Below are 72,089 nucleotides of genomic sequence, written 5' to 3' on the forward strand. Positions count from 1 at the left end.
TTGCCTTGTCCTTTGTTACCTAATCACTTAAACTGAATCTTCAGCAGTCAAACGAGAAACAATGTCTCAGTCCTTCCTTTCAAAGATGTCTGAAATGGTTTCTCGAGACAAACTACACTTTGACAGTTCACTCACCTTGATAAAACATTTTCGAGGAAAAAAACGAAGAGGAAAAAAAAACATATAAAATGTGATATGGTATAGGTGTGGAGAAACAACAAAATATGTGTGTTGTAGGAGAGAAGATGTTTTGTGAAGGGGGCTCTTTTTAATATATGTGAGAGCGAGTCCTGTTCTGACAGGATGAGGCACACATTGTGATAACATACCACACAATCTGAAAGGAATGTGCCAACAGGAAGCAGCAAATGCCATCAGAGACCCAGTAGCCAGATGTAGCTGCTGATTGCAACACAGGATCTACACTGACTACTGAGCACCTCATAAGCACCCTAACAAGCCACTGGCAGCGGCAGTCCACTTGAGCTGTCCTCAGTGCCTGAGGAAGACAGAGACAAAGAAGCAAATGGTTAGACAACCCCATATCAAAGTGTCTGCAACTCCAGAGGACGACAAAAGCCCTCCTTTTTGCTTGCAGCACACAGACAGGCAGCACAGGGGAGGGGGAGCTAATCTCCCGATGGGCATTTTTAAGCATGGCGTTAGCACTCTCGCAAATATTTCTCATTCTTTCCCATTAGCCTGGAGACAGGCAGACAGAGGCTATGGCTCCGACCCGTTTTAAAGGTGCTCATATCACACCCTTTTAACCTAACCAGACCTGCTTTGTGCTTTTTTTCTCATAACAAACAGTACCATAAACCTTTGTTTGACCAGAGTATTGTGTTAAGGCTGTTAGATATCATGAAAATGTAAGCCTGGTTTTGCGACTATTATTTCTCGAATCCACTTAGTGGTTTGGCACGCATTAGGCTACATCATTCAGAGCACTCAATTCAAGTCTTATTAATTAAAAGTGGGTGCTTGTTTGCCACCAAAGGTGCACTTTGATTGGGTCGGTGACTAATTAAATCATCCTCAGCTAGACAAACAAAAGAGAGTGACTCACATATAGTGCTAAATACTTCCTGTTGGCAAGGATGCTGAGCGTTTAAGGCAATTTATGTAAAAGAATATTGTACTGGTTAATAATAAAGCTTGACTGACAGGAGCATGCAGACACTGTAGGCCGTCTTTGCACCCTCCTGTAAAGGCTCCAGCTCTGCATACCTGAGACCTTGTGACTGTATTGATCAAACATACTTCGACCAGCTGATGGTCACTTGACTCCAATTTTTCTCCATTAGGGAGTTCATTCCTAACCTGAATTCCAATGCTCTGTCCCTGCTCACTGTCAGTGTTCGGCCCTCTGTAAGTAGTCTGATTAGTCCATGGGACAGTGACTGCATGATGTCAGAGAACTACTGATGGTTTTTATCGAACAAGGATGGACTAATTGTGTCTGTTTGATTCCAGAATGGTAAAAGACATTACATTGTTACTAATTCTATTCCAAACAAATTATAAATTTTCTTTTAAAATTTTCTATTCATTAAAGAATCCTGGAAAAAACGTATCTTTTGTTTCCACAAAAATATTAAGCAGCTAAGCTGTTATAAGAAGGGTTTCTTGAGCACCAAATCAGCATATTAGAATAATTTCTGAAGGATCATGTGATAGTGAAGACTGGAGTTACTAAATGACTACTAAAATTCAGCTTTGTCATCACAGGAATAAACTACATTTTAAAATATATTAACATTTCACTATTATTTCACTAATATATTAATATTACTGTTTTAATGTATTTTTTGATCATGTAAATGCAGCCTTGGAGAACAAAACAGACTTAAAAAAAAATACAAATCTAAACAGTAGTGTAGACACACAAAAAAAATAAATTAAAGATAAAAACAAAAAATGAGCGTCACACCATTGACCCATATTTCAAAGAATGACAAGATCTATCTATCACTGTACCATGGTACGGACACAGTACCCTTTTCTAAGAGAGTGTTTTTGAAACAGTTAAGGCCATTTAGTGAGCAGTGAACTGTCATGTGAGAGTGGCCTTAATAGAATGGTGCTTGTAGAATGGATCTCTGTGTTGTTGTGTCTTGTAAACGTGGGCTTAGTTTATGCTATGCTAGAGTTATGATTATGCGGTTTAAATGAAATACTGACTGTCTGCTTTGTTGACCGTAAAGTGCTTTGGATTCTAGGGATTAAAAACTCTGTCAAAATTTGCTGTTTCATTTGCAGAGTGACAGCTGATGTTGACAGCTATATTGTTTCATTCTGTTCCATTTACATTACTATTGTATTTTTTCTGGCAGCACCAACAATGGGCTCTGAAAATTAAATGCACGAACGGACACTATTTAAAGACGTAAATCCCAAAAGCCATGCTTTAAGTAAACTAAACAATTAATGTGATAAAATTATAAATATACATGCATCTACCACCCTATTAACTCTTCCTAATTTGCTCCATTTTTTTATTTTCTTGTGTGTGGCGCTACATCAGGGTGAGGGAGCATGCCGTGAAGCTCTCGAGGGAGATATGTGTTTCCTGCTGCAACACTATTGTCTGCTCCTAAGGAGAAACCCCAGTCTGCGACTTCACATGAATGACCTGTAAACATTAGGAGAATTCCAGCACATTCCATTCATAAACTTCCACAGTCACTGCTCAGCCCAAGGGCCTGCTAGTCAGCACATAAGACACGGCTTGTATTGTAGATACTGAAGTTCTGAGCTAAGGTTCTTTTCAAAGTGCTGCAGCAGAAATTTCTGCACATTTCAGATTAAATGTGATGGCAAGTTAAAGTGTAAGAGCTTTGCAGCTTCCACTGATGTGGAATTTCTATTCAATTTGAACACTCGGTTGTTCTGAGAACTTTAAAATGTGTTAGACTGAATTTGTTATCGCAATTTTTTCATTATACATTTATGCATCCACAAGACTGAAGATACTGAAGTTGTTGGTAAATGCAGTGAGGCAGGAAATTTGCTGCAATATTAAATGATATATAAATGAATTATAACCATATGCTCACCTATATTGAAATGAAGCATCATGTGATCTGAATAGATTGAGCCTGTCTGGATAACCCTGTAAGAAAAAAGAGAAAAAACAATAAATTACATGAATTAAAAACCCATATAGATAAACATATCTCAAATGCCATGTAAGTCCTCTGACATCAATAACACTAAGAAATGTCTAAAAATGGATCTTCGGAAGGACCCAAACCAACATAGGCCCCTTACTGAAAGAGTGAGGCCCACTTCTTACCCCACACTGGGCGCAAAAACAAAAAGCTTTTCCAGGGGACTAAGGATGAGATGCTACCACCTTCCTTGTCATTGCACTTAAAACAAGAAATGTAAAAATGTCCCTAAAAAAAACATCTGTAGATTGAACTAAAGGCCTCTTGCTTATGACTCCTACATGGCACCTAATAACAGCACTTTCCATGCTTTGGAATAATTTTTGGTAGTGATCAAAGAGAGAATTTCACAAAGCATGTCAGGTAAATTCATGATGTTTCTTAAAAAGTGTAAAAAGGTCTTATGAACAGACATCAAAGTTACAACTGGTCAAAGCCTTGAGGGGGAACTCCAGATCGATATTTCAAGGAGAAAGCGTGATTTCTCTCTCGGCTCCATAATGAAAACAGAATCAAATAGTAAATGTTATTTATATATCACTGCTTTTGATGAAAAATGTTCAGCAACATTAATGATAATGATCAATCATCTCTAATGAAGACGTTCACTGCAGGCAGAGCCCAAATCACAGCAGGCTTTGTGTTTATTGATGCAGATCCAGATATCGGGGCAGGTCCAAAACCAGAACTGATGAGCCTCCACTCACTATTTACAAGACGTGGGCCAGGGCTGTCTTTTTAGGGGAAGGCTGAAGATTGGAGGGGAGGAGAAAGGGAAGAGAGGAAGCTGCCAGGGTAACTTCCCTGAGCTGGGCTATTCCTGGAGCCCCAGCGAGTTTCAGTTGATGTGGGTTTCCTCCTGGCTGCCTGGGAGATGACTGGCCTGACCACATCCAGATTTTGAGAGGAGCAGCAGCCGAGCCCCTGACCAGAATGCTGTCAACGTGGTCGGCAACTAAACAGGAACTGAATCATTACCCACAGCAGCCCTTAGCACAGGAGGAAGGAGGGGAACCCAGGCAAGTGTTTGAGAGGGTGTGTTTGTGTGTGTTGTACATGCCAATGTATTTGTAGGTGAGCACAAGAAAATCAATATATGATGAATGATTCAAACCTTTTAGATACACCATTTCAGTTCTGGTCAGACGTCACCGAGGACCTCTTTTTTCAAGATTCAAGATTTGTATTTGTCACATACACGATTATATAGAGCATATATAACCAGAAGTGAAATGTGAGTTCACTTTGTTGAACCTTAAATTTCTGAGATAAACAGTATCACTTATAAGACTGTCTAGTCTACTAACAGAATTATTTTTGATCTTTGAGGTGATCTGTCTGACAGTCAACACTCATGGCTTAAGGCAAAAATCAATTTTCTACTGAAGGCTCTGGCTGTGTTTTCATTTTCGCCTCCTTTGACCTCCTACCTACATGGGCCAATGCTTCTAAAGAAGTCTGGACTGCTTTCTGTCAATCCTGGCTGTTTGCTATAAATGTGGTCGTATTGAAAACAAGCAGGCGAAGGGGTCTGGGCTTCATTCAAAACAAAAAAAGATATTGCTTTCATGAAGAGGTGGTCTCTTGTCACTGAGAAAGCGGGAGGGTTGGTTTTAAAGTCTAATTCGATTTAGAGTAAGTATAAGGCTTGATGAGGGATTGCGTCTGGGTAGCTTAGTGCTGGTAATCAACCTTGGTGATACGATCGTACGTGGAGAGTTTAGCCCTGGCTCTGTGAAAGGTGTAAGGGAGATTCATTTAATTTCCCCTAAGCCCACTTGCCCCTCCAGGGGGAGGGAAGAGTCAGATCTCCGTTTTCTACCAACCTTCTACGAATCAACGTGTAATTCCATTAGCCTGACGGAAGGATCAGATAAGGTCGCACAATCTGCCGGGTGAGGGTAAGGGAGGGTGAGCGTAATTGGTTCCGACCGGCTTCTAAAACATCGCTAACCAGAGACTGGATCAGAAAAAGAGGCTCCATTTCCCCAAAGAGTTCAGGAAAGGTGAGAGGTTTCTGCCATGCTGCCATTGCATTGGGAGTTCCCCTATTTGCCAAGACCTGACCGACTCCAAAGCCGGGAAGTCCATTTACTTTATGGCTTGTAATGTGGGTCCCATTAGAGTGAAGCCCTACAGATGGGTCAGGTTTGAAGTGAAAGCCGATCCCTTAGCACTCTGAGGAGGACGGAGAAGTCTCACGCCAAACTACCATACACACGAAAAGCCGCACGCATACGCTTTCCAGCCATTTGGAGACCCGCTACTGAAAGCTCTGCCCTGGACTCTTAGCAGGGAGAAGGGAGAGAATCTTTCCAGAGGGCTGTATTGATGGGAAAGAGCTGGCACACAACAGATCCTACAGTCCCTTTACAAGGCCTTGGCAGAAGCGCAGGCTTAAGCGAGAAGGGAGAGAAAGATCGAGAGAGAATGAAGGAGACTGGCCCACAGCACACCCACTCACTCGCTGGCCTGGAAAGCAAAAGCCTTCTATTCCCCAATGCGAACAACTCCCAGCGCTGCCCTGGGCCTGGTGCCGCTCTCGAAGCACACTGAAGCATACAGCATTACACCTAAATGAGGGCTGATAAATTCTTCTCCATTAGGGCAACACAACGCTCTTAAAATAGCTATAATACTCGCTCTGTTTGAGAGTGCACTAACCCTGCCGCTGATATACGAACCACCTCCACCCCGGAGCACAGATCATAGAGGCTGTTAGGAGTTTGGATGCAGGTCTTCCAGGGCATAAAGCGGGACTGCTCTAGTTTTCTGCTTTACATGCTGTCGGTGGTCCTATTTTTCTAGAAGTTGATATTAAAGCTCTTGCAGAATAGAATCAGAAAGTTCAATACTGCCAAAACAATGAACACATTAAGACTTTACTATTGCAATGCAGCAACACAAAATGTCCACCATGCTGTTAAAAAAACTCTATAAAAATAAATATGAATATTCTATATAACTATAAAACATAATATAAACAGGATTTATCTGGTATTTTCAGTTGAATTCTGAATGGCCCACAACCTTGCTAAGAATGGTTTGTATGTAGCTGTAGACAATCTGCTACCTGCTTCATAATTTACTTTGATTGGACACTGGAATGACCAAACAGGAAAGAGAGAGAGGAAACATTGCGATCGCCACTGATTCTCATTTTCCATGACATGTTGCCACATGTACTACACTCGTTGCTTAATGGAATTCAATGCACTTGCCTGCACTCTGCCCAGGTGGGGAAACACTGCCCATAAATGGGCACGGTTACACAAAGCGCTGGGTGTGTGTGTTGTGCCGTTACCTGAGCTTGTACGTCACTCACACACCTTCTCTCTGTCTGCCTCCCTCTATTGCGTCTCTTTGCAACTTTCATTACATCAGGAGCAGGGAGGCATGGAGACAGAGCCGAGAACAAAAGCAAGTCTCTTACGGGAAGTCTGCCTTATGAAGACCAGATTTTGAATTTGAGAGATAATTGTGCTGTCACTTAAACAGATAAGCACAAGAGAGTATGTAGATTAAGAACGCTTACATAAGCTGACAAAACTGACCCTGTGGCACATTTATGGCAGGTATGTCAATGTTGTGTCGTGCACAGTGACATAAATGTTGCCAGTACACACCCAAGGATACGAAAGCACTCTACACGGGTGAAACGTGCCAGCAGCTCCCCACACTAGTCACTCACACCACTCCCTCTATAGGGAGTGTAAGTCTGACAATTCTTCCTCTGAAAAAGCCACCTGATGATTCACAACTGCCGCTGAAACTCTAACTGTTTGAAAAAGCATGACCTAGAAATCAGAGCAGCATCATCACGTTGATTTCAGGCTCGACTTCAGCCTTGATTTATACTGAGACAGCGTTTGAGCAAAAGCCGACAAGACTTCTTGAAAAACTAACACTTTATCATCCCATCTAAATACCTTGTGGGCATTGCACTACACTATCATGCACATTTCAGAGACAACAGAAGCTCTGTGATATGATAATATGATATGATATGTCTTTCACAAGGATCATGCTGGTGAATATAATGACAAAATTCCTACCTAAAAGAATTTACCTACCTAAAAAGTAATAATAAAGCTCAAAGGGATAGTTCACCCAAAAAATTAAAATCCTGTCATCATTTACGTTCCAGACTTGTATGCATTTGTATGAAGAAAACAAACAAAAAAAACATTTGAAAAATGTCTTAGTTGGACACCATTGGCTTTCATTATATGGACAAAAACATTCTCCAAAACATCTTTTGTGTTCTTCAGAAAAAACAGAAAGTCATAGAGGTTTGGAATGTCATGAGAGTGAGTAAATGATGGCATAATTTTCATTTTTAGGTGAACAATCCTTTTAAGCCACACTTCCTTGGGTGGGCATGAGAACTTGCCTGTTGTGAGTTGGACAGGAGGGTGTGGTAGATTCTGTGTAGTTTTAGAAACACAAAGACACGGAGGATGCAGGAGCACGTTGGTGGGCGTACATGTAGGTTCTACCGCCACACCCTTCTGCAAGCACAGGGGGTCAATGGGTGAGACGTCAGTCTCGCATACACGCACACACCCTCTCCACACCCAACGCCCAACATCCTCCGACTTCACTTCCTGTCAGGGCCTTATATGGTGGCAGGTAGTCTTGAAATCTAATTTTAGGGTAGCTATTGTTTGCAGTAGTTTCCGGAAGGCGCCTGTGTATAGTCGGCAATAAAATAATTAGGTTAGTGTGTGAGGTGATGGTTTAAGGGACTTTAACTGCACTTCCTGTGTCTGCAGCACAGTATATATACAGTATATATATATATATATATATATATATATATATATATATATATATATATATATATATATATTTTTTTTTTTTTTACATTTACATTTAGTCATTTAGCAGATGCTTTTATCCAAACCGACTTACAAATGAGGACAATGGAGGCAATCAAAAACAACAAAAAAGAGCAATGATATTGAAGTGCTATATATATATATATATATATATATATATATATATATATATATATATATATATATATATATAAACAAGGATGAAAAATTAAATTGCAAAATATTATTATTATTTAAGTTATAATAACTGTTTTATATTTTCAAATGTGATTTATTCCTGTGATTCCAAAGCTGAATTTTCAGCAGCTTTTACTCCAGTCTCCAAATGCAAAAACATTCTGAAAATTTCTCATCATTATCAATGTTGAAAACAGTTGCTGCTAAATATTTTCAGGATTATCTGATGAATATAAATTTCAAAAGAACAGCATTTATTTGAAACAAATCTTTTGTAACAGTATTCATTTCTTTAAAATATCTTACTGACCCAAAACTTTTGATAGTGTATATAAATTCATATTAATCAATGTTTCATTCACCTTAATTCATTTTGAACATATCTTTATGATTAAACATTACATATTAATTTTGTACAGTTATATTCAACAACAGAAAGTTCTGATTCAAAATCGGTAACTCAACTCCTCTGAAGGTCATTCACATAGAGTAGATCCTGAAGGACAACAGCTGGGCACAGGGCCGAATCTAGTGTGTCTTTCACATTCTGATTGGCTATTGGCTAAGATAAACATCTGCAGCTCTGAGCAGTTTTATGTTCTATGTACTCAATCACAGCCTCACAAATATCACTACAAATATATCTACACACAAACAAACACTTTATTGCCCAATATTGCAACAACAGCTGGTTGAGAAGACATAGAAGGTAAATCTAAACACCGGTGATTCCACCCACCGGCTGGCCACTAGTGGGCCGGCCGGCAAACCAGAGAATGTGTCCTCTGATTACCCAAGAGCAGCCGGCCAATCAGAAGTGATACTCACACGCTCCATTCATAAGAAGCAGCATTGTGTAGGGTACTCTCTATAAATTCTTCCTCCTTCTGTGCTCGCTAGCCGTAGCCACAACAGAGCACTCTCTCATTGGTGGAACGCAACAACCGCTCTCCCAGGGGAAACCCCCAAAATATGTTCTCAGCCTCCAACAGGCACATTGACAATTCTTTCTCAAAAAGGTCCCACATGTTGTATTTGGAGAACAGCTACTAGAATTAGCCAAAAACAGCGTTTCAACACATTAGCGACACTGATAATGCTGAGATATTTTCCTTATCAGCTCGGTAATTAGTTTCGGTTAGGATAAAAACATCAATTTTCCTCAGTTAAGTTCCGTCATGTGACACAGACAAAAATGAAAGCACATGGAATGAATGGCAGTCCTAGCCATACAAAGTTAACACGCGCACACACACACACACACACACACACACACACACACACACACACACATATATATATATATATATATATAATTAGATAACTAGCTATATAGATAGATACAGTACTCTCAAACACTGTACTTATAAGAATGTATTGCCTGTGTCCCTAATTTCAGCCTCTGAATTTCTCAGTCTAGGTATGGAAAACCTGTAAACAATTTCTCTGTTTTAAAGCACACCATATGATATCCATTAGTAGCCAGAGCTCTCTATCTTTTTTCCTCTCTCATTGACTTACTCTGTCTGGGTGAAAAGAGTATTTCCTCATGGCTGAGCGCTGCCTGCATGTGCGGGGTCCTTGACTTCCCCCTTCGTTCAGCCTCTTCAAGAGCCGCAAATACACCGAAAGAGAGTCAGAGCTCCATTAACGTCTCTGTACTGCTGGAAAATAAAAAACAAAACTCTACTCAGCTCAGTATTATCAGTCTTCTCCATACGAGTTCCAGACTCCAATGCTCTCAGTCTGTCTCTCCCTTCTGCCTATGTCTCTTTTTTTTTCTCTCTCTTTCCACTCGCATTCTTTAGCGACTAATCAGTAACAGTCTTAAAGCGATAGAGACAGAGGAAGCACGCCGTAGACTCTGAAAGTGCTTCCCCGTTTCAGCGGAGAACGAATAATATCATTGTTATCACTGTCACTGAATTTAAACTCTCTACCACCCCCTCCTACTCTCTCTCACACTAAACAGTCAGTCATACACTGGAGACGGACTACCAGAGTACTTATAGTGTCCGGTTCAGGGGCTGAGCGATTTGCCCGCAGCCTATCAGTGATCAGGATAGTGTCCTGTTTCAATGCTGCTGTGAATTGAGAGGTTAGAGAGAGGACACCCATTCAGAAAAAAAAGAAGGGGGAGAGCGAAAGGGAGGAAGGGAGAGAGAGAAAAGCCGGCAGTCGTGGTAAAAAACGCCTAGGCTGTGCCTTGGATCTTTAGGAGCAGGAAACTCCCCTACTTATGTGACCGAGGAACGTTAGTTAGTGTCTTTCAGTGAAGAATTCGCTCCCGTTCTACCGTACCAACCAGTCTAAAGGCTTTTATAAACAGGTCCACCATTGTCAAACATGCACATACCGTTCGTGACAACATAAAACAAACTTCTTGATAGTCTCAACAAACTGATATTAGGCATAAGAGTCCAATTATAATCAATCCAGCCATATAAAATTTTTTTTTCAAATAAGAAGTTAGTAGGGAAACTAACTTCTTTTTCACTAACAAATTTTGTTTTTTATATACTAACATTTGGTCATATGAAAATGTGCTAAAAATGAAATGACTGCTTTTTGAATCAATGAATGAATCGCTGTTTTGACTTTTCATAAACCCCTAATTCTCCATCTTGGAGAAAGTACCTGAATTCTCATCAGCTCTGGGAAACCCAACACCACAGAGGGACACTCGACTGTTTAATATTTCAGAGAGTCACCTTTCCAGTGAAATAAAAGAAAGACTAAAAGAAAATGATATGCAGAGGGGTGGAAGAAATGACAACTCTACCTGCCCATCTCACTCTCTCCACAGCCCAATGGAACTGGAGCAGCACTGAAACTTCTTTTAAACTGCCATATTTTAGTTGTTAGTCACCAAAAGAATAGTGAGTGAACCGCACCGCGTGGAAGCTCACATAAGCCCTGTATTTTAACCCCGCTGCCTGAGTAACACAGCGCAGCTCTGTGCTTCCATACTGCCCATTTACAATACACAAACAGCGGACAGTGGGTCGTCAGTGCTGCCGCCCCTCTGACGACCCACAGGCTCTTCAACCATGGCTGATTTTACAGGATGCTCGAATGAGGTTCAGTCATGAGAAGTGAAAAAGGGGACTATAGGTCTCCTATGTGACTCAGAAAAAAAAGTTCTTAGTCATGCTATTCAATGAGAAAGATCAAACTATTCTTACTGTTAGGTTAGTTCTTAAAGTCTTGAAATTTGGAATTAAAAATCTGATATCAACCTGGAACTAAACATCAAGTTTTAGGATTTAGAATATTGTAAAATAAATAAAGTTTGTGACAAAATATTTTTTTGTTTAAAATAGAAAATTGAGTATTACATTAAATGATGTCTAAGTCACTAATTAAACAAGCAAACTTGTGACACTGATTACAAAATGTCAGAATTAAAAAAACTGCTATTATTGGTATTAAATCAGTATAAAATGTAAAATAGAAAAAACAATCATTAGCAGTTTAAGATTTTTAAGCCCCACCATATGTTATTTATATTTATTATGTAGGTTTTACATAAATCTCTTGGAATAACAAAGAGCTGTGATTTAAGACATTATGTAGGTCAGTCAAGTTTACATCAGTATACATCAATTGCCTTTAGTCTAGATATCTCCCTCCTACATTCCCCATCTCTCTACAACAATCTGTACACAACATTCAGAAAGTGTTCAAGCTCCTGCTGTGTCAGTCTGCACGGTGAAACTGAGCTTGTCCATAGTACAGACAGCATGTGTTCCAATAGAAGGGAGGAGGTGACGATGAATCAGACATCGTAACGCATCAACATCCCAATTTGCCATTTTTTCTTTTTCTTTTTTTTGCAAACTATTTAACTTGGTTTCGTTCAATTTGATGTTAGTGGGTTGAGAGCTTATGAGTCAGGAACATTACAATGTAACCACAGGGCAAGCAGGGGCGATTGTTGTTGCAACCATGTGCTTCCCAGTCCTTTCATTTGGGAGAGGGATTAAAAACGGTGTTCCTACTAAAGCAAATTATTTTAAATGCTACCTTAGATAAATCAACTGAACAACTTCCAACCAAAAAAGGGAAACGCAAACTGTATGTTCAGAGATAGAATGGAACAAAAATAAATGTAAATTTATATTTATTTATATATTTGGTAACACTTTACAATAAGGTTAATTAGTTAACAGTAGTTAGCTGTATTAGTTAACATGAACTAAGCATGAACAATACTTCTAAAGCATTTATTTAGTTAATGTTAATTTCAACATTTACTAATGCATTATTAAAATAAAAAGTTGTATTTGTTTACATTAGTTAATGCAATGTAGACTAACATGAAAAAACACTGAATAACTGTGTTTTCATTAACACATTAACAATGAAAGATTAATAAATACTGTAACAAATGTATTGTTCATTGTTAGTTCATGTTAGTTAATACATAAATTTTATCGAAAATGACACCTTATTATAAAGTGCTACCATATATTTCATTAAAATCCATTAAAATGTATAATTGTCATATTAAAATATTGCAGATTAACATTTCTTATTTTTTAAATATTAAACTGTCTGATCATAAAGTGTAACATGCTGTAATTTAACTATTTTTGAAACTACCATGTAGTTTGAAACTTTGAGAATCCAGTCACTTTAGGATTAATTCCTTTTCTGTTTCTTTACCCTATTGTAGAAATGAAGCAAAAACAAAACAAAACACAAAGGAAAAAAATGCAGGGACGTAGCTGTGATGTCATTGTCATGCCGCAGAGGCATGACTTCATGTGTCTTATCGGCTGCAGATAGCCCTGCATGCTTGTGTTATATTCTGCTACATGCATTCACACACTCTTCCTCCATCACTTCACCAGCATGCAGATGCAGCTTTTAAAAAGACACAAGACTGTGCACCCAGATACCTTGTAACCATGCCAACCATCTGTTTGACATACTGTAGCTGACAAGACAATGAGGGATTGAGCCGGTGAGTGGAGGCGAATCTGACCCTGATCCAGGAATGTGAAACATTCCTATTGAGGAAACGAACAGTCTATTAATGATTAGCCTTACAACTGTGATTATAATTGTCTGACACTTTGCGACTGTTGGAGATGCCTCACAGAACAATAGGACTCTTCTGCATACGCAGAGGCAATCTTAATCTTTCACTTCAGTCTGACTGAGTAGTTAATATGAAACATGATGGTTGAGCAAATGTATCATGTGACTGATTTATTTAAGTATGCAATGGAAGTGCTCATAAACTTCAAGAGCATGTACTGCAAAATAATGGCAAGAAATGTCTTTACAAAAATAACATGGCATGAGTGTAGTCCAATGAATCAAAAACATACAGCATTAAAAAAAAAAACCATACAGCATGACCAGTGTAGTCTGATTTCCAAACGAATGACTCTTTTAAGATGGTTCTTTTAATAAAAAGATAATTTACCAGTTTAAATCTGTCTGAAGATCGTACTGATCTGAATTGATGAATCAACATCTGATTCGCTTACTGAACTACAGCTAATCATTATTTTAAGCATATTTTTTTTTATTCAAAACATTTTTTCATGTTTTGAAAATAATTATCTTACGCTCATCAAGGATGCATTTATTTGGTTAAAAAAATACAGTAAAACAGTAATACTGTGAAATATTATTACAATTTAAAATAAATGTTTTCTGCTTTATTACATTTTAAAATGTACTTCTGTGATTGCAAAGCTGTATTTTCAGCAGCCATTAGACATTAGAACATTATTCCAGTGTACTTGTTTTAATAAATGAACATAAAGATATAATAAATTAAAGAGGCCTGACTCTAAGGAACAGTAATGAAGTGTTTCCTTTTGTGAGTAATAAATCAATCTGCTAATAAGTACGATATTATGCCTTTCCTGTCCTATTTGCAGGGGTTTGGGTGGATGCTGGGTGGGAAATCGTGAGATACGGTAAAAGGAGCCTGACCGGCTCCTTCTCCACCCCTTGGCTGGCCCTTTAAAAGGTGTCAGATGAAAAGCAGCGGAGATTGTTGCTTTCCCTCACTCTCTCTCTCTCTCTCTAGCATTCTTCTGTCCTCGCCCCCTCAACACCCACGTCTTTTCACTCCTCCTCAGCTGCCCACACACTCCCTGCTCACGCTCACACTGACACACACCCAGGACCCTTGTCCCCCCAGCCTGCCGCCTCTGGTTGTCCCTATAAACTCAGGATGCAGGACCCCCGCCTTGCGCCACGGTGACCCCATCCGCTCTGGTCCACGCTTTCCCCTTGCGTATATCCTGTGAGTGGTCTGGTCCACCAGTGAGAGAGAGAGAGAGTATGAAAGGAGAGGAGAGCCACTGCTTCCCTTTTCCGCCACCCTCTCCAGAGCCAGCACTCGAGCAAATGAGAGTGACCAGCAGCGCAGCGGCAGACGCCCTCGTCCTGGAAGTTCCGAACACGTTCTTTTGAAACATTCCATTCCACGCCAAGAAGGGTTTCCTGCTCTCACACCCAGCCCCCCACCCTCCTGCGCCCACCCTCTACGCCTGGCCTCCCCCAGCCCAGACAAGGGCTCTTTCAGGGCTTCCTGGAGTACCACCTTCAATTATCTCAGGGTCGGAGAGAAAGTGCTGATGTTATACAGTGCTGATAAAGTTCCCTTCAATGCATTCCTCACTAAGGCAGAGTGGCGTAATCAAAGGCGGGACTGATTATTCTGGCCTGGGATTGTGCTGGACAATGGCAGGGGTGACAGAGAAAGAGAGACTCCAAGAGAGAGATAAAGAGATTTGGGGAAAAAGAGTAACCTTGGACTGGAAGATCGAGCAGAATGAGAGCCAATGCGGAGTGAGTGCGGGAGGGAAGACATGACATGTAAAAAAATGAGAGAGAAAGTCAGGGGCTCTTTTCCAGCTGTTTACAGGGCTGTGGGTCACTAGGGTTCATTTCCTCCAGAGCACACACGTCTTTATCTGGCTCATCTGCCGATGGAGCAGATAGAAGTCTGGGGGACGCTAGGGGTGTCTACCACAGTCCCAGCCTATGTCCCTTTGTCTTTAATTCAAGAGGGGCGCACAGTCCACCGTCACACATCCCCTGCAGACTTCCTGGTGCTGCTGTATTGTCCGCCTTTGCCCTCGCGTGTGATTCAGGGTAAAAATCCGGACTTCTCTGATCCACAGCGATTCTCCTTCTATGTTATGTCTGCGTTACACAATGGTTTTCAAGCATACATTAGGCTGACTGTAATCATCTCAAAGAATTCACTGTCTCTAGTCAATGTTTTAGAAGATAGTCTTGACTTATTGAAGAGTAGTATAACTTTTTTAACAAAATTATAAATTTTGTCCAATCAAATAATCTATAGAATGAGAACATCTCTCCCATTAATAATATATATAGAGAGAATTATCTATAAATTATTATTAATAAAAATTACAAAATATTATGAAGATAACAATAATTAGTATACAGGTATACAATATTTTGGTTTGGAATTTATTATGAATAATTTATTTGAAAAATTAATACATATATTTGAAATTAAAAATTTTAATAGAAATGAAATAGAGTTGAAAAAATGTATAGTTAAATTGGCATGCATAAAAAATTTAAAGGGTTACTGACAGCCCTGATATTTTTGTTATGAAATTTTAAGCCCTAATAAAGATATCAGGCCTTAAATAACTTATTGTAAGCGCTTTCATTATTTTTCTCCACTTCAGGGTAAAAAAAAAAATAATAATAATAATATGTGCAGGTTGTGTCAATTTGTTTGGAAGAAACAATAGCACATATAGCCTATGAAAACACCAGATGTCTATTTCTTCAACATCGATGAGTCACAAGCAACACATTTCTGGTTGGATGTCGCTGAAGGGCTACTTGAGTGATGGAGATGACAAAAGAAGTTTTGAGTTGATTAATGTAGTGATGGTGACCGTGTGCACTTTATGAAGGAAACATAGGGACTTCACAGCCTTGTCAGGAAAACAAAAGTCTTCTGTCTGAACAGCGATGTAAAAATAAGAACTAAAAGAGAGTGAATACAATAATCTTTGACATATGACTCACGGTACTGCATCATTCATGTGTAATACTATTCTCTTGAAAGAGCACAAAAAAAGATACTAGTCACAGGTTGAGTAGAGGGGATGATGTGTCATCTGTTAGATGAAAATAAATAAGCGAATAGATTATTCAGCTGCACATTATTAACATCCGAAGCCAGTCTTACAACACATGAGAGTTGAAGGAGAGGTGGAAGACAAGAGAGGAGAGGAGAGGAGAGGAGAGGAGAGGAGAGGAGAGGAGAGGAGAGGAGAGGAGAGGAGAGGAGAGGAGAGGAGAGGAGAGGAGAGGAGAGGAGAGGAGAGGAGAGGAGTTGCCCCTGTGTGGGTCTGAACAAGGATGAGTCACAAGTGTGCTGCCCACTCAAAACACCCACACAAACCAGAGAGTGGGTGTGAAATCGCTTCGCTCAGAGCCTACGAGCTTTATAGAAAGGGATAGATGATCATTCTGTCTCTCTGTTTTTCACTTTCTCTACTCCTCTGCACACATACACCTCTTCTACCCACGAGCTAAGCCCACATCGAGGGAGCGTGTTATGATGTCATCTCCTCAGATCTAAAGAACCACGGCACTCAGGATAATGTGTGGGCTATTATCCTCTATACGTTGGTGCCGTGTGCATGTAAAATACTGAATCTTTTTGGAGGATACTCTGCATTCCTTTATTTCAAACTTTTTCTTTTTGCACAGCTCTGAAACAAATGACCACATTTCTTTTCAACACAACCTCCTGCTGTGCACTGATCTCACTCTTTGCACAGACCCTGGATCAAGTCTGGCACCTGCCAATCATCACCTAAACTTTCAAAAGCACACGAGTCTGTCGATTTCTAAAAATGCCCACTGCAGCTCGCTCACCCTTAGGAAAGACACTAAAGAGAAAACGTTAAACCTACCGATGCAGGATGAGTGCGGGATTCGGTTTTAGCAAGTCCATCCTATTCTGTTTCAGGAATTGTCATCTGAGGAACTACAGGAAAATGAGAAACAGAAGAAAGTGTGTTATAATGATACATCAAAATCTTGATCATGTTAATATTAAAAGCATATATATCACTCTTAAATCCGTTCCAGCCATCATGGACCAATATTATGTTGCATAACATGTTCACTTCAAATTAAACCCTTCAGGACTGTGAAGGAACATTTTGTTGAAACGAACCAGCTAGATGACACTCAAGTGAGACAGATTGCTCATTAGAATATTTCACATTTGCGTGTGGGCGATCACCAACAGCCATTCTTCATCACAACTCAAATAATCTCCAGAGATGAGTGCTTCGTCTTGCAAAACAATCTCAAATCACACAAATAATCACGTCATTTCTTCCTTGTACTAATTATGCATTTTATATTAATTATAACCCCTGTAACAGTGAACTGTACACTATGGATAAAAGGTTTAAAATACTATTGTGTACAGTAATTGAACACGAAAATGTGGCAATTATACAGCCGTTGTTATAAAAGGGAAGCCCTTTTAAGGCACTTTGAGGTACTTAGCTGAAATGTACAGTGGTATGAATCATTCACGTCCTTATCATTATGCCAATTGAAGTACTGGATCCATTAACAGCACTTTTAAGGGCGAAAAGAAAATTCTCTGACATGTCTGACAGCACAGAGAAGACCCTGTTAATGCACTACTTTGTAACTGATCAGATGCACCATTTGCAGAAAATAAAAATTACATTTTGACATAGGTTTACTGGGAAATAATCCAATTTCTCTTGTACAGCAGTGTAGAATTCAACAAATACAAGACACCAGGCATTGAGCCTTTTATTCTTTAAGTATGCAAAGTAAGCTCAAAAGCAGATTATAAAAACAAATAAACAAACAATACGTGAACAAGACAAGATCAGGTGCTAAAAAATGCTGCCCTTCAACATTCAGACAGCAGCAATTGTTACAGATAGGCTGCTAGCCATATTTTACAATATCAAATTTAGAGATGGCCAATAGGATATGAAGGTGTTTTTTTGTTTTTTTTTACTGCTTTCACATAAGGTTTTCTCTTATCGCCCTCTGCACTAATATCACAGTATGTCTCATGTGTGCCCCCTGATGGAAAATATTTGAAACAAAAAAGTACAAATTATTATACACAATTATAGAGGTATTTTAGGATTATTAGGCTAATGATTTGTGGGTGCATGACTTTATTTGGCTGACATAGATTAAAAAAATTGGACATCTAATCAAATATATTAAAAGTAGTTCCAGATGCAAAAAAAAAAAAAAAAAAAAATTATTATTATTTGTATACTTAGAGCATTAAGGCTCATTTGTTTTAATAGAATTATTAGCACTAGTTTAGTAATTAAAAATGAATACAGATTTTGCTGCCACTCCCTTTGGTTTGGGGATGTGTAACGGGGGCGATGAGGGGTGCTGGGGTGAACGGATTCGTTGAATCTGTACATAATGCATCAACTCAATCCACTTGCAGGCGTCCGGCCACTGCACTTCATCTTCCTAGGCAGTGGTGTTATCCTTGTCATTTGAGGAAAAAAGAGGAAAGGGGAAATGTGTCCCCCCTTGTTTCCCCCTCTCTAAACTCGCCCCTTTCTTATTCCCCAACTCAATTCTTTCAGTCCCCCCGGGGCAACAGCATTCCAAAACACACACAAGAATTTCCTTTTCTTCAGTTCACATACCCTCGCCTCCTACCTCACTTCAAGAAGAGGGAAAAAGAATACATCACCCTCGACCAAATGGTCCTTACACTAAATTAAAAAGAAAGAAAGAAAGAAACAAAGAAAGTAACAAAACGTCTGTGCAACTTATGCCAAGTCATTAAACCACTTTTCAGTCTTTCTTTTTCTCGCTCTCTCTCTCTATAAAATGCATTTGTCAGATACCACACACACACTGTAGCTACAGCATGCTGTGCGTTTCGTGCATTCGGCATTGTATGTTCGAGGTTTTAAAGACAAAGCAACAAATGCAGGAAGCAGCAAAAATAAGTATTCTTTTAAAATTAATTATCACATTTGTATCACATTTGTGGCATTGGACCCTATAGTTTGGCCACATGCTTCTCGAAAGAAAAAAAAAATAGATTAACCAAATGCTAAACAATGCATCTGAAGGATACACAATCTGCAGCTTATGGCACAATATAATAAAATATACCCAGGACGCACCTTTTGTTTGACTTCGCTGTATGCTCGCATTCTTCCTCCGCGCACCATCACCGCTGATAGCGGACAATCTGCTTCTCTGCGTCCAGGAAAAAAAAGAAAGAAAGGCATGAAAAAATGAGCTCGGTCGACAAAATGAAAGTACCAATCCGCAGCGAATGCAGAAACACTTCATCATGTTCATCATCGCATGTTTCATTCATCTGCTTGTCTTTTCCTTTTTCCGTGCGCCGGCCGCCTTTTCACGTTGTGCATTAACATATCGAATGGCTTGGAAATGCCAGTGCTGCCCCATTCACATGAACGTTGCTGACTTCACTAACCAGCATTCAATTCAGAAATCCCCCTCTGCCGGGGCCGTCCCTTCGCGCGCGAATATAACGGGGATATAACATAGCATACTGCAGGCAGGCCTATAATAGACGCACACGATTTGAGGAAACTCAAGTCAGAAATAGACTTTTGTGCAGAAGAGGCGAAAGTTATACGCTGCGATGACATCATTTTTCTACGCTGATCTATGTTTCTGAGAACAGAAAGGGATAAAACAGCTGCGTCCTCGTAACTCAAATTTGTAGGCAGATGATAAAGATTTCAACAGTAAATTCAAAGGGGAATTTGTCAGTAGATTTGTTGATCTTCATGTCGAAAATACTGTACATTTAAAAAATAAATTCCGAAGCCACTAGACAACTTTTTAAAATTCCAGTTATTTTTATTTGATTGTTTGTTTGTTTGTTTGTTTTTCTGGTTACATAGACAACATCTGTGTATTTTAAACAGTGTATGAATTATTCACTGACTTTCGGGGATTAAAGGACTGCGCAATTTGTTGAGGTTCGTCTTGCAACTCTTACACAATTAGTCAAATGTCAGGCAGCTGTCTTAAATTGCCTGCTTTTTGATTGAACTTTTTTTTCTTTTTTGTGATATACTCATGACATGTAAATTCATAATAGAATAATAAAAGTGGCATACTTGTTTCTGTGGACGTACCAACAGATTACGAATCCAAATAGAACGCTCTCGAGCTCCGCTGTTGCTATGGTTACAGCGCAGGCGAACGCGACTTCTGCTGGCAAGTGTCTATTTAAATGCACATTCACTAACTTGTAACTTTTGTAGCTAGAGGTTTTTAAAAATGCTGGATTTTTTTTATTTTTATTTTTTTACTTTTTTGTCATTTAGGTACCCATAGTCCTAGCAGTTTTGCTTAAATGTCATGGTTTGGAATCACCGTTTTACAGAATCCAAGGACCTATTATCTAACACCAAGAGTTGTTCTCCAAACAAAAATTAAAAAAAAACATACAGAAAACACACACACACACACACACACACACACACACACACACACACACACACACACACACACACACACACACACACACACACACACACACACACACACACACACAGATTTAATGAAAATAATACTTGATGTGAACCATTAAATAACGTTTAATTCTAAGAGTATATATTATTAGGATCTTTAGTACTGTTAAGACGTTAAGTGCCAGATTGGCGTAAACTGAAGGGTGTTTATCTCAGTACTTATTTTGCCTCTAAAATAAGTTTAGGGACTTTAATCCAACTGGGGAGGAAGTTAACAATTAAGGCATTCAGTTGATTAATTCACATTTGGTAAAAATGATTTGAAACAAACCTTTCATGTGTATCTAGATACTTTGCAATGATCTTACATTCCCTAGATGTGGATTCTGAAATTTGTTCATTGAAGATGATTGTTTTCAATTGAGTTAACACTGAATGGTAGTTTACAAATCAGTTCCTCATCTAGACATTATAATCTTTTTCAAGTCTAAGGAAATTGTGTTTTAATTTCAAATGATACATTCAAATTATCCTAAAGGATACTAGAGAATTTAAGACCAGTGGCAATGGAAATGTAAAAAGCTAAGACACAATTTCAACTGCAGTACATGCCAGATGCTGAATTTGCATGTTGACAAATGAGTTATATGTATGCGTCCACTCATTTAAGTGCTTTTGCTGTTTTTACACTTACATGGGAAACAACTGAGCTTTGTGTACAACCTGGTTCCCCTTTTGCTTTCCCTCGCTCTCTGCACATCAGAGTTGTTTTTACAGTAGACACCCGGGGTTTCACCAAAGAGTAAGATTAACAGGAAAGAAGTATAATGGGAGTTCACCTAACTGACCACATCGTCTCATTCACAAGAGACCATGAACTCTCTTCTTCAGTCCTTGTCCCGAATGCAGAAAGGATGCATGGGGAAATACAACAGCTGTGGGAGGTGCCCAGTGATTTACATAAAATTTCCAAAGTGCCAGATTGGCATATGATGAAATGTCTAGTTTTTTTCCATTCTCTCTCACACTTTAACAGAGAGCATCTCAGAGAAGGCTTTCAAGGGAAGGATGAGCAAATGATGAACTTGGGGAAATTTGCACAAATGATCTTTTGGACAGGGTTTAAGAATCACATTTCTGTGATTCTAAGGATGGATTCTCGTTTAAAATACATCCAAAAAGCTAACATAATGTGCACATACATTTAATTTTAAATGAAGAAAGTGGAATCGAATGCAATAAACTCATTCAATAAATCATTCTGTGTTTTGAATTAAGAAATGTTATATTATTATTAAAGAGAAATATTATGAATATTAATGATTTTACTCTGAAAAATTTATCTAATTTATATTGTTCCAATCTTATCAGTGTGAGCACATCTGCACACAGAAAAAAATATGAAAACATAACCTGCGCAGCATGTCTCTTCAGCCCTGCTCACACACACAACACAGTATGAGACTTTACTGGTATGGAAACATTTTAAATATCCGTTTCACAGCTGCTTCAGCCAAATAAGATACAAGCGTCAGACAAAGAGTGAGAACAAAACTGTTGATAATTTAATCACTGTATCCAAAAGTGGATTAATACACTTTTAAATAAAGCGTTTTGTTTTTAAAATCTACCTGAAAAAAGCGGGCTTAAACAAGGTTAGGCTTTTCTAACACTTAACAGAACTATTGGAGCTAAATGGTTACAAATTCATATTTGTTGTTTATCATAGACATACTGTACATTCCATTAACTATTGAGAAACATTTAAATTCCTTACAATAAAAAAAAATTAAAATTAAAAATTAAATGTACACTATTTCAACTCAGTATTTCTTTAGTGCACTAAGGGTAGCGTGATTTGATTCTTCAGTTATTATCATGATCAATAATGACTTGGCATCATTTATGCTTTCATCAATTTCAGGACTAACCTCTTGAAATGACAGTGGCAAGTGGTTTAATAACATATACAGCACCCAGAATGCAAAAATACTGAATGTTTTAACAAAGTGATCCATTCTTATGGTACAAACTGTCAGTGCACATATTAAAACCAAGAAGCTTTCACTTTAGGAACAGCTAAAGTATATCTATAAAATATTTGGAGAAGTCTTTCTATTTAATGCGAAGTGAAATCTGTACAAAGAATTATGCCAGCTGTAGTATTTGGCAGTGAGTACTCTTGTGGATAAAGTGAAATCCACTGGCAAATACAATTTCTCCCCCACTTGCAGCTCTTGATAATGAATCAGTGCTGATTTACTGTTTATGAATAGCATGTTATGATATGGGAGAATTCAGACATAAAATCAGAGAGGTGCTCTAAGAGCTAGATATTTTTCAAGGTATTGTATATATGGTTACGCTTGGATTAAGATACACACAATAGCAAACAATGCCAGAATGCATTCTCTCTGAGTCTCATCCTGAGTACCTTCAATCATCTGCGACTTCAGTCAGCTGTGGCTGGAATTTGTTTATCCATAGTCTAAAATATGTTTGTTTAAATGCCTTTGTTTAGTTAGACCAGATATATTGTAATGAATAACTATTCCTGTTATATGCTATATATTCTACAACATAATTCACCATGTTGCAGGTACATTTAAAGGTCTGCACAGGATGATTGCCTACACATGAACAAAATATATATAATATACAATATACAATATGCAATATACATACATATATATATATATATATATATATATATATATATATATATATATATATATATATATATATATATATATACTGGTACCAAAAATTCTCCCTTCAAAGTAGTATTTCCTAGTGAACAAAAATTCCTGGTGCATGAACAAGGATCTCAAATTCCTAAATGCCATGTCATCTTAAAGGAATTCAGAGGACCTTTCACCTCTTTCATCATTCACACAGTCAACTATAGAACTGATTTCCAATGTAGACAAACATACTCTTCCTCAATGAATTTTTAGGTCGAGCAATCTTCGAAAAGGGATATTAAATGTTTAGACAGGACAAAGTACGCATTTTGCGTGCAAGAACAATGAATACATAAGATCAACTAATTCAGTTTTTTAGTCTAGCAATAGTGTTGAAATATCTCAGTCACAGACAGAAAATCAATTCAGAAAGATTGAATCAATTCAAACCAATCAGGCCTTATAGCTAACTGAATCGATGCGGAGTCAGTGAATACAGTTTGAAATAAAGACCAAATTTGTCAGTTTTTTCCATCGCTGTTTTGAACCAATCTAAAATTAATCAAAACTGAACTAACAATTATGTTTTATTGTGTTTATAATTGATATTTGTATGTCTTAGGTTTGCTTTTGTGTCCTTAAATGATGCAGCCTGCAGAGATTTTTCTGGTGAAGTATACGAGTGAACGAGTGAGTCGGTATTCACTCAATCTTATACTCCTCTGCGCTCGAGTTTGAACAAGCGGCAAGCGGCACATCCATAGAAACGTCCCTCTTTGTTTGTCAATTGTAAGGACGGAATGAGACCACCTCTCAGACCACACACCATTTAAATACTTCGGCACATTAATCAGTGGACTGGAAATGAAAAATATCGCCAGCCCCGCGGGGAAACGACAGCAAGACACTTCACGCTCCCAGCAGACAGTGCGATTCTAACAGCACCACAGGTGGGTCTCTTTGTATCCCCTCCCGGTTGTGCCCCATTTTGGGAAAGCCCCTCTGCGGCAGGCAGCAACCGTCTCCAGCTGAACCTGAAATACAAGACCGAGCGCTGGATTTTCCCACTGCAGCAAGAGGGGATTGATTCCCAGAGATCCGTCTGAGCTAAACCCTCTTAAATGTCCCCCAGGCATTTGTCTTCACGTTTCAGATGAAATTCACAGCATTCATTGAGCGCTGCTTCAGAGAGCACAGGAATGCTCCGGGTTTGACAGGCACCCCTCACCTTCTGCAAATGTATGCATTGGGTGGAATACTTCACATACACATTATTCACTTGTGCACACACGCATTTGGTCACCCACACACAGTGAGCTACACTCTCCCACACAAATACCTATATCCAAACACCCACACACACTCATGTGCTCCTGAGTGCACTTGCACAGGGCACATGCACACATATCCACCCACACACACACATGCTCCAACACAATAAGTTTCTCATGATAGCTCTGATCTGGATACAACACAAACAAATACAGCAGATAATGGCATTAGCCGAGATCCCGCTGGCAAGTTTAAGCATTTTGGAAAGAAGCAGACAGGTGTGTGTGCGCCAGTTATCTCTCTTTAACTGTGGAGAACAAAGAGCAAAGCTGCATTTCAGTCTCTTGCATTCCATTCTAGCGAACACGCTTTTTGAGCACAGAGAAAACAATAACAGATCCCAGTCTGTCAACAGCCTCGCACAGCACAGAGGATCCACTCTCACTGCAGCACACTGCAAACAGCGAGGCGCCGCTTTTCTATTCATGAGGAGTTGAAATGAACCACATTTTTTAGCATGAGACAGACTAAGCCAAAACTTTACATCATTGCAGAAACTCTCATTCCATCTGAAACTGCAAGTTGTAGATAAACTCCAATTATTTACTTTCACTCAAAAAGTTCACATTCACCTTCAAAAGAATCTTACCTGCACACATGGCATGTGTGTGATTTGTCTCTTCCTTTTTCTTCTCACTCCATTTCCTCCAGTGCTCATGTGCCTGTGACTGACTGCAGTATCCTGTTGAGATCTGCTGTTCTATGTGTGTGTGTGTGTGTGTGTGTATTTGAGGCTGAGCTTTTGCCGTTCTCTGCGAGTGTCACGCTGGAAGTGTTGTATCCACAGGCTGCCTTGGGTTTAACTACATAGCATCTCTCCACCCCCATGGCTGCATGGTAAGCGTGTGTGAGCAGGGAAGGTTTCCTGCCTACACGGCTCTGTAAGTCGGCCCCCGGCCCACCCCCACCACACCACACACACACACACACACACATTCACTGCCTTCTTTAAAATGCCGTCACCTGACCAGCCTCAGCCCACACACAGTTTTTCCTTCTTTTTTTCTTTAGGGTGTTTTTTTTTTTTTGCATCAGTTTTTCACATCTCAATTATGGTTATGCAGAAAAAGGAATGAAAATAACTAAAATAATCATTGAGAAAGTACAAAAAGTCAGCACACTGTTGCTCTAAGAATTTATTCTCACCAGCAAGAGGCATTTGTGTGAAACTCTTTATCAGGCACAATTAGACCTTTTGTGCTTTTTTAATGTGAGAAACCATTACAATGTACACTGCGATGTCTTGAGACTGTATAGAGAAAACATTTTAATTATTAACTAAATATCTATTCAAATTTCTATTCATTTAAAATTAAATTAATATATTATTTAAAAAATGATTTTAATTATATTTTTAAATTAAAATACATTTCTGTTAAGTATTAAAATAATCATAAATAATGAAAATATCTGTAATATTATCAATAAATATTGTTTTTTAAATAAAAAAAGCATTGTGATACTGTTTATGCAATATAGCTTTGGGCTTTTTTCACAAGCTAGGGCTGATCTTACAGACAAATTATCTGTTTTGAGACATGATCCAGTTAGGATTTGTCATCAGAGGGGAAAAAGGAAATTGAATGTGAAATTGTAATTCATGACCTCACAATGCTCACCCTGTTATTGGATTGATTACTCACTCCATTAAATCATAAATGGGTCACCTCAAAATGTGTACTGTTTTCCATGTGTATCTCATCGAACCAGTCCTTTAACACTCATAGACAGTGCTCGCTTTTAAAAGTGTGAGGGCTCAATGAAATGTCAGAGTACGGAAAACATGCCTTTGTTGAGAACGCAATCAGAGATCAAACAGCTTTTGAGGCAACATCACAAAAAAAAAATAATAATAATAAAAATAAAAAACTCTGAATGAATATGGGATACATGGCCCCAATCAATATTTTCATCAACTCTGAAATATTACAATGGAGCAGTTTATTACTCTACGTGGAAGGGAGCTGTTTGTTGTTTTTTATTCCCATTTCTGGGAAGATATGATGGAGTCAAATGCTCCATGTCCTTACATTTTAATACTAACTAGACGCAAAGATGTCATAAAATACGAACTTGTCTATCTGAAAGCCCATTTAGACAACAAGTGCTCTATTAGAATCAGCCTCCTCGGTTATACAGCTTTACCTTCAGTGCTGTGCATTAAGCAGAAGTGGGTGTGTGAGCTTCAATTTGTTAGCTGGTAATTGGACTATTTTAGAGAGCAAGACTGAAAGAATATTCATATACATTCAGGTAATATGGCTATATGGACAAGAGCAAGGAATTGTGCGTGGGCCGAGCACATGCCCTCTATCAATATGCAGACAGGTTTTATAGACTCTGATGGAAACAAACGGGGCTTATCTGGGGGAAAAAAAATACTTTTGATGGTACCTAAAACATTCAACTTCAGTTGCGAAAATCATTTTCTTCATTAGTATTCAGCTTTTTAGTTAAAATATCCAAGCATTCTAAAAACAAGATACATTTAATACACAGAATATTTGAATAATCTAAAGAACATTTTCCCAATATACATTCTCAAAAACAAAGGTACCATATTGGCATCGATGGTTCCATGAAATAGCTTTAACACCCATAAGCAGTCTTTCCTTTTCACAAAAAGTTCTTTACAGTTGAAAAAGATTCTTCAGATTATTAAAATGTTCTTCACATCACTAAAAAAAAAAAAAAATCTTTTAAGAACTGTTCTGAAAGTTTCTTTGCCAAACCAAAAATGGTTCTTCTAACCTATTATTTTATATTATTTTAAATTAATTTAAAGAAACTTTGTGCAATGGAAATGATGCACGGATGTTAAAAGTTCTTCATGGAACTGTCAATGTCAATAAACAGCCATTATTTTTAAGAATGTACAGTATAAGGGATAAGAAAAAGATATATATATATATAGTTTTGGTGGTGTATACTGAACTTGGAGGTATCTGTAAGTGTTCTCTAATTTTGATCTCCACTGCATGTGTTACTTGAAAATTATCCATTCTCTTGTACATTGAGGTAATTCATTAAACAGACTGTGAGATTTGAAAGCTTGTTATCATTCATAATGAACAGGTGTGGCTTCTAAAAAACCAAAACACTCAAGTATTTAGTTGAGTAAGATCTCATCACGTATGCAAGTGCAAAGACCCCACCCTTACACCCTCACCACAGTTTCCCGACAATCCTCTCCCGCCTAACCCAGATTTTACCCACAGAGAGAGTTTATCTGCTAACCCTGTTCTCGCACACACTCGGGTCACTAGGTTCTTTCTCTGATTCAGGGTGTTTACTCTTGAAATTTCTATCTAGCTGTTTAAAGTGAATTTTCCCAGGAACAACACAGATACATGCTGTGAAAAACTGAAATACCTGCAAGCTGCAATATGCACTTCATAAAATATGGGGGGAGTAATTGATGAAATTATTACTTTGCATTGAAGATGTACAATCTCGTTCACAATCAAGAAACTTTAATGTTTCTGCATAAAGTTTCAGTTTATGTTGCCCTTTTGCTGATTTGGAGTTTTAGAAAGCATAGAATGCAAGTAACATTATTATCTCTCAGGTTTTTTTTTTTTTGTTGTTGTTGTTTTGTTTGTTTGTTTTGTTTTGTTTTTTTGTTTTTTTTTTGTCTTGAAAAGACAACTGCCAGGAAGAATAATCATTTTCTTTGCAACAGTTTGCAGTCATCTTCAAGTTAGGTACTTTTTCATAGGTGGGATGTGGACAGACACAGTGGGAATACCCTCTGGACTCTCTGCTCAGACAATGATTACTGCAACAAGGCACCATTATCTTTACTCTCAAAACATTTGTACTGATTAAGAATTTTAAGGAACAGTGAACCCCCCACCACCACCCTTCTATTTCTGCTGGGTAAAAGGCAGAAGGCAGACTCTACTCATGGAACACATGTGAGCCATTTTGAGCAGGTATCTGAATCATTTTCATTCAGAGTCCCCAAGAACTGGTGAGCTAATTCAAGATAATTCTAACTCACACGTTCTATTTTTAGTAATTATTTTTAACCTTAACTTATCTGTAATATTAGAGGAAATGCTGTTTTTAGTGTTATTCCGGCATCTGGAGCCAGTTAGAATTTATTTGACACTAGTTAGATCATTATAATTTATATCAAGGATATTATATTTAAAAAATATTGTATAGTTTTCTTCAAATTAAAGTACAAGAAGATAAATAAAAATATGTATGGTCTGTTTTGTGGAGGAGGACATGCTGGTAAAATACTGTTCTCGTTTTGATGTAGAAGGGAGTTCCCTTTGTAATTTCACAGCAATGAAAACAAAAATAGACATTGGTAATTCTTAATAGGGTGCTTATTCGTACTTGCATGGACATTATTTAAATTAAATTTAAAACACTAGGATGCGTTGATTTAGGTTGGAAGTTACTTTATGATCTGATTATTTATGGAAGGCTACGGCCCAATGAGTATAATTTTCCATTCAAATCATGTTTGCCTGGTACCAGTAACCTTTATTCATTCAGTAAAGAATATAACTCAGTTCATTTCAGTTTGGTGATAAGAAGTTGCTATGCTGATGTTGTGATAGCATAACAACATACAGAAATGTTGGTTTAAATAACTAGATTAAAGTATTTGTTGTGAAATCTCATTTGCTGGCACTTTGATGGACTGGGTAAATTCTGTCATTGATGCCTCGCTTGATTCAATGGATGTTAGGGAAGAGGTCTTGCTGAAATCTGGACAGGAAGAGGAAATTAAAATTTGTGCTATCTGAAACTTTCAACACAGGTAATGCATTCTGGCAAATGAAGTGTTCTTCCACACAGTTAATTGATTAGATCTATCTAGTCTATAAAACTTTTTTTTTTTTCAAAAGGTTTAAAAAAGATAACATTCTTCTAGTTAAAAAATTAGTTACATCAATTTCGATTCATTTTAACACTGCTGCATTGGCACTACTGACGGGCAGCTCAGATCTTGTTCCTTTTCTCTCAAAGGGTGGTTTGCAAAACAAACAAAAAACTCAGAAAAAAAGGCCATTATCAGAACACTTTGTCATTACTGTATAACCTAACATTCTGTATTTCTAAGAATATGCAAATCAGACATGAAATTTAGACTGCAGATTGATTATTTATGACTATAACTGTTATCCGATTATGAGTGCTGTAGAAGCAAAGAACATCAAAATTGAACTTCCATACCTGGAACGGCTTGAAACTAAATGACTGCTAAATGCGGAAGCATAGAGGAGAGAGCAAAACAAAACACCAGTCACGAATTAGAAGTAGAAAATAAGGAATTGTAAAGAAAAAATGTTGGAGGAATTCAATATAAGCCAAGAGGAGACTGGTTTTCCTTTGTACTAAATAAAACTTGGTTCTCATGAGACTAGCATAAGCTCACCGGATCTTATGCTACGTCTACTTCGTCCATCATCTGCTGCAATGCCACTCTCTTGTGAAAGCACATACGACAGTTAGCTGAAGCTAGAGATTACCTTTTGTAAAGTTTTAAATTTGGGTATTTTTCTTACACAAACTCATTGTTACATTTCACACGGCTTTTATTAACCCCCTGGAGCTGCGTGGAGCACTTTTTTATGATGGATGGACGCACTTTTTTGGGCTTCAAAATCTTGACTCCCCCATTCACTATCATTATAAAGCTTGGAAGTGCCAGGACACTTTTAATATACCTCCGAATGTATTCGTCTGAAAGAAGAGTCATGTACACCTAGGATGGCTTGAGGGTGAGTAAATCATGGGTTAATTTTTTGTAATTGCTTGTAATGTACTGTACACTCTTAAAAATAAAAGGTCCAAAACATTTTGCGATCCTTTCTGTTAACATTTCTTAAAATACCCATTATTTCTTAATGTGAAGAACATTTCAATAATCTGAAGAACCTTTTCTCTCTACAAAGAACCTTTTGTGAAATAGAAAAGTTCCATGGATGTTAAAGAAACTATCAATGCTAACAGGGAACCTTTATTTTTAAGTGTGCACTAGTATTATCACACCAAGGCATAAAGAAGGCGGAGTGACTGTTGATTTACACTTGTTTGCTTAATTTATTGTTTGTAGCTGTTGGCATCTTGTGGGAGGACTGCACCAAAGCCACTTCCTGAAATGTTTAACGTCTGACAAAACCAAAGTGAGTATCGTAGATAAGGAACAAATAAACCCACCTCACCTGTTTGAGCAAGGAGACCCTCCAGGTACAAATACTATGCAATAGGGGTGGGCTTAGCTGTTCACACCCTATGTAAATGTTCTGTTCCCCCCAATCCAAATCCAGTTCCTCTTGTAAAACATTCATTTTACTCACAAAGGAATTCTGCCATGCAACATGCACAAAAATAGATATATGGGGATTCTCTGTTAAGGTGCTTCATGAAACAGCTCATGAGGGCTTCTCAAAAACTTGCTGGACATGCAGACAGGTAATTAAGATCAAGACATCAAGGAATGTGACAGGGAGTCACCCTCCAGCAGAGCACAATTCACAAACTGACAAATATGAGCATTCCTAGATACTCAAATCTCTCATTCTGCAAGCTTGGCTGCATTACTAAGACTTCCATACCTCTACTGCACTTGTTATAACAAGTAAGAACAGGACAGAGAAACTGTTCCTATGCTTTCAGGTGAGGGTGAGTCAGGTCTGGAGGATGGCCATAAATTTACATACCACTCATAGCAGGTGTCAAAGTTCATTCTGACATAGCCCACATACCTAAAATACAGATTTTATAATTTAATAAAATACACAATACCATTTAACATTTTGGGGTCAGTAAGATTTTAAAAAATGTTTTTGAAAGAAGTTTTTTTTTTCTTAACACTAAAAACAGTAATATGAGGAAATATTATTACAATGTTTTGCATTTATTACTGTTTTGTATTTTAATATATTTTAAAATGTATTTTTTTCCTGTGATGCAAAGCTGAATTTTCAGCAGCTATTACTCCAGTCTTCAGTGTTACATGATCCTTTAGAAATCTGTCTAACATGCTGACTTGGTGATTTGAAAACAGTTATTAGCTATTTAATAAAACTTTTGTTACTAACAGTCTTTCAACTTTTTGTTAATCACCACAATTAGTCAAATCTTCAAACACTGAAATTGTTAATGGTGGTTGCAGACATAGATGTGTAGCTTTAATTTCACAGAGCTGAGGTATCACTTTAATTTCACATTGGCATCGATTTGGACTTGTATAAAAGTTATTATTGTACACTGGTGTCACTGTTGAGTTTTACACATTACTTGATCTGTTATTTTGTAATATTGCTCAAGAACAACTGCAAAAAAATAAACTCCAAAACCTTCATCTGAACAGCAGAATCAATTTCCGTATTCAAGAAGTAACAGAAAACACATCTCTACCCTACTTGTATTGTGTTTTTATGGGATTAAGAATTTCTGCTAAATGAATAAACAAGGCCATGCAGGCCTTAAAATAATTTTTTAAAAAGTAGTTTAATTTTGTCTTTCTTTCTTTGTCTCTTCTAAATGGGGTCAGAATGAGGTTATAGATCAAAGACAGTTCTTTGGAATGCCGTTCTCCCACATGAGGACTCATGTGATTGTGTGCTCATACCCTCTATCTGCCATCCTATGGATCTCCCTTTCTTATAACACAATCTATGACTGTGCCAATAGCATGTTTCCCCTTTGGGTATCATTTATGTGGGATTCCCTCTATCTGCTCTGAAACATCCCACTGCCGCTATGACCGTCACCCTTATGTCACTTTTCCCAGGGCTGAGTGAGTGCAGAAGAAGCTTCTGGTGCCATGACTCACTGAACAAAACACAAGCTTGGCTGGTCCATTCACCTGAGAACACCCAGGACAGAATGAAGAACTTGTGGAGACCTTTTAATGAGACCATATGACATGACTGTATGTGGCTGCCAGTGCTTTGAGAATAAACCTGGATCCACATAGGAAACTTGTTTGGATCCAAATGACACACTCTTTTTAAAGTATCTGTTCCATCATGCTTGTAATGGTGTCATTTTGATAGGAGAGAGATCAAGGCTATATCAAGGGCAATAAGAAAGTCAGGGATAATTAAGGAGTGTTTTCGTACATCTCAAAACATAATGGCATCAATAATGAGAAATGGGATATCAGGTTTCATGCCATGTGGTTTCATAGTCATAAAAATATTGCCATTTCATATCCCACAGCCAATGCCTGATGAAATGTGTAAACCAAAGGCCATAGGATTAAATGGGAACAACAAAATAATGTGAGAAATGGTGGTTCTGACATACCCGTTTTACACATTCATCGATATGCTGAAAACCAGCATGTATGGTGTGAAACACTGGGAACGTATAAGTGTCTTTTGCACTGTGAAGTGGACTTCACAAGGTATTCAGCCATCTTAATCAGATTCCAAATCACAATGAGCTCGTTTGCTCAGTCCATGAGGCATTATGTTTAATTCACCTCAGGAATATGAATATGAATATAAGTTAGCGAATTTAAACAGGAAAAAAATGGATACAATGTACAACAGGGTTTCTTAAGATTAGTCAATGCATTAGGTATCATCAACCACAAATGAATAATTCTCAAAGCATTTTCTGTTAATTCATGGATATTCTATCGTTTTTTTATTTATTTATTTACCGATGTGGAATTTTCTTACAAACATCAACCAAGATACAAATGAATATATTAAACAAATTTAGGAACCTGTAATTAAGGTGAACTTCTGCAGGTATATCGCCACGCTGCATAAGAACAGCGAACACTATGTAGGGACCTTGTGAATTGCATCTCGGCTACTTTCAGTACACAATCCTCCCTCTTTCCCTCCATCTGTGGCTGAGCAATCTGTGTCAGCCCTCGTGCCTGATTATGAACATGTGCCATTGTTATTGAGGAGAGGTTGAACCGGGGGTGACCTTTCCCTTCGATGTGCGTATGTGTTTGTGAGTGGGGGTTTGCAGGGTTGTTAGGTGGGCTGCCAGTCACAGAAGGGAAGTGAAGGGTGGAGAGGGACGTGGGTGGATGGGGGCGGGTAAGTAGGTGGTGGCTGCAGGAAGCCACTGCAAATGTGTGTGTTTATGCTTGAACACGCCTGTATGTTTGTTTGGGGTCAAAGTGAATCCGTGATACACATGTGGAACAATTAATGCAAGTATTGCCCATGATGGAGTAGGCATGGCTTGCATTTACTCCCACAGAAGACCACTTATAGCCACAGAGTTGTGCTTTTTAGATCTGCAAGAAGCTCTGTAAATCTGCATAAGAACTCAACAGTTACATTATGAAGGTTATTAATTATATACCATCACAACATTAAGGCCCTCCAAAATCTAGTGAGCCACCATGATGTCTACAGGCTACATAGGCAGCTGCCTTTAAAGGCACCATCTAAACTTTTACTGAATCTCATAAGTTACTTACGTGGAATACCATTCATATGCAGCAGCTCTGAATTTAATATAAAAGCACTCCTTACTTGAAATGCATAATCCTTGACACAGTTTAATTGCATTTGCTCTTTGATAAGGATGCAGTTACATTAGAATACATGGCACACAAATATATAAATATAATACTTTTATTTTGCAAGGATGCATTAAATCAAAAGTGGCAGTAAAGACATTTAAAATGTAACAAGATTTCTATTTCAAATAAATGCTGTTCTGTTAAACTTTCTATTTGTCAAAGAGTCCACAGTGTTTGATGGTTTCCACAGATATCAAGCAGCACAGCTGTTTTCTATACTGATAATAGTAATAAATGTCCCTTGAGCACCAAATAAGCATATTTGAATGATTTCTGAAGGATCATGTGACACTGGAATAAAGGCTGCTGAAAAATCAACTTAGCCATCACAGGAATAAATTAACTTTAAAATACATTCAATTAGAAAACAGTTGTCTTAAATTGTAGTAATATTTCCACAATATTACTGTTTTATAAGAGGCTTGTTTCAAAAAATGTAAAAAATCTTACAGACTCCAAACATTTGAGCAGTAGTATTACTACCTTCAACCATGCAAACCAGGTAACTGATTACAAGAGTTCACACTGGAATAAGAGAAAAACACAGATAATTGTTTTAGTGATAGAAAAATGAAATGCAATCACATATCTCCCTGGCCCAGAGTATGATGTTTCTCGACTGCAGCTTGCTCTCCCCAACACTCCACCCAAAATTCATCCCATGTACCAGATGACAGAGACCACAGGCTGACAGCGCCTCATCTCCTCAGTGGGAGTGCTGGTGGTACGTAAATGACAGAGGGGGAGGTAGCATTGATGGAGACCACCCCACACAGCCCAGTCTATAACCCACACACTAGCACAGGGCCATGGCTTTTCAGCTGTAGCTCCAGAGATGCTGCAAAACCTCACAGTACAGCCCAGTGCTCAGTAGGATGAAAGTCAGTGGAACTTCTTGTACACACCAAAGTACACACTGGAAACCACAACTTATTACACTGAAAAATTGAAAAGAGAAAAAAAAAGAGAAATGGTTTTGACGTGGGGTAGCCTTAAAAGCAAAAAAAGCTGTAGACAGCGGAGACAGTCCTGCCTTTATTTTGAGAGAAATGTTAGTTTGTGTTGTCAGCATTACAGATTATATATTTTTGTGCTGGATACTATAGGGTGCTATAAAACAAGCAGGTGGCTGACAAATGTCCCGCACTAATGAGGCAAGGCTCTCTAGTGCTCTCAAGATTAGATTGCTGCAGTGTCACAACGGCACAGTAGGACAATTGAACAAGCTGGCAAAACTCACCTGGCAAGCTGCAGTCCTTTGCTAGCTCTGTCATTGAGAGGTCACCAAATGCTAGAGAATGCCAAAGGACACTGTAAGAGTCTGGCCCCCTTGCTTGTGGATTTTAAAGGAGTAGTTCACTTCCAGAACAAAAATTTACAGATAATGTACTCACCTCCTTGTCATCCAAGATGTTCATGTCTTTCTTTCTTTCTTCAGTCGTAAAGAAATTATGTTTTTTGAGGAAAACATTTCAGGAATTTTCTCCATATATTGGACTTCTATGGTGCCCACGAGATTGAACTTCCAAAATGCAGTTTCAGTGCAGCTTCAAAGGGGTCTAAACGATCCCAGCCAAGGAAGAAATGTCTTATCTAGCGAAATGATCTTTCGAAGTGTCATTTTCTAAAAGAATTTACAATATATTTTTTAATAGGGCTGCACGATAAATCGCATCATGCTCTTAGATGGAGTGGCATTTACTACACAGAGCCGTAGTTCACTGACAAGCTTCGCATTATAGCGTTCATTATCAGCGATGTATCGCATGCGATAATGAAAGCTGTTTGCGTAGCTTGTCAGTGAACTACGGCTCTGTGTAGTAAATGCCGCTCCATCTGAAAGCATGTGCTGGAGATTTACTACTAATCACAGAACCGGCTTTACTGACATGATGCGCATGATAAATGCATGCAATTTATCATGCAGCCCTACTTTTTAACCTTAAACACTCGTAAAAAAAAAAAATTGTTTCACTAGATAAGATCCTTCTTCCTTGGCTGGGATCGTTTAGAGCCATATGACGCTGCATTGAAACTGCATTTTGGAAGTATAAACTCGCGGCCACCATAGAAGTCTATTATATGGAGATAATTCTTGAAATTTTTTTCTCAAAAAAACATAATTTCTTTACGACTGAAGAAAGAAAGACATTAACATCTTGGATGACAAGGGGTTGAGTACATTATCTGTAAATTTTTGTTCTGGAAGTGAACTACTTCTTTAATCTCTTCTGGTGGGAAAAAATACTGATGTCAGTGAAAATTTAGCCTACGAAGTTTTACCAAGGAAGCATATACAAAAATGCACAATTCAGCCAGTATGATGATGGATATGAGCTCTCATATAAAATCAGACAACTTATTCTTCACAAATAACATTTCCTGTGTAATGTGGCCACACAGTGCAGTTCATGTAAAATAAAGAGCATTAAAGGAAAAGTAACCAAGAACTTACCACAAATATGGTACAAAATGTGGCCTGGATCAACTTGTCAACAAATGGTCAGCAAACCCTACTTCAACTTTAGAAAGAATTTATGTCAACCTCAGGAAATCAAATTAAATATTACACAAGCCTTTTCATTTTCTATTAATTTTCTGTGGCTGTACGTTCCCCAAAATAGAAGACTATTTAAATGTAAATTCAATAGCAATAAACATTAAAGATAGTTCACTCAAAAGTGAAAAACTGCTCAAAAATTTAAATCTTTTAATTTACTCACCCCCAGGCCATGTAAAATGTACGTAACATTTTCTTTCTTCAGTAGAACACTAAAGATGTTTTTAGCTTAACCCATGGCACTTGTTAATTCATAACATGCAAGACAATGGGTGCAAGTACAGAAAATTAATACTTGCTGCTCCTGATGTGATAATGAGGTATTATAAACTAAACAATTGGTCTGTACAAGAAACTGAACATTATTTACTACTTTAGTACCTGTAATCTATAGACTGAGGCAAATGGTCCTGGAACTCAAGCTTTCTATTGTTAGTATTCATTTTGTGTTTTGATAATCCACTTTTGATACAACTTTATTTTGATAGTCCACTTAAGACATTCTACTAACTATAAGCAACTTTGCAACTACTTGTCAACTAACTCACATTAATTTGCAACTACAGGTAAACTAACTTTCAATAATTTGCAAGTGCATGTCAACTAACTCTCCTTAGAGTAGTTGACTGTTATGTTAGGGTTAAGGTTATTAGAATAAGTTGACATACTTTAATGACTAGTTGATTTAGTCAGTCTGAAGGTCTGGCTACACGAGACTAGGCTTGTATTATCAACAAACTTGTATTTCTTGTAATTCAAAGAAAAACAACTTAGATAACAGACTTGCAAACACAGAAAACAAAATGACATTGTTTACTTGCCCTTCCTTCATTCTACAGAAAGTCCAAATTAAGGTACTTTTGTGCACCCTAATTTTAAAGAATTAAAGGAATTTTGTCAATTGGGAGAAGGGTGGGGTTTTTATGCTTTAAATTATGCTTAAAAAAGGTTTTACTACAATTCATTGATTATTTATTCAACAAATTGTCAAAACAAAAGATGTACTTTGAATTTGTTTTTCTAATTGCTTTAAGAATTCATGGGATACTAAAGTGCGCCAATTTGAGGAATGTGACACCACACAATGTCAAGAGATGAAACCCAAGAGACCAAATGGAAAGAAACCTTCAATCTGATGTGTCCAATTGTATTTCAAGGTTCAAACAAACTGATGTCATGTAAACACAAAAGAGGTAGTAAGGTCACGTTCATTTTCAAGGGAAAAGAGTTTTATCCAAGGCTAACATTTGATTCAGTAAAAAATGCATTTTTCTTGTTAAAATTTCATTTTTGCTTTTGCATTGGCCTTCTGTCCCTAAGGCACTGTCTTTTCATTACTACACTGCTTTTATTGCAAATCATGGCTACTACAGATAGCATGGAATTAAAACGATTTATTTATGCGCCACAATTCCCCCTGATTTCCCTCTCTGAAAACAGTGAAATTCCACAGCTTTGGTGGAATGTTCTCAGTGCCCCTTTGGAGCAGGGGCTTGTGTGGGAAGGAGGAGAGGAGGGACTCTAATAGCTAACAGTGGATTTACATTCTTTGTTAAACATAATGGGGGAGCCAGAGGGGCCGTGAGCCAGGAGGGAGCTGCCCCACTGCGATTCCTCCTGTGAAAACAGCAAACCCGTCATTCAACTTACAAGTACCTCATTATCATCCACAGACAGTTGTAAGTGAATCACTCCAATGCGCTGCAGCAGAGGTAAGCGCCCCGACCAACATGTTCAATGCAAATCATACATACAAAAAAATTCAACATCAGAGGTTTCAGAGAGGGTAGGACATAATACAAAATATAAGACAAACACGTCTGGTTTCCAAGCAACAGAGCCACTCTGAACGAACCCTGAGGGAGGTTTTTCAATGTTTTGGGGTTCATCTCAAGGAGATTTCCTTGTGGTATTTGACTCCTCTGACCTCTCTCAAAGGGTCTGGATTTGCGTACCTTGGGAAAGGAGGAATTTTCGCCAGAGGTTCGTTTAAAGTACCATCAAACTTGTTATCTGTTGTAATGATTTATTGCGCCATCTGTCTCTGTCAAAGTACCGTGAGTGTTGACCTAATGGCACTTTCATAAACATGGCTCTCATTTGATGTGACACGTAGCTGTGATTTATTAATCTCACGGGCACCACAAGTAAGTTTTTGTTAATGCTGTGCTGCTGTGCTACTGACCGAGTTTATAATAAACATCTCAAACATACGCTGCTTAATATTTTACAGGAAGCAGACAGTTTGAGTACTTTATGCAGAAGAACAGGATGTCATCGCTTCTGAAGTCAGCAGTAAAAGTAACTTTTTGATTGGGCTATTATGATTGCCATTCTGAGAAATAAATCTACACACACACAAAAACGATTACTTAAACTTGTTACATGAGTCATTTGGTATATTAAACGGTTCAAGATTTTCCTACACTGAATATGAGTCAAACACTTCTCATTTTAGCAAAAAAACAAAACAAAACAAAACAAAAAAACAACAAGTTGGTACATGTAAATAGAGCATTTTGGAAGTGTACAATACAGGACAGAGCAGAGGACAAATTTGTTCTCATTTTGACATGCACAGCAGGTTTTGGGAATATATATATATATATATATATATATATATATATATATATATATATATATATATATACATATATATATATATATATATATATACACTCACCGGTCACTTTATTAGGTACACCTGTTCAATTGCTTGGTAACACAAATTGCTAGTCAGCCAATCACATAGCAGCAACTCAATGCATTTAGGCATCTAGATGTGGTGAAGATGACTTGCTGAAGTTCAAACCAAGCATCAGAATGGGGAAGAAATGGGATTTAAATGACTTTGAATGTGGAATGGTTGTTGGTGCCAGACAGGCTGGTCTGAGTATTTCAAAAACTGCTGATCTACTGGGATTTTCACACACAACCATCTCTAGGGTTTACAGAGAATAGTCCGAAAAAGAGAAAATATCCGGTGAGCGTCAGTTGTAAGGACGAAAATGCCTTGTTGATGTCAGAGGTCAGAGGGGAATGGGCAGACTGGTTAGAGATGATAGATAGGCAACAGTTAATCAAATAACCACTCGTTACAACCAAGGTATGCAGAATACCATCTCTGAATGCACAACACGGCGAACCCTGAAGCAGATGGGTTACAGCAGCAGAAGACCACACCGGGTGCTGCTCCTGTGAGCTAAGAACAGGAAACGGAGGCTACAATTCGTACAGGCTCACCAAAATTGGACAACAGAAGATTGGAAAAACATTGCCTGGTCTGATGAGTCTCGATTTCTGCTGCGACATTCAGATGGTAGGGTCAGAATTTGGAGTAAAGAACATGAAAGCATGTATCCATCCTGCCTTGTCTCAATGGTTCAGGCTGGTGGTGGTGGTGTAATGGTGTGGGGGATATTTTCTTGGCACACTTTGGGCCCCTTAGTACCAATTAAGCATTGTTTAAACGCCACAGCCTACCTGAGTATTGTTGCTGACCATGTCCATCCCTTTATGACTACAGTGTACTCATCTTCTGATGGCTACTTCCAGCAGGATAATGCACCATATCACAAAGCTCAAATCATCTCAGACTGGTTTCTTGAACATGACAATGAGTTCACTTTACTTAAATGGCCTCCACAGTCACCAGATCTCAATCCAATAGAGCAGCTTTGGGATCTGGTGGAACGGGAGATTCGCATCATGGATATGCAGCCAACAAATCTGCAGCTATTGCGTGATGCTATCATGTCAATATGGACCAAAATCTCTGAGGAAAGTTTCCAACACCTTGTTGAATCTATGCCACAAAGAATTAAGGCAGTTCTGAAGGTAAAAGGGGGTCCAACCTGTTACTAACAAGTTGTACCTAATAAAGTGGCCAGTGAGTGTGTGTATATATAAAACAATGTTGAAGCGTCACTAAGTGATTGAAGAAATGAAAAAATAAGCATGAAATAAGCTATTTTTATATTAAGTTAACATGCAAATTCATAACTGGGCTCATTTGTGAAAGCAGAATTTTATTTTTATCAAGGTAATTTTAATATGTTTTGTGCTATACCGTATATCTTGCAGGAAAATGTCCATATTTGACATAGAATTTGAACATAGTTCTATGTTCCAAAAGATAAAAAAAAACTATGAGTTACTTTAGAATAACTGATTTGTATGAATCCATTTTAAAGTCTTACTGCCATTTTAACTCATTACAATTAGGCGAACCAATTTATAAAACAGCTGCTGTTTATATTTTAGAATATAAAGTACATTTCTGTATGACTCTCCAAGTGCTAAGAAATTGCATTGTGCATCAAGAAATATTATAATAATAATTATAATAATTATAATAATGTACTGAACTTGTGACAGTAGTAGAATATGATGCAGTTAAACGTCACACAACAAAATAACTTCTACTTGTTATCAAAAATTATGGCAGTCCGTAATTTACATTTAGTAATATGACTTTTTTTTTATAAATCAGAATGTGACAGGGTGGATATGTTATGCTTTAATATTCACATACATTACAAATGTTTCATTTTGAAATAAAATACTAAGGCTGGCTAAACATTTAGTAGCAGATTTGTGTGTTAGATTTGTGTATATATGGGGAACATGCCAGAGGAACCTCTAGGTTATTGATCTACCATTTCGCCTTTAGGAGAAATATTTCTTTAGTGAATTTAAATGAACTAAGGTATTGTTCAACTCAGTGCCACAGCCAGACTATGGGTAACAGCCACTCTGCTTTAGAAAGACTAAGAGATTAATTTGATGGATCTTTCAGCAGGGCACTTTAGTCTATAGCACCCTGACATACGTCTCCTCCCTCCAACCATTTCCTTTCATTTCCTGATTGAGGCCTTCCTCCTGCACTCTGTCGCACTACCTGTCACACGTTCAATTATTACCAGCCACCACGAACATTAGATCTGCTCTTTGCCTTAAATATGAAAAAAAGAGAACTCATTTATGTCACATTTTCCTTTGCTCGAACATCAGCGAGTGGCTGCATGCAGAGAGCAAATGCAAGCTTTGGAAGGCAGCTCCAAGTACGTTGAACAATTTGTCAAAAGACGCTTGGAAATTTGCTCTTTTCTTCTCTAACATGAAATTTCAGTTTCAAAAGTATGTGCAACATAACCAGCTTGTGGCCATTTTGCTCCTGATTTTCTGTGAGCGTGTGATGCACTTGCGCACATACACATATTACACATACACACGCGCACCGCGGGGGTGTTCGCTGAATCGCTGAGTACCGAATTGAAATGCACTCAGTGGATTAGTCCTATTTGAGAGAGGAGTGCCTCTCCGAGGGACTGAATGTGCCGCAGGAAAACTGACCTTCACCCATCACGATTAAAGCCGCCCAGTTTGTTATGCAACAGCGCTACAAGTGCAGTCAGACAACTCCTACAGCTGTTTCATGCAGGAGTCACGACTCAAATGTGTAGGCTCTCCATTACCTTTTGTCCGCAACCAGCGCTGATTTTTCACAGACTGCCGCTGCGACCCATTGTAGCCCTCCTCCACCCCCGCACACTGGATTGTGAGCCCCCGTTTTGGAGTATTTCAAATGGAGATGGAGGTGGTGGGGTGACCCCTCGACAGAGTGTGGGAAGCCTGTTTGGGCACCGAAGGGCTGATTAAGCCTTCCACATCCCCTGTTGCTCCACTGTGATGTAACACCTTATCCTAAATGCATGTGGTGCACAAAAACCTTCAGCAACTCCGATGGATATAATAGGAGAAACATTCAGTATGTAAGTGTTTGAGACGAGAAACCGAGGGTGATGAATAAATATGAAGCCAGCCTCCTTCACTCAATTCATCCCCATCTGGATGGGCCAGGAAAGCGCCGTATGAAGGCTCTTTAGTTCCAGTCGTCTCTTTGTCTTTGCGTTCTGCACCGATCGATTGTCGAGTGTATGCTGGCGTCTATGTATGCATGCATGTGTGGGTGTTTGGTAATGTGATTCTGCAGCACCATTATCTTAACACTCCCTTTTACTGAGCCGAACAAGACTATGGCGTCACCTGTCTAATGATCCAAAAGGTTCTCTGTCATACTTGATTTGTCCTTGATGGTATATTCTTGTTAATGTTTGAATTGAGAGAATAGGAATTCAGCCTGAAAGAGTGTTTCCTTTTGCAGTCTTTATTCCAGGAATGTTATTGCATTCCGGGTCCTTTACAACTTAATGTCTATGGACATCATTTCAAGTTTGTTTTTTTGGTCTACACAGATGCATTCGAAAAAAAAAAAAAAAGTCATCCATTTTAAAATTATACTAATGCAGCCCTCAAAAATCAGCACAACTAAAACCACTAAAACTAAAATCCAGAATATTTAAATATAGGGATTCACCAATATTAAAATTTAATACAGATTTTAATACAACAGAACTGTTTTCATGTTATTGCTGATAACTCAAAAATGGCAGATATCGAAATTACATACTATTTTGTCTAAAATTCTAAACGTAAAAGTAAATTAAGTCATCACAGCATTACAATGTACAGTGTGGATAATTTGGATACTTATTGAGATTTGCTAAAGATAATTTTTTTTGTTTTTAAAGACTTACTTGAACTGATCATTAGATGATGATAAAGTTCATCTAAAAATAGGAGAAATTAGCATGCCCAATTAAATATTGATACATTGAAAAGTCTCTAATTGCAGCTCATAACCGATATGAAACAGATATATTGATCATTCCTATTTAAATAGTTTGATAACAATGGTAGAATTACTCAAAATATTTGTCCTTGCTTTAATAGCTCTATTTGGTTCACTTTTTTTCATTTCCAGCCGGTGCAAGGAGCTCATGAAGGGATGTGTTTGAAACATCTCTGTTATCAGTCTCACTAATGCTCTGTTTCATACCCCTTCAAAAGTAGCTGCCTGCTTTTTTGTCCAACCCACTAGAGAACAATATCCTCTGAACAGACATAAACATGACAACCACTGACAGGTGAAGTGAATAACACTGATTATCTCTTCATTACGGTACCTGTTAGTGGGTGGGATATTAGGCAGCAATTGAACACTTTGTCCTCAAATTTGATGTGTTAGAAGCATGAAAAATGGGCAGGTGTAAGGATTTGAGTTTGACAAAGACCAAATTGTGATGGCTAGATGACTGGGTCAGAGCATCGTCATAACTGCAGCTCATGTGGGGTGTTCCCCTCTGCAGTGGTCAATATATATCAAAAGTAGTCCAAGGAAGGAACAGCGGTGAACTGGTGACAGGGTCATGGCTCATTGATGCACGTGGGGAGCGAAGGCTGGCCCGTGTGCTCCAAACCAACAGATGAACTACTGTAGTTCAAATTGCTCAAGAAGTTAATGCTGGTTCTGATAGAAAGTTTCTTGCGTATGGGGCTTCATAGCCACAGACAGATGTCCACTCCCAAAAGCTCCAACAGTGGGTGAGTGAGCATCAGAACTGAACCATACTGTATCTCAATCCAGTCAAGCATCTGAGGGATGTGCTGAACAAACAAAGTCCAATCCATGGAGACCCCACCTCACAACTTACAGGATTTAAAGGGGTCATATGATGCTGCTAAAAAGAACATTATTTTGTGTATTAAGTGTAATGAAATGTGTTTATGTGGTTTAAGGTTAAAAAAACACATTATTTTCCACATACTGTATATTATTGTTTCTCCTCTATGCCCGCCGTCTGAAACACGTCGATTTTTACAATGCTCATCGGTCTGAAAAGTGAGGTGTGCTCTGATTGGCCAGCTATCTAGTGCGTTGTGATTGGCCGAATACCTCAAGTGTGTGACGGAAATGTTACGGCCCTTAATATATTGTGATGCCCTGTCTGCCCGGAGCGACGAGACATAAACATAAAACCCATTATAAACGTGATATACACAGATCATATATTACAGATCTTCTTTATGCACCAAGAGCTTGTAACACTCCAAAGAGAAAGGAAAAACTGAAATTGCATCATATGACACCTTTAAAGGATCTGCTGCTAACATCTTGGTGCCAGATACCAGAGCACACCTTCAGGGGTCTAGTGGAGTCCGTGCTTCGATGGGTCAGGGCTGTTTTGGCAGCAAAAGGGGGACCAACACAATGTTAGGAAGGTGGTCATAATGTTATACGTGATCAGTGTACTCTGAACAATATCATCTTTCTGTTGATTACCACACAAAATTGTTTCATGTGATGTGATGTTTCATGTTTTATGGTTATACTTTCAAAACACTCTTTTAGTTAAACATTTATTTGATGTTCTGCCCACTTCCCTGCAAGGATTCTTTTGTAAGCACATTTCTGTGAACATCCATTGTTTTACAAAATTAGGGACAAGACTAAATTACTGTAATCAACAGTATGCCACAGATGCTGTTCAAAGAGATTCATTTGTTAATAATCGTGAATATCCCTTTAAATACATCAAGCAACCATCAGGAATTGTCTTATGACTTCACAATCAATCAATCAGTCAGTGTTGAGTTGTGATGCTTTTTTCTTTGCACATTCTTGGGACATCCTAAAAAATATATATATAACTATATAATATAAATATATATACAAAAATCCTAAAATAAATATATTACCAGCACATTATGAATTATTGATAAACCAATGAAAATTACCATTCTCCGTGCATAAGCATAAGTGTTAATGTCCCCTGACAAATGCAGTTCTGTTTATAAATTTTAGTTTCTAAATACTAACATAGCAACACTAATTTTAATAACAATCAGGCTTTTCAGATTAACTTCAAAACTTCATGTTCATGTTTATTAATTAATTACATCAATGGCTGCTTCCCCACTGAGCCAACAGTGGCAGAATTTAAGAGATAATGCAAAGGAATTAAGTTAGAGAATAATATCAGCGCCTCTGTTAATTTTCCATTGTTAACAGCAGGTTTTCAAGCATTCTGCCCAGCAACCTGACATCAGGTCTATTAAATCCAGGTCTACTGAATCCAGAAATGTGTCTACCTGTATATCACTGGTATTTCACCATGAACAAATACTGAGACAGGAGCATGAACCAACAGGATTGTTATCATTTTTGTACCACTTGCCTTGAATGAACTTGTATGTGTTAGTCACACAAGCTTAAGGGGCTGGAAGATTTACTGAGTGACAGTGAAAGGGAACATTAAGAACATAAGAAAGCAAGATACCTAAACCAAATATACATGTGCACACACTTAGGTGTAACAGATTCTGCAAAAAACAAAGTTTTAGAGGGTGGTGTTAAAAAATAATAATTCACCCAACAATAAAATTGGCTGAAAAATTTCTCACCCTTAGGCCATCCAATATGTACTGTTTGTTTCTTCATTGGAGCAGATTTGGAGAAATTTAGTATTACTTCACTTGCTCATCAACGGATTCTCTGCAGTGAATGGGTACCATTAGAATGAGTCCAGAGTTCAAATAGATGATAAAAATATTATAATAATCCACAAGTAATCTACACCACTCATATCCATCAATTAATGCCTTTTGAAATGAAAAGCTGTGTCTTTGTATTAAACAAATCCAAGTTTTTAACTTTAAACCATTGCTTCTGGTTAAATCCTCTATCCTTAATATTGCTTTCTCCACTGAAAAACCAGCGTTGTCCAAAACAGGAGAGATATATGCACAGATGAAGCACCATTTATCAAGCTGAAGTGTCCAAAACAGTTCTAAATAAATATGTTGGTGGACTTTGATATGAGATGGGAGGATGCACTTTTTCACTAGAGGAAATATTATCATGGGTTATCGACTATTTTGGCCAGAAGCGACAATTTAAACCTCTTACTGATGATATGTTTGTTACAAACTTGCAGGTTTTCAATTCACAAGATGTTAATTGATGGACTGGAGTTGTGTGGATTACTTGTGGACTATCATTTTGATGGCACCCATTCACTGCATTGGTGAGCAAATGGTGTATTGCTAAATTTCACCAAATCTGTTTCTCAAAGTCTGAAGACACAAACTCATCTACATTTTGGATGGCCTGGGGTTGAGTAAATGTTCAGTAATTTTTCATTTTTGGGTGAACCATTCCTTTAAAATAATCATAATATTGTAAAAATATTGTTAAGTTTTACAGAGAGACTTTCTTATTGCCTTAATGATTATTATTCTTAGCTCACCTTCACGCACAGATCAGCAGGTTCAAACATGATCAAGCTGGGGGGCCAGTCTAGAGACAGTATCTTTAGATCAGGTGTCTCTGAGGTGATTCACTAAGGGTCAAGTTGAACCTTAAATAAAAGCATTCTGGAGACTAACGTAGACACCTCAGCCCTGTGTTGTGTACACATCGCTTCCCACATAAATTACACAAAGGCATGATCACCCTCTCACTTCCTCTGTTTACCCAGTGCTTAGTGATGAATGACCATTAGTCTGCTTCCTTTCAAGGGCCCTGCGGGGAACTGCACCGATCAGGGTCAGAGGAGTTTGACACGTTATCGGATCAGTGCTCCTGAGTCCTGAAAGTGATGATCTACACCTTTACTCTTCACACAGACATTGAATATATAACAATGCATTTATTCATATAAACAGAATGCTTCAATTCATTTGAAATGTGCATGTGAAAGTTTTCAGCAATTGTATATATTTGGCACAAATATATGTGTATATATATATATATATATATATATATACATATATATATATATATATATATATATGTATATATACATACATATATATATATATATATATATATATATATATATATATATATATATATATATATATATATATATATATATATATATATATATATATATATATATATATATATATATATAATATTTCTTGTATATATATACCGTATATATATATATATTATTTCTTGTATATATATACCGTATATAATATATATATATATATATATATTTATATAGTACGGGTCAAAAGTTTGGAAACATTACTATTTTTAATGTTTTTGAAAGAAGTTTCTTCTGCTTATCAAGCCTGCATTTATTTGATCAAAAATACAGAAAAAAAATGTAATATTGTGATATATTATTACAATTTAAAATAATTGTTTTTAAATTTATTATACTTTAAATTATCATTTACTTCTGTGATGCAAAGCTGAATTTTTAGGATCATTATCACATGATCCTTTAGAAATCATTCTAATATGATTATTCATTATCAAAGTTGGAAACAGTTCTGCTGCTTAATATTTTTTCAGAACATGTGATAACTTTTTTAGGATACTTTGATGAATAAAAAGTAAAAAAAAAAAAAAAAAAGAAGCTATGTTTTTTAAAATATAAATAATTTTGTAATAACAATATACACTACTGGTCAGTAATTTGGGGTCAGTAATTTTTTTTCTTTCTTTTTTAAATAAAATCAATACTTTTATTCAGCAAGGATGTGTTAAATTGATAAAAAGTGATAGTAAAGAAAATATATTATTAGAATATATATTATTAGAATTTTAATTTTTTATTTTGAATAAATGCAGTTCTTTTTAACATTTTATTCATCAAATATATTAGACAGCAGAACTGTTTCCAACACTCATAATAAATCAGAATATTAGAATGATTTCTAAATGATCATGTGATAGACTGGATGTTACATGTGACACTGAAGGCTGGAGTAATGATGCTGAAAATTCAGCTTTGCATCACAGGAATAAATTATTTTTTTAAGTATATTCAAATAGAAAACTATTGTTTTAAGTTGTAATAATATTTCACAATATTACAGTTTTTTCTGTATTTTTGATCAAATAAATGCAGGCTTGATGAGCAGAAGAGACCTCTTTCAAAAACATTAAAAATAGTAATATTTCCAAACTTTTGACCTGTACTATATATATATTTAATTTTAAGAGTCCTGGCTTGTAATTATTTATTTTTTATTTATTTCATAACAAATAGTCAGTGAAAGCAGGTGTGCCATCTCCAAACAATGTTCATGTCAAGAAACCAAAGTTAAAGATGGACTTTATTTTTTTATTATTTTTCTAAGATGTTAATTGACAAAATAAAGCAAAAATAAAAAATTCAGAATGGTCAAGCTATAAAACAACTCTACAACATACACTGCCCGTCCAAAAAAAAAAGTCACCACCTGGATTTAACTAAGCAAATAGTTAAGATCCTACCATTGGATAATTACTGCATGGATGATTATGTTATGTGCCCAAAGAATGAGGTCAGCTGACTACCTGAATATACTGAATGACCAGGTTATTTCGTCAAGTAATTTTTTCTTCCCTGATGGCACGGCATATTCCAAGATGACAATGCCAGGATTCATCGGGCTCAAATTGTGAAAGAGTGGTTCAGTGAGCATGCAACATCATTTTCACACATGGATTGGCCACCACAGAGTCCAGAGTCAGACCTTTACCACAATGAGAATCTTTGGGATGTGCTGGAGAAGACTTTGCGCAGCGGTCTGACTCTCCCATTATCAATACAAGATCCTGGCAAAAATTAATGCAACTCTGGACGGGAACAAATGTTGTGACATTGCAGAAGCTTATTGAAATGATGCCATGGCGAATGCATGCCATAATCAAACCTAAAGGCAGTCCAACGAAATATTAGAGTGTGTGACTTTTTTTTGGACGGGCAGTGTATGTTAAAATGGATTAAGATAATTTACTTGTCTTCCTTCCATACTGTAGAAAGGATCCAAGTATCGTTTGTCACAATTTTAAGAAATGTAAATTCATCTGTAATGGGAGATAAAGACATGATAGGTTCATATTAGGTTAAGATTATCCAACTTGTTCTCTTAATAATAAGCATGTGATTTGTACCTCTAAAGCTTAAAAAATGTATCATATTCCTCAAAAGTGCCACTCATAATATTTACATTAAAATACATTTTTAAAAATACAGTTGCATTAGTCCTGCAGTGAAATTAGTTGCCAGGACTATGGACATTTGGATAATAACTTGGCAAAGAATGAGAGAAAATGGAAGAGTGAGCTAGAGAGAGGCGTCATATCTCTGCCTCTTCACCAGCTGCTCGGTGGAGCCCGGCTCTCCTCTCCAGGACTCAGAGAAGTGGGCTGCATTGGCGCAGATAGGCTGAGGAGGGTCAGGGGGGTCCTCTCCAGGGACAGCTGTGGGGGGTGGGGGCTGTGGAGTGGGCTAGAGTGCTTGAAGCAAGGTGGGAAGTTCAACCGCAGAAAAGTAATTCCACCGAGACAAGCAGAAAAAACAATGATACAATAGAATTTTTTTTTTTTCGGTTTCTCTCTCACCGTTTTTCTCTCTCACTCAGATTTCTTTATTTTTATTTTTATTTTTTTTTTTCAGAAGTTAACATGTTAATATAAACCTTAAGTGCAATGACAGTAAACAGATTGGACTTGCAATGGATGAGACTCAACTCAAGATCTTAATTCCCCTTGGACTTTTTAATTAATTAGTGGAAGTTAATGAATGTGTGATAAAAAATATTAGACCTAAAGGAGTTTGAATGGCGTAGAGGCCACAGAAGTAAAGAAAACGCCTGCTTGTATATCTTCACACTGTGATTCACAGGATTAGATAAACAGCCACCCAAATTTTCATTTAAACCTGAATTTCTTTCCTCATTTTTACTCATAAGGACAGTTTAAAAAAGGACAGGCAATGATAAGTAGATGAGTGGAGAACAGGAACAGGAAATGTTGCAAGCCAAATTCGAACTCACATCGCCCACATAAACCAATGCACTGTGCTAAAGCACCAACCATTCTCACTCTATGGGAGTTTTCACAAAAATGTAAGCAGCACAACCATTTTCAACACCGATAATTAACAGAAATGTTTCTTAAATACTAAATTAGCATATTAGAATGATTTCTGAAGTTTCATGTGACAAATAAAATATATTCAAATAGAACAGTGGTGAACATAAACCTGTTTAAAAATAAATAAATAAATAAATCATATTGAACCCAAATTTTTTTGCACAGTACATAAGAAAACAAAAACCTGTGAACTGTGTGAAGTTCGGATGAGAGCACTAGAGACTCATAAAGTGGGACATAAATTGGTCAGTGACAGGGTATTTCTCTGGTGAACCCTGGTTGTCTTGTGCAGTCTGTGGAGGGTCAAGTTATTTCATGACCCATGTTATCCCATCACCTCTATATTTGTGACATTGCCTGCAAAGCTTAGGACAATTTTAATTTAAACCTTAAAAAAGAAAGACTAAACTCAAATGCTGAAGAAACATGACGTCATATGTTTGCTATGATACTGGACATTTGGCGACTGGGGAAAACAAAGTCATCTCCAAAGTAACAGCTGAACCTCAGCAAAAAAAAAAAAAAAACATTAAGAAAGAAACGATCCCCCGTGAGGAGAGATGGTTTGCACTTCCTACAATGGGTAAAGAGGGCTTTCCGTTTTCTGAAAGATCCTGCTAATTTGTCTTGGAGGATTATATAGACATGGCAGTGTGCTGACAGACATTTTTCTCCTGGATCCCGCTTACTTTCTCCTCGCTCTTGGCCTTGATGACGGGGGGTCGGTCGGCGGGAGGTTTCCAGGCTGTGACAAACAGTGCTCCCTGTTAATACAGTCATTCAGTAACACCAAATTCAGAGCACATGTACACCTGCGCAACTTAAGACGAGGTGCCTTTAGAGACAAGGCAGCAAACTCGCCCGTATGCTCTGCCTTATTGCATTCAAGCGGCAATGAGAAGCTTTGTCCGGCTAAGAAGGGACACTCGTTTACAACGTAGCTCAAAGCAGCAGCTGGCGAGGAGATAAAGCGCTCACTTGTGCATCACAGACGCAGGTTGCTTCATTACAGAAGGACTGGACTTTGAATGTCTAATATCCTAAAAAGTGACGCTGGTTGTGGACTTTAGTGTTTAAAATTACATGCAATATGCATCAGTCAAGGCACAAGGGGGAAAAGTCCAAGCCTCTCCCGGCATGTAAAAATACATCAATGCCTTTGGCATATTCTAAATTCTGGGGGCAACATGTAGCAACAAAGAACACCTGGGTGAATCATACAGACAGAAATTGGTCTGACATTTCACAATGATGAGCTAACAGCTCTTGATAAGTGAAAAGCTTTCGCATACATTAGGGCTCGTGTCAACCCTTCCTACTTCAGACAACGCTGAGGGCGATGAGTCACATCAAGACCCATATGAGAGTGTGCTTTGATAATGTTTGGAGGTCAGACCATCATGACCATTTTCTACTGTTTACTAAAGGCCACCAACTTCTGTCAGACGTTGCAGCATAAAGCAGGCATTAAATGTACTTTTTGAGTTTTAGATGTGTTGTCCTTAAAAAAATGGGGGAAATGATATATTTATTGCTCCTGACTAAAAAAAAAAAAAAAAAAACCTAAGTTCAACATGAAATCAAAATTGACCCCGTTTACTTTATGCACTTTACTGGTGAAAAATTCCTTGGTGCACATTAAAAATGTTGTCTTCATAACCTTTAAACAAAGTTTAATCATTTTCGTTTCCTCTGAAACAACTTTCATTTTTTTGTTGACATCTCTTTGGCTGCAGCCAACCAATTATCATGTAGGATGTATTAAACTGACCAAAAGTGACAAAGACATTTATAATTTTAAATTGAATTAATATTGAAAACAGTTATTTATAAACTGTAATAATACAACAACAACAACCCCAAATGTTTGAGTAGGGTATAGCTAACTAGCATCCATGTCTGTTTCTTGTCCTGCAGTACATCTCTTTTATTGAATATCCTGTTTCACTCAGATTATGAGGGGAAAATGGTTGCTAATAAGTATTTATGGTGATTTTAATACCCGCCATCAGAATTTTCATACTGCTGTGAAGCTTGTAATACTTTGCAAATACAATAAGGCAATGTAATGCAAGACTACATTTATATTGATTAATTAACAAAACAACTCACAGAACATTCAAGGTATGCATATTTAAATTAGCATTTCCTGGAACTCAAACCCCTGCTCTACATGCTGAGCTACAGGAAATTCAGCTAAAACCACTGTGTTTGACAGATGTATTTATCATACATCTCTTATATCCTAGAAATATTCTTATACATTTCACAAAAGACTTTTTAAGACTGCAAAACACAGATAAAAAAATTTCCATTTTATGGAAAATATGATTAAACAAACTGAGTGACAGACAAAGTAGGCATGTTTCCTTTTAGCATTGTCCTCAGTGGTCAGACATCACATCAGTTCAGCCCCAGTCATTTTTCCCATCACTCACTCACAATTCAAAAACTGAAAGAGCTCATCTCTGGACATCCCAGAGTGGCCCCAGAGAAGTAGTTCATCATGTTTATCTGTACCATGTGGGTGAAGGGACAGAACAGACAATATCTCTTTCCTGGAAACTAAGACACTATTGATGTCACACAACTGTGTTCATCCTTGGTACAGACCTGCTATAAAAACAGACAATGAACCGAAGACAAAGCAATGACACATTTGCTGGGTTTCTCAGATAAAACAAAGGACATTCTGTCACAAAAACTCTCTTGAGTACTTTAAAGTGGCATGCACAATTTCATGCTATATGAATATAGTGTGATGCAGTACCATTTTTTAAATATATATATATACATACATAAACACACACACACACTATGTGTGCGTGTATGTGTGTGTACGAATATGAATACATGTAAGGGGTTTGTGTCCATTTAGAGAACAAATTGTACCAATTCTTTACTTAAGCATCCTGTTCTAAGAAGTATTTCTGTACTTTTTCCAAAGGTTTGAGGCCTGTGAGAGCCTACACATTGAGATTTTAAAAAAGGTCAAAGTGATCTGAGGTTTAACCTTTGCTGGTGTTTTGATGTGATTGCAGTTTAAGTTGCATGTGGGATTGGGAAATTCTGAATGTGGATTTTTCACAAACGCTTCTCCTCTCACTTTCTCTCTCTCTCTCTCTCTCTCTTGCTCTCAATTCAGAAACAGTCAAATGCAGTGAAAGCTCATTGGGAGACAAGGCACCCTAGTAACCATGGCCGTTGCTAGGGTAACAGCAGAGAGCGGGAGGGTGTTGAGTAGGTGTCCAAACTGAGTCCTCAAACAGAAACATGACAGGCTCATAAGATACGATGCCATAATTTCAGCTTTTTCATTAAAGTATTACCCTAAAATAAACAACAAAGTCAATAAAAATTTAATTATCATTGTTGTTAAAACACTATTATTTTATAAAACAATATTTAAAGCAATATCATATGCGCAATCATGTTGTGGTTCAGCTGTAGACAAAGAGACTTTTATACAACATTTGTAGGGACAAGAGGTAAATTTCAAGTAAAATGCATTTTGAGTTTATAAAAGATGCAATCAGTCAAACAAAATCAAGTATTCCTGAGAGCCAATTAATAATGTGAAAAAATATAATATAATATAATAAAACAGTAAATGTCCTGTAAATACAAAACAAGATAAATTTACCTGAGAAGCAAAACTGCCATAAGTTTCCAGAGAATAAATATGTGTATTTTTTCCTCAGAACATTTTGTCACTTGTTAAACATAAACCTCACTAAATTGATCTCATACTTTCATACAGATATTTCTGGCAGTGCATGTACATGTTTACACATAGATTTGGGGTACATTTATCTCACCCCACAGTGCGCCGCTATGAAAGAACTCCATCATGCAAGTGTGAAAGGTTCTGAGGACCCGAGTATAGCCTGTGCTTTTTACATGATGAATATTGAAATGCTGTATGACTCCTCTAAGAGTAGAGTGACAGGGAGGTGAGGGGCATATCTACATGTGTCGGTGTGTCTAAGTGTGTCACTCTTTAATAGCGGTTGTGTGGGCTGCCGTACATTCTTCTAGCCTTATTCACAGGATTTGTGTGGGTGGTTAATTCGTGTTTGTATTCCACAGGTTTACCTTAGGGGGGAAACATTTTATTATATACTCTCTTTGAAATCGATGACTAATTGCTTTTTTTTTTTCCTCTCCCTCTCTCAGCCATAGTCCATTTCTAGATGCCACATTTTGTAGGGTGTTGGGGGGGAGGCGGGGGGTGGACGTCTCAAGGTGAGTGGAACAGACGGTGCCGGTGAAGAGGTGCCTGAGCATATCTTTGTTTTCTTGCATGGATTCTTCCAGTTTTCCACTTTTGAAGAGAAGACAGGCAAGAGGCAAGAGTTACAAAGTGATGTGTAAACACATGGGTTGAGTCATTGTGAATGACACTGAGCATTTGCATATAAGTGCATACAAATAAACTCATGATTCAGAAATATGGCCAAATATGTAGTAATGACAATTAGAGGTCCACATGTGTGAAAACAGCGAAAGGAATTTGTGAAAGCAAAATCAGGTAAAGAAGATCTGACATAAAAATGAAATCTGTTTAAGGATTCCAACCCAATTTTACTCCATACTGTTGGAATAGTTCAGCCAAAAACTCACTCTCATATCGTTATAAAACCTGTGGTATTATGACTTACTTTTATTTTTTTCTGTAGAACACAGTTTTTTGAAGAATATACTGATTACTCTTTTCAGTATAATAAAACTAATTGCAGACTGGGACTCTGAGAAGCCCCAGGATTATAAATGAAGTGCCATTAAAGTATCACACAAGGTGTTCATACCATTTGTGCGCTATATTATATAAGTCTTTTGAAGTTATAAGATAAGGTTTGTGTAAGAAATAGACCAAAAAGCCTACTGAAAATCTTGATATCTGACCTGTTCTTCTTTGTAAGTCCACAAAAGTTTTATTTGTTGAATAAATAACTTCACATTCGTGAAAGAATTGATCTTTTGAGTTAGATCTTCTCGATGAATCAGTGATTAGATCAAGGATTTGTTCACAGACTCAATGATCTGGTCGCAGCTGTAGGGTTGAAAATAATCAAAGACTTCTGCTTTGCTGTCCCAAACCTATCTTCAGTAACAAAAGTGTCATTTGGAATTCCTGAAGGCACAGAAGTGCTGATTGTGATCAAGGCCTGTAGGCCAAGATGTGTAATTGTGTATACATCAGGGGTCTGCAAATTGTCACACCTTTTGTATGGTGGGGAAAGCTGTAATCTGCTGATTGGTCAGTTTGAATGTCTCACATTTGGTTTTTAGTCACATGGTCAAGGAATGGATAAAAGAAAATTGTAACTGTTGCTCTGTCTCTTTTCTTGGCTGGCGATCTCTCTCCACTTTGGCCCTCTTCTTGAGGCTCTGCTTTCTCTCCCTCTTTCTTTCTCTCTCACTAAGGTAATATTTTAAATACATTCTGGGTACAATTAACTGTTTATGTTTTACCATCCTTCATCTATTTTGTAACCAATTCAAGTATAACCATAACAAAATACTGATATTAAACCATTTCAATTGCAATAGGGTCCTCACACTGCAGTGCTCGGGCCCTAATTATATGCTATCTAGTCTTGATTTAACATTAACATTGAAGTGCCACCTATTGCAATACAATAGTCACTCAGTAGCAATAGCAATAGCAATAGCTCTCCGACATATTTTGATATTCTAAGTGTGCTTATTTCCATCGTTTGTATAAGTTGCAGTGGGTGATAGTAGTCAAGAAATGTACAGTTTTATACCATTGTGCTGATAACATTTCTTTAGTCTTTCGGCAATCCAACAACCTGAAACACTGTAGGGAAACCACCCTTACACAACTGTTAACAACTCACTGAAAATTATCAGTCAACTATATAGTGGATATCTGAATTTAGTGCATAGATCACTTAAGTAATGCTCTTTTTGTCATCTTGGAGCTTGACAGTTCCAGTCCTCCTCATATTCCTTCTCAAAAAATTATCTTTAGTGTTTTACAGAAGAAAGAAAATCAGATGAGTTTGGAATTACAGGAGGGTTAGTAAATGATGACAAAATTTTCTAATTTTTTGATTGAACTAATCCTTTCTCGAGATTGCTGTGCCTATCACTAACTGGATATCATTTTTTTGCTAAAAATGCACCTGGTTCCCTATGTGAGATGCAAAAAACATTATCTTTCCATTACATACAGTACTGTGTAAACAAACAAACAGTGAGAATCCATATACTGTAAGAGCTTTTCTTATGAGTAACACCAAACAAAATGAATCTTAACATGCTGCAATAAATTACAAGATGCCTCCATCCAAAGCAAATAATCTGACATCATTCAAAATGCATTCACTACTCCAAATGAATCGTGCATTTCAAAGTTGTCAAAATGTATGAATGATTGTGCCTATAATAATGCTCTTGCTTCATGATTTTCCCTGCTCCTTATTTCAAATGATTGCACTGGCAAAATAAAAACATGTTAAATGTGACAGAGTAAAAACGGAATTTGGCACATTCCAGAGAAATGTGTTTATCATAACCCAAGTACTGGTAAAATTAGTACCCAAAGGACATCTATATGTGCTTTGTCGATTACAGCAAAGCGTTTGATTGTGTTGAACATGACAAACTGTGGATTGCACTGAAAGAACTATGCATCCCACTGCATTTGATCATGCTGATACAATCATTGTACACTGACCAGGAGGCAACTGTCTACACAGCATACGGTAATACAGAATGGTTCAAAATTGGCAAAGGAGTACGACAAGGATGCATCTTATCACCTCTTCTATTCAGCTATTCAACTTGTGCGCAGAAACCATCATGAGAAAGCTCAACCTGGACGAGTCAATCATCGGAGTTAAAATTTGTGGCTGGAACATCAACAATCTGAGATGCACAGATGACACCACCCTGCTCGCGGAAAGCATCCAGGATCTGGAAGAACTGATCCGCAGAGTGAAGGAGGAAAGTGAACGGTTGGGTCTGTATTTGAATGTCATGAAAACTAAGATCATGACAACAGCGAGCAACAGGAAAGTCCACATTGCGATCGACGGTGAGGAAATCTAATTAGTCAAATATTTTATCTTCCTTGGATCAATGATTGAGCAGGACGGAAGCTGCACATCTGAAATCAAGCGGAGGATTGCACTGGGTCGGCGGATTGATGCGTTCGAGCTCTGGTGTTGGAAAAGGCTGCTGCAAATTCCATGGACTGCGGTGAAAATCAATGTGGAAGTCCTAAACCGAATCAAGCCAGAAATGTCGCTTGAAGCCAAAATCACCAGGCAAAGGTCAACATTCTCTGGACATGTCATGTGAGCTGATGCGTCATTGGAAAAATCTACCATCCTGGTACTGGTCAGTGGAACACGCAGGAGAGGCCGCCCAACGATACACTGGCTGGATACCATCCAGATGGACACCAGCATGAGAATGAGCGACCTCAAGGAAGCGGCAAAAGACAGAAGGACGTGGAGGATGCAGGCCTACAAAGTAGCCAAGAGTCGGACACGACTAAATGGCAAGAACAAGAAGAAGTAGTATTGGTTAAATATTTTCTACTTATATTTGGCACTTAAAAAGAAAGCATTTTCCCCCTTGAGAATTAAAAATGAAAAAGAATTATATCTAATCTTTAACAATTTTGTAACAGGTATCTTTATTGTCCAAAAAGAAAAAGAAAAAAAAACTTAATGTCCTTAGGCAAACAGTCTAAAGATGCAGTTTTTCTATTTTTAACTACATGTTCTAATAAAAAAGATAAGAATTATTGCATTCCAAATTATAGTATGTTAAAAATCGTTTGTGCATCCATTCATGCAATTTGGACTAATTTTGCCCACAGCTCTACGGAAGAAGTGGACTGTGACAAATCTCTTATGCCTTTTTCAGATGTAGAAAAATGACAAGGAATGTGCAGAGTTATTTTTTTATACCTCAGGTTATTAACGTAAAAACTAACACATGCCTGCTATTGTAAAGGGTATATGCGACAAGTGGAATTCACAAAAACATGAAAAAAGAATAGTACATTTATAAATTAACATTACATTAATAAATAAATTAACCTATATTAATAAATTCTGTAAAATAACCTACATTAATAAAATGTAAAATTGTTATTCATTGTTAGTTCAGACACCTAAACCTCACTGTAAACCTAATCAACACACTTCATGTATTGGTGGTTTCGGTGACAACAAATGAAAGCAGAAATTTGGACTACTGTTTCAGTTTTGAGTAAACACAACCACCTTTTAAATTTCTGAACATTATTAATTGGCTTTTAACATAACTTTACATTAAACAGACCGCATTGCACTACTTATTCTGACTTTCTGAATACTCAAATTGTTTAGAAGTCATTATTGGGCTATAGACAGGGCCAGGATGTGTTAGACAGCATGAAGACCCAGACACACATCAAATTCAAAAGATTCCTAAATGCTTAAAAACATATCTAGATGCAACGTATGACAAATTCCCAAATAATCCAAAAAACTCAAAGTCTGTGCCAAAGGCTAGAGGCCAAAACTAAACCCACGTGTTTTGGTCTTTGATGGCAGGCCAGCATGTGAATGACTTGGTAGTTTCAAAGGTGACAGTGATGTATGACGTAGATTTGTCACTAACCTAGAGGTCAGCAAATCAGCCTGTGTGTTTGTTTATTTGAAGAGGGAAGGGGTACCACACAGAGATAAGACTACTGCCCTCACATGACTAAAGTCTCTCTCGCAGACATGCCAGCGACCTCATAGGCTTCCATAACCAAATGCAATGAACAAACAACACAGAGTTTGCTATGAGTTGTGTAGATCTGCTGAATAATAGTGAGGTTTAGCACTCCATGAATAAGGAAGCAAAATGAGGTGGCATGTGAGAGAGAGAGGGAGATGGCCAAATGAAAGAGGGAGAGAACGTCTTCTTCATAGCGGTTCAACCACAGCCTGTCCGAGCTGTAGATAATATGACCTACACTGCAAGAGGGATGTCAAAGGCATTTGCCATGTTCAGATCTATTTGCTTTAGTGTGGGCTGAGTGACGTCCAGTGTTATCAAGCCTTTTTTCACGTCAGTTAAAACATTTCAGCTGACGGTCAACTGCCTCATCATATGCTTTCCGTAAAGGTCTCGTATTGCCTCAGAAAGCTCCTTCCCCAGGCCGGTTTTTGTATCACAAACAGTACAAACTATTTTCAAAAATGCCACAACATTTGGGTAGTTTTACAAGGCAAAAATAAATGTCTGCATGACATAGTTGTGGTGGCTTTTCCCGAGACACGGCATGCTAAACACATGCAGAGGGGAGAACACTGGGTGTGCAGACCACAGACGACAGAAAACTCGGCTGGCAAGTCATGAAACACACTATTATACACATTTTATCATTCAGTACGAATGCAAAAAGACTATGCAGGTTCAGGTCACATTTTGTAGTTTATTATTGGGTCACTGCTAAACAATGTGCAAATTAATTGAAAGGCTGAATGCAGTTCAGTGCACTCAGTTAAAGGTTTAAACAGAATATTATATTTAATAACCACTGTGGTCTCTGGAACCATATCTGGTGGGCGAAAATACTGCTGTAACAGAACAAAGTGATTCCACTCATTTCAGAATGCCAGACTGTCAAAATAAGCACATCCTCTGTGAGAAGCAGCTAGCATCCAGCTAATGAGCGGAAGGCTTCAGGTGTGGCCACAGCAGACTTTGAGCTCAGGTCACTTACAAGATGCGTGCAAATGTGGGAGAATGGAAACGCAAGCACGTGAAGTTTTTTCACCTTCCAATGCATACCAAAGTTCAAGTTCAGTGATCTCTGACCTAATGAAAAGACATTTGACAAATAGGTAGAGCATATAAACACATCTCTCACAGCTCAATACAAAGAGTACAAGCTTTGAAGCAACATGACTAGCAATGTTGTTATTTTATAAATATATGCTACAGTTGATAACTTTGGGGTTGGTAAGATTCTTGTTGTTGTAAAAGAAATTAATACTTTTATTGAGCAAGGATGCGTAAAATTGAGCAAAAATGGTGTTATAGTTTTCTATTTTTTATTTTTTTTTAATGCTGTTCTTTCAAACTTTATTCATCAAATAATTCAAGGGGGGAAAAATGATCAGTTTCCACAAAAATAATTTTGCCTTCACAGGAAAATAGAAAACAGACATTTGAATGGTATTATATAAATAACTATATATATATATATATATATATATATATATATATATATATATATATATATATATATATATATATATATATAGTTTATGCCAATACTACGTTATGGATATGTACTCATCTAACTAGGGATAGGTAAAACTTCGGATTCCTATGAGCACACCTGAACTGACAGAGGCATCTGATACTAATTATATTCTTTTAATAGGTGATTTGTTGTTTTTTAATCAATAACTTTATTTAAATCATTGGTTCATCACAGAATTTCAAAGGCTCTAAATACTGTGTTCTCACTTTTGTAGCTATATAAGACAATGACTTCCTGACCTGATTTGAGAAGATAAGATAATGGTTAATGGAACACTGTCATCTGTAGTACAGACACCATCAACCTGAGGAAAGACAAAAAAAATGCAGAACATTGGTCAAAAATCATGTAATTGAAAAAAAAAAAATGGGAAAAAAGAGCCTCATTTTTTCAGCTAGTAATTCATAAAAAGAGCCTATCATAGTCAGAAGTGGGTTTATTTGCACTTATTGCATAACTATGCATAAATGTACCATTAGCAGAAGTAATTTCATTATCAATAAGCAAAAAAAAACAAATGTTATTCCTCCTCAAATTAAATAATATTATATTATCTGTGACACAAAAGCAAAAATCAGCTTAGAATCGCACACTGAGCAGAATGTGTGAAGATGCAAAATGAAAGAAATAATAAATAAATAAATCACTGCCAACATCACACCTGCCATGTTGGCCATGCTTTTATTCTCTGCCTGCAGTCAGCAAGAATTCTTTCTAAACACCAGCTGAGGCCTTCAGTGGTAAAGAGATACTTGCATTGTATAACATTAAAGTTTCTAGGCTACTCTCTGTACATTACTGTAATCTCGCCACATCACCAATGACGTGTGAGGATTGCTGGGATCCCAGCTGATCAGATCAGGGTAAACTGATAAAACTACGCCACGTTTAGTCAGAAAAAGAAATTATTTTGCCGCAAGCATTTCATGTGCCCCTTATCAAATGGTTTCCAAGGTCACAGAGGAAAATTTAGATAAGACTTTCCCCTGCCCTTTTATTTTGCTTGTCAGGAGGCTTGTTTATCAGTTCGGTCCACTTTGAAACACTTTATAAGGCCATAAATGTGTAAAAAAGGTATTTGAATATTGAACAGGCCAGCCCACACACTCACACCTTACTGGATATGTACGCAGACCACTTATATTGATTTTGCATTCTTTGACGGAAGTCTTAAAAGTTTGTCAAATTTAAAAACTCAGAAAGTGCTAGAAAATTTCACAAATATTCACAAAGAAACATCAAGTAACATTTCACAAAATTTACAATTTTGAAGTGAGGAAACTGAAATACTATTCTTGTAAAAAAAAATACTCCAACAATCTTTCTTTTATTTACTACTTCGAAAAAATCAGTGTAATACTAACATGAAAGTATGCAGGAAATGAATTATTGTTTTATGAGTAAAATAACCAAAAGCTGACACAGGTCATTTTTTTGCCATTTCATAACTAAAGAATTCCAAGTATTTATTGTTAAAATAGTGAAAGGGAAAAAAAAATTTTTTGTTTGTAAAACCCATGATTTTACAGATTATAAAAGATATCAAATGGGACAAGGTTACTCGAGTGCCTAGCAACAATGTTAATTTAGAACACACAATTTAAAAATTTCAGAGAAGCGAGCTGTTTTGTTACGGCACTGCTGACATCAGTGGGCTTTCACAAGCTGATGTGACATAATCAGACTGTAAACTGGAGAGGGGACAGAATGTCATTGACCCTTTAGAAAAACCACTGCATAGAGCCAAAACAAAGAAAATGCCTACAGCGCAAAGCATAGTTCAAACCAACAGGATAAAAGGATTTTATGTAAAAGATCACTTTCAAGGGCTCATTTAATTTGAAGGTTTTTATAACGCATTTTTCCCCACATACAGTAGGCCTAAATTTCCTATTTTTATGACTAAATACAGTAGGCCTGTAAACCTAATGTTTTTCCGACATGGAAATTAGTCTACTTGAAAAATGTTTTTTGAAATCGGTGGCCTTCTTAGTGCGGCTGTCCTGTGCTCTTCTCCACTCACCTGGCATACTCATCATCACTAAAGTGGAGGGCTTTACGTGAAATGCTGTGACATCTTAATGGCATCAGTCAGCCAGGGGAATGGAGAGGGTGGCTACAGTAGATGCTCTTGACCCGAGGTAGGCAGTGTGTGTGGGCTTGTCTAATGAGCACACACTCCTGGCTCCTCAAAGGATGTCATCCACACAGGTCTGAGTTGAGGATCCGGCAGGTTAATGAGGACTGGCTGAGAGCTCCATGCAGCACTCTGCCAGATTATGCACCAGTTTGACTGTACTGGCTGATGCCTGCTTGTAGCCACAGTTGCACAGTCTGAGTTTAGGTCCCGCACGTGGGTTTGACAAGACAACAGAAAGCATCACGTGGATCTATCAAACTTAGTCTCAGTCGACGTACACAAGGGCCACCCACAGTTCAATGGCCATCTGATGTACACTGCAGTGCACACTGAAGTAACTGAAATTAGCAGCTCTGATTGGCTAATCCTCGTCATACATATCACGTGACAAATTACTTGGTTGCTGCAGAAAAGCAACAACCTGACAACCATGATTGGCTGATCACAAAAACACCACAAGGCTTTTACTAGCCACTATCCTGTGACTATTGTTCATAATTGATGGATTTTGCAACGAGTTATTGAACTGAATTGAATCAACACTGAACTGAATCAGGTTGAATGTTTTCAGCCGAGCTGTTTATAGCCAAATAGATATTGTTCTATAATTTACTAAATTTACACAGCTATTGAACGGAATCAACATTCAATTGAATAATGACACTATTGTCTTAGAGATGTTTTACAGAAGAATTTTAATTTGCCTCAGATAAAGCTGCTTCTAAACAACCTCTATTGTATAAAGCGCTATAAAAACTTGACATATAGTATATGTATGTTTTATATTTTGAGTTGCATCAGTAAAATAATTTTGAACACAAAACATTTTTCCATATTTTACTTAAATGTAATTTAACTAAAAACTGAGAAACTTTGAAATTTAAAATTTTACATGAACTACAGACATTTTACAATATTAATGAATATTTGACAATAATAATTATCTGAAATTTATAAGAACATACACTTTAAGAAAATTCAGTTAAACTTTGTGTTGTTAGACTAATGGTTCAAAAAACATATGGGTTAATTTTTTAATCTTTATTAGTATTATTATTATTTTTTTTTTTTGTGGCAAAGGAGGGAGTGTGTGCTGTATACTATGTGTGAACAGATATGTGCGTGCATGCGTGTGTTTAAGTAAGTGAGAGGACTGGGCACGAAGTTACGCCCCATAGTCCTGTTCCCACAGCTGGGTTGGGCCAGGCAGGGAGGATAAAACAAGAACCACAAAAGCCCTCAGGAATTCACTTCCACTAGTACTGGGAAACAAATCTGTTTCATTCAGACAAAACTGAAATGTGCATTTATTCAAATCCATGCATTTCTGAATGTAAAAATTAATACACTGAGGATGCAAATCATCCTAGAAAAATATTAATAAAAAAGTCATGCAATGTTGCAGTGCAACATATTGTACAACATAACAGTAAGAATTTAAAAATGAATTATTTTATTGAGTCTTTTCAGCTGTCTGCAATGACAAAACCCAAGGTACTGAATGTTTTAAAAATAGAGCATTTTGAGGTAACAGCAAATAGAAATCATCTAAAGATGTTTGCCAGTGGTGTCTAAAAATATATATATAAAATATAAAATAAATCTAAGCATATCCTGGCAACCACAAAACACAGAATGAAGAGAAGACCTTGGCATTTCTCTTCACATACCTCATTTCATTCAAAGCTGTCCATCTCCATCCCCTATCTGGGAAGGAATTAGCTTCCAAGACCGTTTCATTGTTTCCCACACAAGCACCGTGAGCTTAATAACGCGTGGGTGTAGTTTCGATCAGTCAGGTAGGTCAGGTTTCTGTTAACGTGACTGCATACCTTTGAGCCATATCGGCACACACAATGATCTGTGGAATTCTTAGCATGCCCGACATAGTCGCAAAGACAGCAGTTTAGAGAGCAAACAGTGCTGACCCCTTTGTTTCAGTCTGCTTTTTGCATTTGAACAGCAAGTCAGTCACAGGTCAAAGCGTGTTCAGAATTCACACAATGCTAAAGCGCTTAATATCAAGGCAGTTCTTTAGTTCATTATATCCTGAATTTGTACAAATGTGGATTTGAGAATGTATAGAGCACACAACTGACCTCTAGTTTGAATGTGTGTATGCTTGAGACACAAATAATGTCTTCCATACGTTAGGTTAATTAGTAATCAAGCTGCTGCCATTTGTTTTTACAGCTATTTCTGTAATTTCAAATGTATCATCATTTAGCTAGATATAAATACACTGCATTACTAATTATTATGCAAGTGACATATCAATAGGATTCCGGTACAATAAAGAGTCAGATTTTTGTTTGTGTTGTTTTTCACATCTTTTTAGATAATTGGTATCAATCTCAGACAGATTTGGTCAATAGTTTGCCAGGTCTTCTTAGGTAAATGGAAACCCTACTTAAAGAGGTTGTTCCACATTATTAAGCAAGTCACAGTTCTCATGAAATATGGTGAGGAAGAAAGATCTTTCTGAAGATGAAAAGTGTGAAACAATGCAATGTCTTTTTATTGTTCAGTTTATTGTTGCAGTGTTTGTCTGCACAATAAACTGATTTTACAAAAGCAGTTTTTTTTTTTTCATTTGTAATGGCTCTACTGCTACCAGAGGCCAAAGAAAATAAAAGTTAAGTGAATTCTAATCAACTGCCATTGAAGCAGAATCAGTCTGAATGTGTGCAGAGCTTTTCTACAGCTGCTGATGCATCTGACAGAGAGGAATAGATAGAATGCCCTTAATGCTAACAATGCACACCATCTGCCTGTTCTCTTCCACTGTGAGCGTGAAGATGTCAGACACTTCCCCTAAAGACACTGAGGGAGATGGTCAGCATCCAGCAGCTCTCATTTCATGCCACACTCTTGCAGAAATGCTCACTTTCACCATCATGCTGTCATCCACCTGGAGAAAGAAGATCTTTTACAGAGGGAAGAAATAAATAGAAGTTTGGAAAATAATATGCAGAGAATAATGCCAAAATGTCTTGCGCTCTCTTGTACTGCATGAATTGGAATGAGAAGGCATGAAATAAGACGGGTTGCATGCAGTGGTAAAACAGCATGCACAGAAATACCAGATGAAGTGTTTTTACATTTCATCAAGGATAATGAACACAAGATGCAAAATGTGCATCATGACTATAGTAAAAGAGTTTTAATTCAAATGTACTGCTGACAAAAATTTGATGAGAAAATAATGAAAAATATTAGCACTGTTTTTAAGAAGAACACTAGGTTTCATAATGAATCATGTTAGGGATTGGTATTAGAATTCGTAACATTGTATTACAAAAATGTACTCATCATATTGTGTTTATAATGTTTTTGTTAAATGATTATGTTTTAATAACATTTTTAAATATTTGGTTTAAGTTTGTTCTCAGGCTATGATTAGATGCCATTTTAGTCTGAATAAACTTAACTGAAATGAATCCATTTTCAATCATTATGAAATACTGACTCAATTTTCAAGATATTTTGTTATTGCTTTATAGATAAACAAAAATCTGTGTAAAAAAGAACACTGCTCTTTCATTTGCAAAAATCCATTCTTCCAAATTCTCCCTGTGTCTGCAGTGCTCAAAATGATCGTTTCCATTAATTAGCCATTGATTGCACAGAGAGGGTTCATTTCCCATTGTGCCCTTTCGCTTGACTCTGAAGATGTTTATTATTAACCTCTTATACAGGTGGCTCACATCCCTCTCCCCTTAACTGTGAAATCTTTAGTTGTCACACCATCATGCTAATTTAGTTTACAGGCTAATTTAGTATATTTAATAGCACAAATATTGATATTCCACCTGAATTAAGTCTGTACTCCAATATCAGATGGCGCTCCATAAACGTGGTACATTGAGATTTCCGGAAAGCGTTCTCAGAGAGAAACTCCTTTACATTTATGTCTCTTTGAGTGGGCTCATCAAGAAAGCACACAAAGACAGCGAGCTCGGCATCTCAGTAAAGCAATCTCGCCATTGTTCGCTGCACAAAAAGCTTCCAGACCCAAGTCGCCTCTTCTCTGCCTCTTCCACTCTTGCATTCAGCCTAACTATCTGTGGTAGTGATTGAATCGTTCTGTCCTTTGCTGCGAGGGCCCTACCTTATTTAATCCTTTACGTGGCAGGTCACTCTGTGAGCGGATGCTGTGTAAACAGTGCGGGCCCTTGATGTGGGGGCTCTGGGGTAAGAGAGCAGGGGCCGAGGGTTATGGAGTCTCCCGGCTTGGGAACAATGAGCCTTTAGAATGTAGGGGCAATGGTGCACTGACCCTTAGCAAATAAGAATCATGTTCTGGCATTCCAGGCTTGATTGGCACTTTGAGTCTGAAAAAAAATCTCAAAGGAGCACAGGAAATGCTACTTGTGTAATTGGTTATATATTAGCGCTGCATTCTCCTCGTTTAAAGGATGGGAAATTCCTGGGTGACACATGGAAGAGACTGTGGCATTCCAGAGGTTGAGGTTAGCCGGAGAAAAAGCCAAGATCAAACCTGGGGGCCGTGGCAAGGAGATAACACCACTTGCAGATAAATTATCTTCCTGTCTTGTTCTCTATATTTGTCATTCTTTCATCCATCTAGTTCCAGAGTCTCTGCGACTGAATCTTTTGGCTCACATGAGTATGAAACAGTAATTGCACAAGCTGCATGTATTAGCACAAATATCAGAAGTAGGGATGGGCAAAAGATCACACCAATGATCGGTCAAACTTAAATTTATACATCTGTGATTGAACGTATCAAAAACAGGCTGAATTTTTAATTTTGCAATTGGTTAAGGAAGTAACTTGCTTTAAAACAGCTAGATGGATCCTAAATACAGTATGTGTGGTTACTTTCTAGCAAAAGAAAGCAGGACCAGATGGAACAACAAAATAAACATACCAAAATATACTGCCAGATAGCAAATGAAAAGACCCTAAATAACTGCTTTTTAACAGCCTAATTCTATAATATTGAAATGTTAAACAAAACTGGCTAAGTCAACATTGCAAGGATGAACACCTTGCTATTGGTAAGCACAGCAAATCTGTGTGTCAAAGCTCACCAATCTTGAACCAGATGCAAAATTTGCAAAAAGAAATTACTTCAGCACCAGAAGTACATAATGTGAAATTATTCCTCTCCCAATTGCTACTGAAATAACTGAATTTCACTAATGGAATTTTGCTAATCAATGGTAAATGTGACTCCACTTTAACTGAAGGGAATATTAAAATTTTGTCTAAAATCAATAGTTTTGAAATATTACAAATGAATTTAAACATCACAATATTATAATATTATTTTGATATTTTGATTTTTGGTAAATTACGTTTAACAGTGCTTGTTTTTTTTTTGTAATCAATTTTTTTTATTTTTGATTCAACAAAACAACATCCATTCAAACAAACAAAACAGGGAAGGGGAAGCAACAGACATAGTATTTTAACAATCTGAAAATCAGTGCTTGTTTTTAAAAACTTTGAATGTTATATGACAGCAAATGTTATCTAAATGTAGAGGAAATGAGTATGTACAATTAAATATTGCTGTCTAATATATATATATATATATATATATATATATATATATATAAAATACCCAATAACCAATATAGTACCAATATATTGTACATCCAAAGACTAGACCTGTTGAGCACTTGAGTGTAAATGATAAAATTGTACTGAAGTCAAAAATGAAAGAAGATGAATTTTGAATTTCAGTTCTCTTTAGTAACGGTAGTATAGATTCACCAATGAAATGACAAGTTCATTTTGAAAAAAACGTTCATGAAATCATGATATAGACGCGACGGTTCAAATAGACACGAGTAGGCACATACATGAGTGAGACATAACCAACCAAATTCCATATCATAGGCAAAGCACCGTGCAATTTCTTTCAAGATACCACCTTTTCAAACACAAACATCTGGATAGGTAGGGCAGATAACACAACACAAGACGTCAAGCCAGCTTAACAACAGTGACACCATTGCTAAGCAATGGAAACGTGAAACCATTCTATGCATGCACAAACACACACTCTCTCTTTCTCACACACAATTCTTGGTATGTGACCTGGGGAAAAACTACAAAAACAGGCCTATCTTCTCGTAAATTAAACAAAACTTGTCAGATTGCCACTGTCTCAGCCCATTAAATTCCACAAAAGACATGGGAACCGACTTGGTCAGGACCAACCGCCAGTCATCCCTCCTTTACTCCTCATTCCTGTTTTTCCAGTAGAGAGCTGGTTAGCTGGGAAGAGTTCGCCTGTCACCTGCTCTGCTCCATGTTCTACACCCCAGTGTAGGCCCAAAAATGAGTCACAGAGGAGGGATCAGAATGAGGGCAATGTAAAACATGTGAAATCAGCTCTGGAATTTCAATAGCTCCACGGCATAACCCCCAAACCCCCCACCTCCCCCACCCCAGCCCCTGCCAGAGGGAAATCTGATCAAGATAAAGTATAGAGGTTAAGGAGACAACCCGCTTCCACTGTTACAACCTGGTTCTGCACTTGGGTGGGAAACCTGGAAAGTATTCGGAAGAAGCAAAAAAGTTTGATAAGAAAATTCTGGAAGATAAAACAAACTGGCATTTATTTTAATGTAAAGGTTGATAAACAATAAATGGCCGATATTACAATTCTATAAGATTTACTCAAAATAAACTCAAAATAAAACAACTTGATATCTATTAGTGGTGTATACGCTCAATTAAATGTTTCTGATTTTGGTTGCATTTGTGAGTTAATAAAAATCTAACTACTTGTGTAAAATAGGCACATAATGTAATATTGATGCATTAATCAGGGGCTCCTGAATCTTATTAAATTATAACTGCATTGCGGCATGTTTTGAGACACAGTATCAGTAAATATTTGTATCTCTGTCAAAGACAGTCAGATCAGATCATTATGAAACAATCAATTTACATTCCTAATATCAAAGGACAGCATTCAAATTTGTTTATTTGAATGATTAGGAAATCCATTTAAAAAAGTCATTCACTGAATTTAGGCATCACAATATTATAATACTCGGTATGAACATGGATATTTACTTAATATTGTTCATAATATCATAATAAAAAAGTGCCATGCAGGTACAGAGCCGTGGCCTAATTAGAGAGTTGGAGAGTCGGACTTGTAACCTGAAGGTTGCAGGTTTGAGTCTCAGGTCTGGCAGGAATCGTAGGTGGCGGGAGGGAATAACCAGCGTTATCCTCTCATCCACCCTCAATGCCACCACTGAGGTGAGACCTTTGAACAATGCACTGAACCACCTATTGCTCCCCAGGTGCTGCAGCAATATGGCTGCCCACTGCTCCGGGTGTGCATTCATGGTGTGTGTGTGTTCACTACTGTGTGTATGCACTTAAATAGGTTTAATGTAGAGCAAATTCTGAGTATGGGTCACCATACTTGGCCACGTCACTTCACAATCTCTTTTCACAGGCTGATCTGATCTTGTCTGCTTGACAGTTGCTAAAACCTTTCACAGTGGAACAGAATATACACTAGGAAGATCATGGGTAAAATGAGATGTTTAACATCACAGCTTCACAGAAACATGTTCCAGACATGACCTATATTTCCAAGCCTCACTGAAAGGTAATCTGACTGATGTCTATTGTATTATAAATAAACATAACATTCACTCTGATATCTTTTGGACAAGCCATCCTCGATTCTGTTGCACATATGCAGTGAGAAAGAAAGAACTGCCAGTTTTAGTTCTGCAAGTTACATCTGATGTTCTCCCATCTAAAGAATAGGATCAGGTGGGTTCAATCCGGGGCAGAATTTGCCAGTTTCTCTCCAGAGTTATAGACTCTTTAAAGGGCCATAAGTGAACTCTGACATCCTGTGAGAGCTTTTAAAATGCCTCTGTAATCCCTTGTTTGAGAGGTCTGGAAATGTCTTGTCATTGCGTCTTGTGTGTTTTATAGCTATTGCCCATGCCATCAGTCATGGTGCACTGATGGCATGGGCAATAGCTATAAGGTGTTGTACAGTTTTGAGCGACTTCAAAACAAAGGCATTACAAACATATCCCTTTTATGAATGGCCGTAGTGACGGTGTCAGTTAGCCTGCATGATATTTTGGATGTACTGTATGCTGAAGGCATTCCCTCTTAAAACAAACCAAGCTGCTCAGCAGTCACATGAACCTGGGAATGATCTGTTAAACATGGCTGATGGAAGACAGACCGATCCACTCTAGCTCCCCCAGAACACCACTAGGCTTGTTTCTTTACTTGACCCTTATGTTCATCTTTGAAGGAAATGCCAAGGAATGCATGGGTTTGGGGGGAAAATGAGATAACTGGGGATATGAATCGACATGTCCTGTTTACACCACAATAACAGTCTGAGCAAACCCTGCAGAGAACAAGCTTCAGGCATGCCGGTTATGCACTGTGCCACACTGGAGGTGTGTGGGCAGCGCTAGAGGAAAAATATGAACACAATACAATGAAAATATGTTTATGCAAGTGAGGAGGGGTCATGAGTAACAGCTGCAAAGTATTTAAATGCTGGAAGGTGCAACCATATTGTTTGAGCTTCTGGCGCCTTGAATTTGTTTATGCTGCATCTGTGTGAGAACAATTAACTGTTTGTTGGGTAAATAGACAATTAGTAATAAGAGGGTCTATTAAGATTGAATCTTTGTATAAACACTTAGTACAATGACAAAATAATATGAAAAGTTCAATTGGCTACTAAAAACTCAAGTACAGTAAGAGGCTGAACATTGACCACACACATACTGACATACCATCCATCCATGCATCCTCTTTTTACTGCCACTAGCTCTTCTAAGTGACTTTTCTGGCAGGGTAAACCATTCAGTATGCAATATCGCCATCATCTGGTGGTTTATTGTTTAACAGTACATTAGTGTTTACAGTTTTTCTCAGTCGCTTTGGTACATTTCCCGAATCATCCTTGACATTTGCAAAACAGTAAGTGCATTTCTCAAAACAACTCGTACAAATAGCAAAACACCATGGATTACCTGCAAAAGCCAGTCTCTTACTCAAAATCCTTAGT

General features: G+C 37.5%; 1 long non-coding RNA gene across 3 annotated transcripts; it reads right to left on the reverse strand.

Annotated features, from left to right (window-relative positions):
- Positions 1–313: 313 nt before the first annotated feature.
- On the reverse strand, positions 314–25,659 carry LOC109094115. 3 transcript variants are annotated; one of them, XR_006160847.1, is made up of 6 exons: positions 25,324–25,659; positions 19,387–19,462; positions 17,134–17,207; positions 9,713–9,855; positions 3,060–3,115; positions 314–499 (listed from the first exon to the last, which is right to left on the reverse strand). It is a non-coding gene; the product is annotated as an uncharacterized LOC109094115 (long non-coding RNA). The 3 variants fall into 3 exon arrangements; XR_006160845.1 differs by having other exon boundaries at positions 314–3,115; positions 25,324–25,657; XR_006160846.1 differs by lacking the exon at positions 9,713–9,855 and having other exon boundaries at positions 314–3,115; positions 25,324–25,651.
- Positions 25,660–72,089: the final 46,430 nt, after the last annotated feature.

This window comes from Cyprinus carpio, chromosome A9, assembly GCF_018340385.1.
Source record: "Cyprinus carpio isolate SPL01 chromosome A9, ASM1834038v1, whole genome shotgun sequence".
Classification (NCBI taxonomy): domain Eukaryota; kingdom Metazoa; phylum Chordata; class Actinopteri; order Cypriniformes; family Cyprinidae; genus Cyprinus; species Cyprinus carpio.